Source organism: Podarcis melisellensis (assembly GCF_964234715.1).
Source record: "Podarcis melisellensis genome assembly, chromosome: Z".
NCBI lineage: Eukaryota > Metazoa > Chordata > Lepidosauria > Squamata > Lacertidae > Podarcis > Podarcis melisellensis.
This window is the reverse complement of record NC_138547.1, coordinates 13,566,239-13,637,686: the sequence shown is the minus strand read 5'-3', so window position 1 is coordinate 13,637,686 and position 71,448 is coordinate 13,566,239. Positions and strand designations below refer to the sequence as shown.

Sequence of the window (71,448 nt, the reverse complement as noted above, 5' to 3'; positions counted from 1 at the left end):
ACAAAGGATGCTGCCTTCTCCTGAGTCAGACCAATGACCCATCTTGTTCAGTATTGCCTGTGCTGACTGGCAGAGGCTCTCCAGGGTTTCAGGCAGAGGTCTCCCCCACCCCTACCTGGAGATGCCACTGGGGACTGAACCTGCGACCTTCTGCATGCAAAGCAGATGCTCCGCCACTGAGCCACAGATGCATCCACCATCCTAATGGTTCCTCCTTGGAAGACTTTAAATACTTAATTGAATTAAGGGGGAAAGAAACCCATTGCCAAACTTGACATATCCTTTATTATTTGTTAATTTCTGGCTCTGTGCCTGGCTTGCATGAGGGACAATGGATGCAAGTAACCCAAATAGAATTGCAATTCACTGCAGCAAAGGGTGGGAGAGTGACAGTTGCAATCTGGGATTCTGGACCATAGGTTTAAATTGCTCAAGGCAGCAAGAAGTAAGGCAGACATGGTTTCACTCAGCACTAACTTACTTCACTCTTCACCAAGCTGGTGCCATCCACATGTTTTGGACTACAACTCCCATCAACCTGGCCAGCACCTTGAAGCCATCCGTCAATGGCTAGCCCTGAGACAAGCAGGTCACCTAGTCTCTGTCTTTCCTACTATGGTGACTTGCAGTGTATTTCTATTTAAATTATAACCATATTTGCTTTATTTGCATGCATACATATGAAGTGGTACATGCAAATTTTATGTGAATCTGTGTCCTCTTTTCTTTGGTGTTATGTTAAGTAGCCACCCTACTGTCACCCATCTGTAGTCTGCTGAGCAGAAAAAATTTGAATCATGCTAATTACAGCAACAGGAGCAAATAAATGCCCTCAGATCTTGCTGCTTTGAGGAATTTTAAGAGATAGCTGGTGTTAGCCCTACTCAGAGTAAACCCATTGAAACTGCTGGATGTGACGAAGTTAAAGGTAAAGGGACCCCTTACCGTTATGTCCAGTTGCGGACGAGTCTGGGGTTGCGGCGCTCATCTCGCTTTATTGGCCGAGGGAGCCAGTGTACAGTTTCCGGGTCATGTGGCCAGCATGACTAAGCCGCTTCTGGCAAACCAGAGCAGCGCATGGAAACTCCGTTTGCCTTCCCGCCAGAGTGGTACCTATTTATCTACTTGCACTTTGATGTGCTTTCAAACTGCTAGGTTGGCAGAAGCTGGGACCGAGCAACGGAAGCTCACCCCGTCGCGGGGATTTGAACCGCAGACCTTCTGATCGGCAAGCCCTAGGCATTTTAAATAGTCATGGATTTCCCTAAATGATTATGGGAGTTGTGGTTTGTTAAAGCTGCTGCAAGTTCTCAGGAGACCCCTATTCCCCTCATGGAGCCACATTTCTCAGGGTGGATGAACAGTCCATCCCTCTTCGCAGGGAAGTTCTATGAAGGCAATCAGGGTTTCCTAACAACTCTCAGCACCATAACAAACTACATTTCCAGGATTTATAGGGGTAAGCCATGATTGGCACGGTCCTTCTTTAAAATGCTTAGTGTAGATGAGGACCTTAAGTCAATTGATTTTAGTGGGCCTACCCTGAATATGACTTAGGGACTGAATCCTAGAGCTCCAGATTACAAACTTATAATTCACTTCACGTCAAATTTCCTGGCCTCCACGAAAGAAAATCAATGCACAACCACATTCAACAACAAGGGGTAGGCATTCCAACAGTGTCAAGAGCGTGCCATCTAAACAAACAAACAGCAACAGAATGTAATTGTGTTCTCTCTCTACAACCAAATGAATTTTCCATCCACTTGGGAGTCAAGAAAACATGGCAAAATGTAGCAGTGGGTCTCGGCAGCACAACCGGCAAGAAATCATCCCAAGACATTGTGCTATAATAGATGCAACCAGGTCTTCACCACCCTGGTGGAAGTTGATACTCATTCCCAGCACGTGGAGGTTTGTGTACTGTGTTTCGTTTTCGAAATCCTTCACTTTTTAAAAAGTGTATTCAAGTCTTCATTATGTAAAAATAAGGGGGAAAGGACAGTGCGTTGCTGCTGTTTCACCACATGGAGATCAACATCTGGCAAGTATTAGAAGACATCCACATCACCTCCACCAGCCTAAACTGCAAATAGCCAAACGCGAATCCAGAAAGGACGTCGGTGACATGGTGCCGCCCAACCATGATCCGGGAAAGTCCCACCAAGAAGGCCCAGATCACAATTAAGATCCGGAGTGGTACAGCTAAGACCAGGTGGTTGAGGAAGAACTTGGATACCATGGCAGCTCGGCTGGCGTGTCCTGCTGGAAAAGCATAGACGTCCATGGTCAAGTAGTCCAACAGGCCTGGGCTTACGTCATACGGGCCCTTTCGCTTGGCCATCTTCTGTAAGCCAGCCACAATGATGATGTCCAGAAATAAGGCTGGAGCAGAAGAGAGAGAAAACAAGGCAGAGAATTAGAGAGACAAGCTGTCTGAGGCAAAAGGTTAAAATAATTATCTGAAGTGGTAACCACTAGGGTAGAAATTCATTTCATTTCACATTTTAATGCACTAAGAGACACGGAAGACAGAAGGCAATTTTTGAAACTGTATGGTACATGTTTATTAAATACATTCGAGAAAACACAGCATAACCTTTTAACCACTGGCTACCCATGGTTCACTCCGGGAACCTGTTAAAGCAGTTAAGGCGCATAACTGGTACAGTACAATGAAAACAAAAGTGTTATACAAACCTGCTTAATATTTTACTATGATTCACACTGCATATGCATGAAGTGTTTCTTGGTGGGTGAGGGGGTAGATGGTGATGCTTTGCTACAAGCATTTCCCTAAACTGAAAAATAAAGGCTAACAAAAAAATGTTCACATTTTAATGCAAACCTACGTAATTTGCCTCAAATAATATGTAAACCAAAACACAAATATCCTTTCAAATTTGAAGTTCTCCAGATTTTTGCAATGTGGTTCTTTGACCAAAAAGCAAACAGCATTGTACATTAAAATGCATATATTAGTGAAAATAACATATGAAAATGCATTGCATTAGGGGAAATTGCTTGCAAAATTGCATACAAAAATGTGTCTATTAGGAGCAATGACTACTAAAATGCTGGTGAATTTTTGTGACTTAAAAATAGTAATCCACAGATTGCTTCAGAAATGCGGCAAACTGAACATAAAAGTGGGAACATGAGATTCACCCACCATTAGTAACCATCAAATAACAAGCAGCCTCCTCTGATTAGTATTTTGTTCACTTGAAACATTTAAAGCAACGCTCTCAGACTTCCAGCTGAAGTGTGTGTGTGTGTGTGTATCTGAAAGGCATACTTACACCATGAAAATGTTTACTTTTTGAGTGTGTAAGTAGGGCTTAGTTTTTACATAGTGCCATGATAGCACTGGGACCCAGGTTCAAAACTCCATTCAGCCATGAAGCTCACTGGGTGCCTTTGGGCCAACCACTATTTTTCAGTTGGATTTACATCACAATGTTGTTGAAAGTATAACAGATGAGGAGATCATGCATGCCATGTTGGCAAAAGCCCACTTTGAAGGAAAAGTGGGATATAAACAGAATTATATAAGAGAGAAAACACATACACCTGTCAAATATTGTTGGGGAGCAATGACAAGATAATGACAGTCAATCAAAAGGTAGCTTGGCTTTGGAAGATGGTTGCCAAAGGTCTGTTTAGACAATGTAGACCAGTAATTCCTAAAGTTTGTGCTGAAGTAAGGTAGGCTGAGGAATATAGAAGCTGACTCCAGGTCGCCCAGTGAGTGACATGGCTGAGTGGGGATTTGAACCCTGGCACCCACTGTCTTAGTTTGACATTCTAGCTCTTGGGACCCTGGGGGTAGCACCTGGGGACCCTATTGTGCCCTCAGACATGTCCTTGGTGCCCACAAAAGCCCCATGCCCATCACATTTTTAAAAAACAGAAAGGATTTGACTTGTACGGGTGTGAGTGTACTGTGTAGATGTTTTTCCTGTTTATTCGGAGGAAGTTGGGGTTCTGAGCATCTTTGCTTCTCTTTCTGTGAAATGGGTATTTTGTGGTGCCTGGGGGAGTTCCCTGAGCTTCCAAACATAGCCCTAGGCCCCAAAAGGCTGGAAACACTTGCTCTGCTCCCTATTCCACACAGGCTCTGTATACTTAAGGCCTTCAAGAGACCTATGCCCACACAAAGAGTCTCACATTCACCACAGACCCACTAGAGTAACCTTGGGCACTCTTCTTTCAGCCTCCAATTAGCCTGTATCATGGCACATCGTTCAGGGGCATAAACGTTCTGGTGTTTCTAATCAGCTGGAGTGCCTGTTTCACCAAATCGCTGGGAAGGTTTGGCGGCAACAGCAAATCGGGCCTGTCAGGGGCACAAGGCCTTCAGAAATAGATACAATTGGTGCCGTCACTCTGTGAGTAAAGGCTCAAGTTTCCTTATGTGGCCTACATACCAACAACCAAGGCTTCGGCTGCCTGGACTGCCTGCCCCAATCGCTTCAGCTATAGGGCAGGGTCACTGTGAGCCACTGGGATATTCCAGGGCCAGACACTGTCTGCGTTACTTTTGAATCCCATGGGGTAATAATCTTCCTCCTCCCTGCCCCAGTTGTTGAAGGTGACAGAACGCAACTCAGTGTCAGAGCACATATTTTGCACGCAGAAAGTCCCAGGATGAATTCTATGCTATCTCCAGATAGGACAGGCAAAACCTCCTGTCTAAGCCACTGGAGAACTATGCTACTCGTTGGAGAGGATAATGAGCTAGATGGGGCAATGGATTAACATGCTGGCCACAAGGCACCTTTCTGCTTTCCTAATAAAAATGGGTGGGGGTATGCAGGAGCTAGATTTGAGTTCTAACCTATGCGATTTGCTGCAGGAGATCAGTATGTGTTCCTGATTCCCAGTAGTTTTAACAATGGCAAGTAAAATTTCTAGCAATTTTGTGTGTGTGCATGTGTGTGTGTGTGCAAAATCTCTCAGTCTCAGTGCTCCTCATTTGTAAAATACGAATGTTAATTGGCTGCTTGGTAGTAGGACAGAACAGCAGAACCATCTCTGCAGGTGTGGATCATCTTAGTGCAGCTGGAGCTGATGGGAATTGTAGTCTGAAATATCTAGAGGGGACCAGGCTGGCTGAAGGCTTCCCTGGCACTCTTCTTCTGTCTTTTAAGAGGTATGGGTTTGATGTGTGCAATGACACGCAAGGTGGGTGGCTGTATCGACGCACAGGCACTTGAGCACACCTCTACTGATAACATCAGACAGCAGTGCCTAAGTTTAAAAAGGGCTTTTGTGCATTTTTTAAAAGTGGACTACAATGATAGATGATAGTGTTGCTATTTTTAAATGGCATGCTCAGATGCACCAACTCTTTCCCACCCACACAGCTGTGTTGTGCCCACTAGTGTGACTGAAACACTAAAAAATGAAGACACACAAAAGAAGCTATATGTCAATTTCAAACATGCTTGTTTCGGTTTCTTGCAGCTTCTCATTTTTTTCCAGTTCAGTTCTCCATATTACTATGTTAATTTGCAGGAGAGGGGGGAAATAAAGTCCTTATGAAAATTCATCCACATTTTAGTGAATTTACCCTAATAAACACATTTTCGTATGCATTTTAACCAGCCACATACATTTTTGAAAATAAATTTCCAGTAATATAACCTTTGTAGTCTAGTTTCACTAACATATGCATTTATATGCACACTTTGCCCCAGTAAATCCATATTTGTATGTGTTACTTGGCTGGAGGACTGCATTGCAAAACTTGGGGAAGTGCAAATTTCAAACAGTGGCTGCATTTCAGTTTGTGCATTATTTTGGAAAGTGAGAATTAGTTAAGCATGCCTTTAACTAATTCAGAATTCTTCCTCTTTCCTATACCCCCCACACCCTTAAAATTCAAAAGGTTAACTGTAATTCCCCATGCAGCATACGGTGGAACAATTATTTCATAAAAATAGAAGTCAGCCGTCTGGATGCATGATAGAGGGAGAGATTGAGGTTGTGAGAGAGTGCAAACTTCCAGGCGGCTGCTATTTTCAGATGGGAGTCAGTCACATTTCGGCAGGTCCATGTTGTGCAATTAAAGTTGACTTGGCATTCCATCCCCAGATTGGACTTTTTGTGATAAGGAAAGTGAAGGGGAAATGCATTGGAATATGTGGGATAACAACACAACACAGTATAAACTCCCCGCAGACAAATTAGAATGAATGCTCCCTGCCTGACTGGGAGAGATAGGAAGCAGGGTTCATTCTTTGCCGAAAGCCCAGGTCCATCAGGCACTGTCCTGCTTTAATTAATTTTACGTAAGCTACTCTAGGGGGCTTTTTTGGCTGAAGAGCAGGGTATAAGTGCTCTAAATAAATAAATGCTCAGTAAACAGCCAGTGTCATCTAACCTCCCCACAAACATTGTGGAAACAAATCAAGATGAATACCAAATAAAGAGATCACCTGGAGGTGACCATAGACACACATTTCACAGTAGGGGAAAAAGGGCTATTATTTAAACAAGAGGTCATGCCCATAGGTATTAGTAGCCTAGTCCATGGAGTTGCTTGGGAATGGTAAGAAACCAAACATTAGTTTTGAAAACCTGTTGGCCACCCGCCTTGATTCAAAATGGTGTGCACTTGTATCCAAATATAAACGAAAACCTGCTCCTTGATTTCAAGGACTGTAATGCAATATTTGGTTAAGATCTGTGCTGTTTTGAAAGTTTCAGTCCACCATCTTGATTCATGATGGCATCCAATCATATCCAAACATAGACAAAAACCTGCTCCTTGATCTCAGGAAACATCACAGAAAATGTGGTTATGATATCTTAAGAGGTGCCTAGATCGCACAGCATACAGACAGCTTTCCACAATATTTAACAGATATGGGGGCTAAAGTGTGTGAGTGGGTATAAACTGCCTCATAAGCTAAATCATCAAAAAAGATTATGAGGTATGGGGTCAAGGAAGAGATGAGAAGTATAAGATATGTTAGACTCCCCTGTCCAAGATGATTAGGACTAACGAGTAAAATGGCTGGCTGACCCAAGACCCTCCATTCTTTTTGCACACTGTGCCCTTGTGAGCAAAGGCAATTTGTATCTCTGAACCAATTACTTTAGTGTGGCTTCTTCCCAGATTGCTGCGAAACGCAGCAACTTTGCAGCTGTTCTGGAGAGACAAAGCTCATCAGGAGGGTGAGCAGTGGAAAGAGATCTTACACGGGATGCTGATCTCCTGCTTAGCATTTTATTATATTAGTGCCAGTTTGGGGACATCCTGAGAGAGTAGCCTCCCGTTGACTCTCTTCCAACATCTTTCCTTACATATTCAAGGAATAAATTGTAAAGTAACAGGCGTGGAAATAGAATTAGTTGTAACAAGGAGGTTGCAGAGCAGATCTGGTGGGGGATGTGGTTTCGGGAGAGGGTTTGTGGCTGAGGAGACGTAACCTGGGTTGAGTCCCGAGGTGCAGATGGTGAGGCCTGGAGAGCTGCATTTGGACCCAAGGGACGAATTTCCCCCAGCTCTGCTTTCAGCCCTACACATTAATAGATAGAAGGTTGGTGGCCAGCTTTTCCCCCTGGGCCCTGCTCCTCTGCCTTTGAAAGTTGCCCAGCAAATACAAATTGAGCAAGGGAATCTCTTCCCAGACTTCATTCTCTATACAGGAAAAGCTTTGTCTCCTTATTTTTCTGGCATGCCATGCTGCTATTAAAGGCAGATGAGCATAGCCCAATAAAAAAGGAAGAAGTTGGCAATCAGCAGCAAGGTCTTTAGAATGCAGAGGAAGACAGAGAGTAGTTGCAGAGTTCCCTAGAGATGCACAATGATTGATGAACAAACCAAGCCTGCTGCATTAGATAACTGCTCTGACGTTGTAGAATAAGCAATTCAGCACAGCTCACTAGAAAAGGGACATTTTCGTAACTATGCAGGTGCTGCCATGCTGGATCAGACCAAGCACAGAATTTTCTCCCCAGCAGCACAAGAATGTAAGACAAGCCCTGCTGGATGAGGCCAGATGCCCATCTGGTCCAACATCCTGTTCTCACTGTGGCAAACCAGACGTAGCCATTTCAATGCCTCTAGGAAGTACACAGACCCTGTGAAAAGGATTTTGAGAAGCGGATGGGACGGCCCACCTGTTAATCACATGGTGTCTTAATGACACTGTGTGACTGACAAGTGGGCCATCCCATCTCCCTGTCAAATTTGAAATGCAAGGCCAATGCTGACAAGGACCTGGCCTTCAAAGCCAAAAAATTTCCCCACCCCAGAAGTACAGTGGGAAAGAACTAAGCTGCTCTGATGGTTACTCAAAGCCTCTGATCCTTCAGGTATACTGTGCCTGAACATGGAAGCTCCATTTAGCTATTCTCCATCCGTATATTTGCCTTTTAGCTGGCCTCCATCAATGAACTCCTATGTAGTGTTGATTATGTGCTCTTAGAAGGTACATGGTGTGTCTGCCATGAGTACCAAGGCATGTTTCAAGCCTTAAGAGTGTGAGACCACAATATTTCTGGGAGCACTGTGTAGACCAGGTCCCCCAAGTTCCATTTTTAGCATTTGACCCTGGCATCCAGTTCTCCCTCTCAGCAAAAAAGAAAAGAAAGAAAAGGTTTTTTTAGACTTGTTCTCCTTGACACCCCTGCCCCGCACCCAAAAACCTAGTTCTTCAGCAGCTTTCAAGAAATATCCTGAATTCTCCTCTCTCCATTCTTCCTTTCTTCTCTCTGCTCATGTTTCTGTCAAGTCGCATTAGGGCCAGGCAGGCTATAGATGCGTACGGGTTCCCCCTCGGGTGAAGTCTCTTCCTTGCAGCTGCAAAACCACTCTCGGTGGGGGGAGGAACCTTTCTGTCTGTCCCACCATTCCCTGCAGGGGTACCTTGCCAAGGTCACAAACTGGAGGTGGGACTTCAACTATAGTCAACCCCCACCCCACCCCCCGCAGGAGATGCTTTTAAGTGCTGACGGCACCAATAGCTCTGCTGAATCACAGAAGCATTTATCCACACTCCGTTCTGGATTCAGCTGGCGTGCCATCGTTCATACCTGCTAAGTTCTGCCTGGAAGGGTTGCTATTAAGGCAAATCACATTTCACACCAGGGTGGAAATATAAATGGAAAAGGGGGCTGCGGAAGGAAGTGGAGGTGCAGCCGTTCCCTGTAATCTTTCACAGCACTGGCTCTGGGTTGGAACTTCCTCCACAGGCAGTGTGCCATCTGGTGTGCCCCTCATGCCACTGTACCCCAAGGTGGGCTTAACTGTAGTGGCAGGAAGCAGCATCCCACTCGGTGGCAGGTGAACCACCCAGCATTTTAATGACCCACAATGTGCCAACAAATAATAATCCCTTGAGAGCACCTGTGGGGCATTGGAAGTCCCACAGCAGAGACCATTCACCAAGGGGTTAACTCTGCTGATATTAAAGACAACTAGTGAAGAGGAAGACAGGTGGGGGTATTGATTAGTAACCCTGCAGAGTGGCATGATCTTCATTAAGGTAGCATTGTGCTTTGCCTGGCTGTGTGGTTCCAATGGAGTTTTACCTCTGTATGCTTGTACATTGCCCTGTGATTTCAAAGCCTGAAGTAAGAAGGACAAAAACACCCCTGGTTTTCCCCCCTCATCAAATTATATACTGTACGCTGCTCAATTTCCTCAGTAAGGTATTGTCAAGACTTTTCTTTCTGGACTCCTTCAACCATATTTAAGTGACTTTGCTATCATGGGGAACCTTTAGTTCTCCAGATGTTGCTGAACGACAACTCCCTCATCCCTAACCACTGGCCATGCTTGCTGGGCTAATGAGTTTTTGTTTAGCAACTTCTGGAGGGCCAAAGCACTATGGGAGTGGGAGTGCCGAGTGTCACACCCGAGTCCTACCAAGGCACTTAGGCACTAGTAGCTGCACAAGGGTACCAGCTGCTGAGGCTGGCTCTGGTAATTTGGTACTGAAAATAACTACTGACCTTTGATGCCCTGATTTTGGCGAACATGACACATACCTCCCATGTGAAGGCATTTCTATGCTGCTCTCTGAGCATTCAAATTGCTTTGCATACAATGATCCGTCACTTTTATGACAACCCTGCCTGGTAAAAAGGTAAAGGGACCCCTATGGTAGATCTGTGTTATTAACCAATTTTGCAAATGGGGCATAAAGCAGATCTGGGGAATCTGTGGCTCTCCAGGTGTTGTTGGATTCCAATTCCCATCAGCACCAGCCAGCACAACCAATGGTTAGAGATTATGAGAACTGTGGTCCAGCAACATGTGGAGGGCTAAAGGTTTTCCAGCCCTGGCCTAAAATTTCCTGAATTCACAGCTGAAGCTAAATCTTAACCAGTCACTTCCTCGCCTGCCTCACAGCTCTCACTACCAGACTCTATGAGCCACTGCACTAAATGGTCATTGGTCCAGGATCTAGTTTTTGACACATATTTTCACCATCTATTGCATTACAGATTCCTGGATTGCAAGGGGTTGGCCCAGTTGACTCTTGGGGTCCCTTCCAACTCTACAATTCTATACTGCTATGATGCTATGACCACCTTGATACTTTGGGTTGGAGGACAGGCTGGTGGGTCTATAGTAGTCACTAGGCAACTGCTATGACCTCAGTATTTCAGCCATTTGATACAGCAGTTGATGGACCTACAATGGTTGCTAGGCCTCAAAATTCCAGTCACTTGGGGGGACAGGCTAGTAGGCCTATAGTGGTCACTAGGCAACCTCTTGTGATAAAGCAGCAAGGTGGCTAAGGATAATAATTTATTTCAGAAATGTTAAAACCGCCTTTCAGGTTCTTGAGAGGTTCACAACACAAAATCAGAAGTGCAGTCCATGTAAAATCAGTCAGTGAGGAAGCCAAGCATGTTTCCCATGGAAGGAGTTCCACAAAAACAGAACGACCATTGAAACGTCCCTGCCTGATGGATCTTACCAGTGGCCAGTCTTAAAGGCCAGGCAGGCTCAGAGTGGTGTAGGTGGTTCTTCACACAACCTGGTCCCAAGCAGTTTAGGGCAAGACTATGTTTGCAGAGGCACCTACCTATTAGTTATTAAAATAAAGAACAGAACACACAGATTTCCCTTTCCCACCCCCAAAATTGGTTTGCATATTTCCTAACAGCCAAAGCAAAACAATCAAGTTAGCCTTTACAAGAGAAACAAAATTACAGACAGCAACCGTTTTGCACATGTCCAGCTGACACACGACTGCTGACCGTTGGGTTCCTTTTGGACCCGGAAAAGGGTGGAATGGGGGCGGGTGTTATTTGTGCTCTGCTGATGTATGCGAGGTCTAGGAATAGAAGAAAGGTAAAGGGACCCCTGACAGTTAAGTCCAGTCGCGAATGACTCTGGGGTTGAGGCGCTCATCTCGCTTTACAGGCCAAGGGAGCCGACGTTTGTCCACTCCACAGACAGTTTTTCTGGGTCATGTGGCCAGCATGACTAAGCCGCTTCTGGCGTAACGGAACACTGACACCAGAGCAGCGCACAGAAATGCTGTTTACCTTCCCGCCGGAGCGGTACCTGTTAATCTACTTGCACTTTTTTTTGCATGCTTTCGAACTGCTAGGTTGGCAGGAGCTGGGACTGAGCAATGGAAGCTCACCCCGCCGCGGGGATTCGAACTGCTGACCTTCTGATCGGCAGGCCCAAGGCTCAGTGGTTTAGACCACAGCGCCACCCACGTCCCCCAGGAATGGAACCCCCATGCAAAATGGTTGCTGCCTGTAGTAATAACAACAATACTGTAATACCAATCTAGGAAGCTGCCTTATACTAAGTGAGACCACTTGTTCTATCTAGCTCAGTATTGCTACACTGGCTGCTCTCCAAGGTTTCAGGCAGGTGACACTCTCAGTTCTATCCAGAGATGCTAGGACTGAATCTGGGATCTTGTGCATGCAAAGTAGGTGCCGTACCAGCTGTGCCTTACAAGATCTCTGGCTTCAGCTGATTGAACCAAACCCTCTAGCCAGTGCCTGAGCCTACTATGGAATGTCTGCAAACACTCCACCTGCTCAAAAGTTATTTTCAACATAGGGACACACAAAATGCCAAGGAGACAGAAAGAACAGATACGGAAAGGAAACAATAGGATGACAAGTCACCTCTTAAGCTGTTGAGTGAACAGTGTCCATGTGAAACAGTGGATGTGCAAAACAGTGCAAATGGTTGGATGCGAGTGAGAGAAAGAATTGCAAATAGAAGACACAAGCAAAGTTGTGAATTGTGAGTCTTGAATGATGGCAGTGGTGGTGATTAAACATTATTATGCTACAAGTAGGGATAGTGGAGAGATTTTATTTTGTTTGCATTTTAATGAGAAATGACTTAATTCACACTTTGCCAACCAATGTTTGAAGTGAAACATGGCTGCCCTTTGAAATTTGCACTTCTCTGAATTTAGTGGTGCAGTTCTCCACCCAAGCAGTGTGTACAAAAATGCACATATTAGTGGGAAATGTGCATCAAAATGCATATATCAGCGCAAGTAGCTTTTTAAGAAGTGCATTACGCTGAGGAAATTGCTTGCAAAAATGCATATATTTGCCTGCAAACATGTGATTAATTGATAAAACTTGCACAAGAATGGTGATGAATTTTCATGGGGATTTCTTAAAATATATGTTTAAAAATCAGAAAATGCAGCCTAAAGAACTCTATTAACTGTATTTAAGACTGGAAAAAATGACAAACTGAAATTGACAGATTCATCCCTCCCTAAGGGCAAGTTACAGTGGCAGTAAAATAGGAGCTCCTCCTATTTATACAAAGACAGTCCTAGTCAGACACAGCTCTTTGCTCTTTGTCAGTGCATTTAATACATCAGATGAGACAGGAGAGAGAGAGGGATAGAGAGAGAGAGAGAATGTAAGCAGCCTGCATCATCTCCTGGACTTGGGGCGAGGTGTTTACCCACAGCTTTCAAGGAGAACAGAAAAGAGTGAGATTCGTGGTGTGATCTTTGATGGCAATAGATACTCTCATTCACATCCCGAGGCTGTGAGGAGTTGGGACGTCATATTCCAGGAGAAGAAGAGGAAGCATTCCCTCTCTCAGCCCCTGCCTGCCTCTTCTTCAGCCTGCACAACATTTGGAATTTATCCCACATCACTGCACACCTACCGAGATCACAGCAGGTCAAGCGAAGCCCAGAAAGTGTGTGTGTGTGTGTGTGTGTGTGTGTGTGCGCGCGCGTGCGCGCATGTGTAGTGTTGCCTGGTATTAAGCACATCTTCCTGCTTGCGTTTATAAATCTAACAATGAAGGGGCCAAGGATGAAACATGAATGCACATCACTGACCATCTCAGAAGCTCCCTTCCATAATTCTGTGTGTAATATCACACAAGTATATTCACCAACATCTTACTGCAGAAGAATTTATGTTATCACCACAGAGGAAGAGAGCTGTGTGAAATAATTATTCTGAAATTGATTTCTGATACTTGAGAATTATTGAGTTTTTATGTAAAGGTAAAGGTAAAGGTACCCCTGCCCGTACGGGCCAGTCTTGACAGACTCTGGGGTTGTGCGCCCATCTCACTCAAGAGGCCAGGGGCCAGCGCTGTCCGGAGACACTTCCGGGTCACGTGGCCAGTGTGACAAAGCTGCATCTGGCGAGCCAGAGCCGCACACGGAAACGCCTGGAGATGCTTTCGAACTGCTAGGTTGGCAGGCGCTGGGACCGAGCAGCGGGAGCGCACCCCGCCGCAGGGATTCGAACCGCCGACCTTTTGATCGGCAAGTCCTAGGCGCTGAGTTTTTATGTACAGTGTCCCAACTGCCAACAGAGAGCACACATGCTTAAGTAAAGGTACCCCTGCCCGTATGGGCCAGTCGTGTCCGACTCTAGGATTGTGCGCCCATCTCACTTAAGAGGCCGGGGGCTAGCGCTGTCCGAAGACACTTCCGGGTCATGTGGCCAGCGTGACAAGCTGCATCTGGCGAGCCAGCGCAGCACACGGAAACGCCGTTTACCTTCCCGCTAGTAAGCGGTCCCTATTTATCTACTTGCACCCGGGGGTGCTTTCGAACTGCTAGGTTGGCAGGCGCTGGGACCGAGCAACGGGAGCGCACCCCGCCGCGGGGATTCGAACCGCCGACCTGACGATCGGTAAGTCCTAGGCGCTGAGGTTTTACCCACAGCGCCACCTGCGTCCCACACATGCTTAGGCACACATAAAATAAAAGTGTTATGGAAATTGCTACTGAAATGCAGTCATAAAGATGCGTGGAACAGTTTAATGCTAGATGTGTATCACTCACATTTATTCTAGACCGTTCCTTACCCTTGCCTCTCATCGGCCTTTTCCTAAAATGTGTTGGTTGTTACTGTTCTGAAATGAGGGTGGCAAATGCTGCAATGGCTGGTAAAGTCATGAAGACACAGGTGGCACAAATCTCTTCTACTTTTCAGTGTATAAAAAGTAACCTAGAAACTACGGGCTGTATACAATCCTCATTCTATTAACAATAGCCCCATTGAAAATAATGGCAATTACTGACAGATTCATTGATGGGTCTAACTCTGAGCAGAATGTTATCCCCATAACAAGCACCACTCTAGCAGGCAAATTTATTTATTTATCATTCATTCATTGCTTTTATATTCCACCTTTCATACATGGGTCTCCTCCTCCTCATTTGATCCCACAAAAAACCTGTGAGGTAGGTTAGCATCAGCAGCAGGGACTGGCCCAAGGTAACCCAGTGAGCTTCATGGCAAAGTGGGGATTCAAACCCTGTTCGTTCCCAGGCTTTAGTCTCTAACCACTACACCACACTGGATCATACTGCACTGTGCCTATTTTTTGAACTTATGGGTTTTATCCAACATCTTATCCCATAGTCCTATTGAAATGTATAATCATGATTAACTTAGGCCTATTAATTTCAATGGGCTTACTTTGAGTAGAATTTAGTTAGTTAAAGCCCTGTGGTTTTTTTACCTGAGATTTTGCTGCTGGTGGGATTAATAAACCAAGAAACAATGGCTTGCTGTAACATCTGACCTAGGGAGTGTGGTTAGTTGTTTCTTGCAGTCAGCAAGCCGACAACAAATCACGGGTTAAGGTTAGCTAGTGACTGTGGCTTGGAGCAGCAATAAGCAAGTCTGGCTTGTTATGTTTTAACGCAGCCCATGAAACTTGTGTTGGGCTACCTACTAAGCTAATGGTCAGTAGGTTAGCCTCCTTAGATTAGGTTGACTACCACTCCACCAACATAGGGGAGATGAGAAAGAAAGAGAACATGCTCGTATCTTCTGCTAATGGGACTTCCAACTCAGATTGGGTTGATTGACATTCCCCCCTAGAACAGAGGATATATAAGAGAGAAAGAGAGATAGAGAGAGTGGGGAGAACACACTATCTCCAGCCATTCTCTAATCCCATCCTTTTTTCAACAGCCTGGCTGCAAAGGCTGAGCCAGAGGCTGGCTCTCAGCCCAGTGACTGCATCAGAAATTTTGCCTGGTGTGTCAAAATCCAAAAGTGGACAAGCTAAAACAATCTGTCTTTTCATTTCCCAAAGCAACAGTGTCCCACCAGATCCTGTCACAGGCCATGTAACCTAGCCCCCCTGAATACAGGCACACCTGAATCCTGGAAATTCAGCATCCAATTTGCCTGCAATGCAATGGACACAAAGCAAAAAATTTCTCCCTGCAAAGCGAGTTCAAACCAGGTCAGAGTCACTTGTCTGGTGCAAGGAGGTGGCTACACAAAACCTTCCGTATCAGGTTGCATTGCAGGTCACATTGGCCCATATTGCCACGACAACAAGCAAGCGGCAAAGCACCAGAATAACAGTCCCCCCCCCATGTGCATAATAAGGTTGAAAGGCCTGGATTTTGAAACTTATACAGGGTTAGTTTTGATGCAATGTTTCACACTCGTGGGATAATGTCAGGACCTAACTCTGAAGCTATAATCACAGAAACAGCTCTAGGGTGTTTTTGGAGTCAGCGAATGGATCCATTTTGCTCTGTCAAAGCTTCAGAGTGGGTTGTGCACCCTACTCTCAGCAGCTAGAAACATCATAACCAGACACTGGAGAGACAGTGTCTGGTAGGAGTAGGCATGGACCAATGGTACCAAATAGTATGGGAAACAGCCTTACTAGAAAAATTAACCAATAAACTGAAACTGACACAGGGACAAATAGAAGAAGACGCTTTCACCATAGAAGAAGACGCCTTCACCCCAGTATGGCTCCCCTTTATCACATACACAACCCAACAAAACAACGACAATAATCCACTAAGAGCATACAGATCAATATGGCTAACCCACCCCACTCACACATGAAAACAAACTTCACCACAGCCAATCACAAACAAACAACCACACCTTAGACCAACCCCAACCTCTCTCACAACCATGGGAACACAAGCGAATAGCGAAGAGAACCTGCACAAGCAACACAGACACAAAACCCCCACACATACATTAAGTAAAATAGAAACATCGCCACCCAACCCCAACCCCACTCACTATTCCCCCTCCACCTCTTTCCCTCTATTTTTCCTAACGTAACACTAATGTCTCAACAAATGAAACTGATCTGTAGAAAATGCAACTTGAAAAAAAAAGAGACATTGCACATACTTTTGTAAATCAAGAAATCTTTAATAAAAATACATTTTAAAAAGAAGAAGTTGTGCAATGGTTGTGCAATGGATCCTATGACCCATCCTGGCATCTGATGACAGGCAGTTGGGTGGCTAGGCTAATCAGCGCATGTTCAAATGCCCGCAATGCAGGGAGGAATCTGCAACATCATGAACTACATCATGCTTGTTATGTTTTTATTATTGAATTCCTTACCTGCCTTTCATAGCAATATAAAAACACAATATTGAAATGAGCTAAAACAATGTACCATCAGAAGAACCAGAGAGGCCCCAAAGATCAGGGTAAACCTATTGCAATGGCAGCCTTTTGGCGTCCAGGGTCAGGCCTGGCATCCCAAGCCATGCTACACCTTTTAGGCTCTGCACCCTTAAGCGTAGCGATACTATAATTGGAGGCTGGTTAGTTTCGCCAAGGCCTGGTAGTTATTAGCTTATGGAAACACAACAGCAGGTTTCTCTGCTGTTGGCTTTTCCATTGTGCTGCAGAACACACTCCCCACTGAAATACAAGAAGCCCTATCACTATTGGCATTCAGCTGGCTTTGAAGATGCACCTATTTACAGGGGCATTCTCTGGATATCAGAACTTGAGCCTCCCATTTGACATACTGTGTTCTTTTAATGGGATAGTTTCATTATGTCTATAATTATGCTTGTTTATTTTAACAGGATTGTTTCATTGTGTATTTCAATTACAAGTACAGTATTTATATTTTAATCTTTGTGTTATAAGCTTTTATACTTTGTAAAGCATTTAGAAGCCCGCTTTGGCACTACGTCACATACTGATTAAATAGTAACAACAACAACAATAATTATGAAAGTGCCATGATAAAAGCTGGTGGGTGTGCTGTTTTTTGAGACAAGCCCACAACAGCAACCAGAATGCACTCACCCCCCTCATTCCTTCCTTTGCCAACTTAACCCTGAGATCCAGCCCAAGAGGATATCTATAATTTCTTTACCTGAAGACAACTTGGAAAGGTCAATTGGACCAAAATGCAGCGGCTAGGTTACTGCCTGGTCTTCCGTTTAGATCTCACAAAACAGCTGCACTGGTTGCCAGATTATTTTCAGGCTCAAGTGAAGGTGCTTAGTTAGTGCTTGAAGCCCTAAACAACTGAGGCCTCAAATATCTGGGAGACCCAACCCTACATACCCTCCCTGGAGGTTAAGATCAGCAGAGGGTAGTTATGCCGCCCTAAGAAGTTGAGGGCAGTGGCAGCAGCCCAGGTGAGGGCTGCATGGCAAAGGTCATTCTCACAGCAACCCTGTGAGGTTAGAGACAGCCATTGCCCTCCTCTATTTTGGAGGGCTGTTAGATTTGCACCTACATATATAAATTACCATGTGCAGATTTGAAGCAAATTGGCACCCCCCTTTTGCCCTCTGTTTTTTAGTGATGCTAATTCTCATTTTTTGACAAAACAGGCCACCTTATGTGAGGTAGGTGAGGCTGAGAGATGGTGATCAGCCCAGGATTATCCAGTGAGCTTTAAGAATGTAGGAACTGATTCTAAGTCAGATCATTGACCCATCTAGTGCAAGGCTGTCCTCACTGGACAGTAGCCAACATGATCCCTGTGCGTTTTGGAATACAATTCCCTCCCACCCCTAAACATTAGCTATGTTGGCTAGGATTGATGGTAGTTGTAGTCCACAATGCCTGGAATATACGGTACCATGTTGGCTACTCCTGGTCTACACTGACTAGCAATGGACTTTCCCCCTTGGTGATGGCAGGGATTGAACCTGGGACTTTTCTGCATGCAAAGCACATGCCCCAACACTGAGCTATTGTCCTTCATTTAAAAAATAAACCAAGAGTCCAGTCCTCAATATTCTGAACATGAGAAGTTAGGGATTGAACATGGGATGCTCTGTCACTGAGCTGCAGCCCTTCCCTCTGGTCCACCACACTAATAGCAATGTAGCAACCCATTTGGGTGCTCGTGGGGGCACGCACACACGTACTGCCCAAGGGGGTGGGATGATCCGTCCATGGAGGAGGGGTGAGCGAGCCAAGCCCTGGACCAACCAGATTTTGTAACTGCACTCATGGGGCCTGGCGGCGCCTCGTCTTGCTCCATCTTGGCAATGCCCGTCCACCAAGCACAGCCCAGCAGGTATCAGGGCGCTGCTGCCACCTCTGCCCAGGCAACTGGGACTGGGGAGGGAAACCTGCAGGCCAGCGCATACCAACCGCATCCCTCCTGGGTGCCCTCCTAGCGCCACACCCTGTGTTGCTTTTTTCTGGCAGTACTGGACCTGCTGGAAGGCAGTCACAGCCAAGTGGAGGCAGTGGCTGGCGGGCGTGCAGGCTGCGTGCCACCCGCGTCCCATGTTGAGCTTTGGGTCATCTGGGTAAGCCTACCGCCCAATGTGGACCACCCTTCCTACACGCCCTTAGCTACACTAATGCACACTAACCACAGCTAGAATAGTTTCTACAGGGCTTCCAAAATTCTGAGACTTGGCAAATGTGCTGTGTTGTCTCCTGGTTTTGCAGGGCTCTTGTAAAAGAGACCTCAGTGCAGCAGGTCTATGTGGCTCTTGCCACACCTCTTCCTGGGGTGTGGCCCTTCGGCAGATGCCCAGCCATTTCAAGGTTTGACGCTGGGTCTACACATGCAGGGACGCGGGTGGCGCTGTGGTGTAAACCACTGAGCCTCTTGGGCTTGCTGGTCAGAAGGTTGGCGGTGCAAATCTGTGTGATGGGGTGAGCTTCCATTGCTTTGTCCCACCCAGTGGCGTAGGAAGGGGTGTGTGGTGGGTGCAAGCCGCCCCGGGTATCATCAATGAGGGGGGGTCAAAATGGCAAAAATATGTGTTTTTAAAATAAAATAAAATTAGGGTTCACAACCATTTATTTTTTTTAAACTCCTGCACCCACGACACACCCTTCCTACGGCACTGGTAGCTAGGTGAGGTGGGGGCACTGGGTGACACACCACAGGGCCTGCAGTGTGCCTGAGCCACACGTCTCTCCTGAGGGGGAGGCGGCAAGCGGACTGCCTGCAAGCTCTGCGCTGCTTTTTCAAGCAGTGCAAGGCTTGCGTCTGCCCACTGCCTCAGCTGTCCTACAGCGAGAGGCCCCACGCAACATGCCCTGCCTTGGCTCGACCCACCCCCATGGGTGTCTTGCTCCATCCTCAGCTGCAGGATGCACGCACTGCACTGGGCACTCAAGTGGTGAGCTACGCCACTGGTCCTAGCTCCTGCTAACCTAGCCATTTGAAAGCATGCCAGTGGAAGTAGATAAATAGGTACCACTCCAGCAGGAAGGTAAACAGCGTTTCTGTGCACTCTGACACTTGTTACCGCGTCCCGTTGTGAAGAAGCAGTTTAGTCATGCTGACCACATGACCCAGAAAGCTGTCTGTGGACAAATGCCGGCTCCCTTGGCCTGAAAGCAAGATGAACGCCACACCCCATAGTCTGTACTTAACCACCCAGGGGTCCTTTACTTTTACCTTACACATATGCAATGATGGTGGTGGGGAGCTTCTCAAAATGGAGAGGTAGCCACCAAGAACACCTCCCCTTCCCACCCTCACTGTCGAAATTCAGAAGCTGCCCTCAGTGGGCTTCAGAGATAGTACAGTAAAAGGACCAAAGGGTGGAGGAGGTGGCTTATGGCAAAAAATATCTGGGTCATTCCACATCAAATCAACGCAAAAAAACAAGGGTTTCGCCACCCACCGTCTCGGAGTTCGATGAAACTTGGTGTACACCCTTCCCTTATGGTTTAAAGAAACCCCCTTAATTTTTTTCCTCTGTCTCAAACGGTTTTAATTTTATAGCACTTCAAAGTTTCGTGAAATCTGTGTTTCTGTCCCTCTTGAGATCCTCGGCCTTGTGTGCATTTTAATTTTTTCCTCCATAAGCAATGATCAGATCTCTTTGAAATTTTACACAGAGATCAATAACATGATGAGGATTTCAGGAAAAAATACACCAGCATGCAAAAGATTTTATAAATGCTTTAAAAAATGTATAAATATATCTTTTTTGGTAGAAATACTAGGTTTAGAAAACCTAAATTTTCAGCATTAGGGCACGATGCAATCAAAAGTTTCTGATGGTGAAAATTATTGCAAAGACATGCTGTTTCTCAACATAGAATAAAATTTATGGGTCTCTTGTAACAAAATTTTACGTTTTTTGGACATCATGGGGGGGAAATGGCTACTGGGTACAACATTCCTACAATCCATAGGTGTAAAAGAAAAAATTAATGAAACAAAGTTGTTCCTCTTAAAATCTAAAATAATATTAGTTATTACAGGGTTTTCCTCCAAAAAGTGCAGACTTGTTTTTCAGTTTTGGGGTATTTAAAACTATGAAAATTAGCTATATCGTGAAATCAATCTAAAAAAATTCTTTGCAATAATTTTTACCATCAGAAACTCTTGATTGCATAAGGGAAGGGTGTACACCAAGTTTCATCGAGATGGTGGGTGGCATGACTGCGTTGAGCTGACGTGGAATGACCCATCTGGAGATATTTCAAGACATCACTGAAGTGTGCTAAGAAAGGTCAAAGATGAAGAAGTAAGAGAGAAGGAGGAGGATTGATTTTTTTTTTTAATGGTTAGAAATGAGGTGCTGGTACTTTTGTTAAAAGTGCTGTGGGTGCCCATGCAAAATGGCTGCCATGAGTAGCAAAAGAAAAGGTGGTGGTATATTGGTGAGCACCTTCACACACACCCACACACACCAATAATAATAATAATAATAATAATAATAATAGGTTATAGCCAGCGCTAGTCCTACTCATTTGAAACCCATTGAAAATAATGGGCATGACTTAGTTCCATTAATTTGAATGGGTCTACTGTGATCAGAACTTAGTTGTATACAACCCAACAACAACATGTTTTCACACACTATTATACTAACATAATAAGAGCCTGGCTGCTAGAACAGGTCAAAGGCCCATTGGAACCAACATCCTCTTCTCACAGTGGCCAACCAGATGGGAAGCCAGATGCCTAACGGGATGATAATCCCTGAACTCCCTTTAACCTCTGTATGGTTTACCCTATTTAAAGGATAACTGAGATGGGCTTGCTAGGCCTTTTGTGGCTCAGACTCTTGAGACTAAAGGGGAGGAGCCTATGGCTCAGAGGTGGAGCCTGGGACTGATGGGAGCTGTAGTCTGAAATGGTTGGGGGATAATCAGCTTGGGGAAAGGCTGGTCTAAGATGTTTCAATTACCCTCATGAAACACTCACAGATGGTGTTATATATGACATCTAAAGCCAGGCAAACCAGGAAGGGTGGAGCTAGAGTAAAAACCCACATGTGGTTAACAGTAAGGTTGGTCTTTATCATCTATCACTTCCTTGTTTTAGCTGGAGGCCCTCAGAATTGAGTGTAGGACCTTTGACATGCATATCAGGTACACTTACCATGGAGTTTTAGCACCCCTGGCAGCCACTGAAGAATGGAAACCTGTCGGGTACAACAAAATGTTGCAGAGAAGAGGGTTCCAATTCAAGGTACCAGCCAGCCATACTCATTTCTGTGGCTCTCCATTCCATTCTCACTCTCAATCTTTTTCATAGTTGGTCAGCATTCTGTGGCTACTGAGTATACTGAGTTCTTGTTCAGTTATTTTGAGAGGGGTATTTTTTCCCTCCCCTTAGTGTCCCGCCATAAATATTCTGCAGACCTTGGGGTTCCCTCTACGTAATCCGTGACAGAGGCACGTCTGCAGCCTGCAGTGTTCGTAACCTGCAGCGCTGCATCTGCGCATGCACATGACGTGATTTGGCGCTTCTGCGCAGGCAAGAAGCACGATTTAGTGCTTCTGCGCATGTGCAAGCGGCGAAACCTGGAAGTAACCCTTTCCGGTACTTTCGGGTTTCCCGTGGTCCGCAACCTGAAAACGCATAACCCGAAGTGTTTGTAACCCGAGGTACTACTGTATTGTCTATCCTGACTGGCAGCATCTTTTGAGGTTTTCAGATCAGCGTATCTACCTGGAGATGTCAGTATTGAACCTGGACTTCATGCGATGCAAATCCTCTGGAGCTAGACACCTTCCCCAAAGTTAGGAACATATGCAAATTATATGCTTATACTAGCCTTGAGTATAATCATTCATACCCATATTGCAGAATTGAGATCTGAGAATGAAGACGAAGAACATAGTGGCCGGAGGTGGTTCTGAGAAGAACGTGGCAAGATTATGAGTGGCAACTTGGCATAACCTGTTGGGTTGTGGGTTCAGCCTGACAGAATCTGTCTTTCTAGGCTTTTCAGACAGTGTGGTGTAGTGGTTAGAGTGCCGGACTTGGGAGACCAAGGTTCAAATCTCCATGTAGCCATGAAGTTCACCTTGGGCCAGTCACTGCCTCTCAGCCTAGTCCACCTCACAGGGTTGTTGTGCAGATTAAATGATGGGAGGGGGACAATGTACACCACCTTGGGCTCCTTGAGGAAAATGGTGAGATATATAAGGTAAAGGTAAAGATACCCCTGACCATTAGGTCCAGTCGTGGCCGACTCTGGGGTTGCGGCGCTCATCTCGCTTTATTGGCCGAGGAAGCCGGCCTACAGCTTCCGGGTCATATGACTAAGCTGCTTCTGGCGAACCAGAGCAGCACACGGAAACGCCGTTTACCTTCCCGCCAGAGCGGTACCTATTTATCTACTTGCACTTTGATATGCTTTCGAACTGCTAGGTTGGTAGGAGCAGGGACCGAGCAATGGGAACTCACCCCGTCGCAGGGATTCGAACCGCCGACCTTCTGATCGACAAGTCCTAGGCTCTGTGGTTTAACCCACAGCGCCACCCGCGTCCCGGTGAGATATATATGCAATGCCAAACAACAACAACACAAAAAACAAACAAATAAGAATATATGTCAGAACGTCATTTTACTTTTGTTCTGCTGTCACCATGAAAGGGCAAAGACCAACGTGATATTCTTTTAAGGGAAATGGAAGGAGGCTGAACCAGACACTTGTTGCTCTGCACATGGGCCTCCAAAGGTGCAGACTTACAAATAACCACTACACCACACCTTAAGACAATATGTTGGTCTTCATCCAAAGCCATCTTCCCTATTCCATGACTTCAAGAGATGCTCAAGAAAGCAAAAGCTAAGAATGGTAAGGAACGGTAGGTGAGGGTAGGAAGAAACCCACCTAAGCCACATGGCGAGGCGATGGGCAGCGGCAGGCTAGTCCATCAGGGCAAATAGGGCAGTGCCCCACCAACCTCAGCCTGCCCTCACAAGCCCCCTCCTGCCCGTCTTCTTACACACAACCAGTCCAAGGGTGGTGGCAGTGCTGACTGTCACCTTGCCCCTCTGTAGTCTCGGGGCTGCCTTTGTTGAACTCAGCAGTGGGGTGGAGGATGGGGACCAAACCAGAATTAGTTGGCTCTGCCTGTCATGGGCTGTGACTCTACCTACTGTTTGGGCTCCCTGCCTTCCGTCCCACCATTTCCACTGGGCACTGGGCACCACTGGAGATAGGCCTCGAAAGGAAAGGAAGAAGGGGGAAGGTGCAAAGGGACTCACCCAAAAGTAGGTTCATGAGGACCTCCTGGCCTGCCAGGGTGCTGCTCTTCACCAGACAGATCAGCGTGCCGCCGATCCAAGGGATCCCATGCCCGGTGATCCCGATGAGGTTGATCATGGAGCGGGCATTGCCCCAGGATGAGGCGTTTCTGGCACACACCCCAAGCCTCTTTGAGAGAGAGATGTCGATGGCCAGGAGGGAATTGTAGGCGATTCCTTTGAAGGAAGGGTTCAGCTGCATGCAGTCTTCCTCAGGCAGCTGCTGAGATTGCCTCCGCTCTTTGGCACCTTCGTTTGGGGCAGGAGTAGGGCCGGGCTGGCTGTTCTGCCTCCGGCCAGCGCTCCTGGGCTCTTGGGCACCTTTCAAGGGCTGGTTCAGAGACATGAACTCAGCCCTGTTCAAGACATTGTTCCTTTCTCTCGCCCTGGCCCGACTTTGAGATGCCGGCATGGTGCAGGTCTAAAAAAGAAATTTAAAGAGGAGGGGGGAAAGAAAAAGAGAGATAATCCTCAGACTTCTTCTTTCTTTCTTTTTACCCCTCCCCAAGACCTGAGCAGCCCCTACCCCACCTCCCTCAAAAGTCATGAGCCTGGTAAGACAGGCAGCTGTTAAATATAGAGATAGGAATGCTCAATGCACATGGCTGTTTACTTTGCAGGCCCACCAAGCTTGGAGGAGGAGGGGCAGAGAAGAAAGAGATAAATGACAGTAACAGCAGCCAGTCTGGTACCTGATCAAGGCTCAAGCAGCCAATAGGCAGGCATCAAAGGAGGGCAATTTGACCAGTCAAAAGGTTTGGTTGCTTCTGGCTTGGTCTATTTAAATCTTCCAATTGCTTGTTTCTGAGGGCCTCAAAGGAGGATGGGAAATGTAGTTCCCTCGCTTCCCTCTGCCTGTTTGCTACAGTTATCTTGCAATTAGTGTCAACGCTGTACAACTTTGGCGGGAATTAGGGGGTGGGGAGAGGGATGGACGGCTCTGTCAATTTAGGTTCTCTCAGTTTCTCTTTCTTCCAATCTTAATAATAATCTTACATCCAGTTCTCCGTATTTCTGAAGTAATTTGTGAATCTCTTGGGGAAAACAAACCCTTATGAAAATTCACAAGCATTTTAGTGCAAATATATCATTATAAACACATTTTAGTATGCAGTTTTGATGAATGTACCCTTTTTAAAAAAAATAAAAATTCTAACATAATGCACTTTTGTGAATTATTTTAACTAATAGATTAATTTTTACGCACTTTCTCCTAATGTGCATTTTTTTGGTAAACATTGGTTAGCTGGGGAACTGCATCACAAAATTTGGAGAAGTGTGAATTTCAAAGACTAGCTGTGATTCAGCTTGCATATTGGTTGAAGAAGTACAAACCAGGTAGTTTATAATTAAAATACAAAAAACTCACAAAAATATACAATTTCTCTCCTATCCCTGATAAAGGAGTAAGCTGCCACTTAAACAAACTGGTCTTTCTCTTGTGCCATATTAACTGTATGTGAAGTTTTCTTCCTGGAGCAATGGAAAAAGCTGCACCTGTTGGATTTCTGCTTTGTCAAGTTGCTGGTAAAGGCAAAAGCACCTGGTCAGCGAAAAAGGTGGTAATCTTAGGTGTATGATAATCAGAGAATGTTTGTTCCATATGTGCTCTGGAACTCCCTGACTAGTGATACCAGGCAGGCGCCTTCACTATCCTGTTTTAGATGCCTGCTTAAAACCATTCTGTTTCTGTCAGCCTTTCCATACACAATAATTAGGGGAAACCATGACTGTTTGAAGTAGTATAATATTGCTTTAAATGTATAGTGCAGATAGGGCTGAATTTTTACTCAGAGCAGGCCCACTGAAATTAAGGTACCTGTTAGTCATATCCATCAATTTCAATGGGCCTACTCAGAGCAAGACCTAACACTTGCTACAACCTAAAAACTAAACATAAAACAATTGTAGCTACATCATGTGTAGGCTATGATGTTGCTCTTCAGCCTGACCCCAAACCTTTGAGGCTGGTGTATTTCTGTGTGGTTCCCCCACCTTCTCGTCTGACCAGTTCTTCTTCAGCTGGTCTCAACTCAGAGGGCCCCTCAAGGGGATCCTCAATGTTGGTTCCAGAGACCCTGCCTGCTCCTAAGGGTCCTCAGCCTATGGGGTCTCTGGTTTATTCTCTGGAAAAACCAATCAGGCATGGGTGAGAGCAGGGATCAGCAAACTTTTTCAGCAGGGGGCCGGTCCCTCAGACCGGGGGGGGGGGCGGACTATATTTTGAAGGAAAAAATATGAATGAATTCCTATGCCCCACAAATAACCCAGAGATGCATTTTAAATAAAAGGACACATTCTACTCATGTAAAAACGCACTGATTCCTGGACCGTCCGCGGGCTGGGTTTAGAAGGCTATTGGGCCAGATCTGGCCCCCGGGCCTTAGTTTGCCTACCCATGGGTGAGAGTCTTCCTAGTAAGGACCAAAACCCACAAGTGCAGAGCTAGAATGAACCTGGAATGTCCTGTCCTGGTCACAAATAAGAGCACAGGAAGGCAGGTTGGTTGTTTCAGCACCATGGAGAACTCCATGCGAGCAACTTGCCACAACAATGGCTCTAGGTCAGGGGTTGTCAACCTGGTCCCTACCGCCCACTAGTGGGCGTTTCAGGATTCTAGGTGGGTGGTAGGGGGTTCTATGGCACAAGCTGAATCCTCCTTCCATTGAGCACTGGTGGGCGGTAAGGAAATTTTACCATCAAGAAAGATGCATTAGTGGGCGGTGGGTATAAAAAGGTTGATTACCCCTGCTCTAGGTGAACTGAAGCTCTTTGAGCCTCTGCATCAAATCTACCTTTCCTTTGCAAACCAAGCTGAATTTCCTCCCCTGTACCCAGCCCCCAAGGCCACTGATCCCTCCCACATGTGACCTTATGGTGGTGTTTTGCCTACCTAAGAATTGACATTTAAAGAAAGGGCTGCAAAACGTTTGGCCATCCAGATGTTGCTACACTACAACTCCCATCAATCTTTTATTTTTTTAAAACAGGCGTCTTCATTGAAAGTTAAAAAAATAAATACATTATTATATGTGCACTAAACTTGGCGAGACGTAAATAAAAGAGAGAAAAAGAAAAAGAAGCAGCAGCTGTGTAGAAAACAAAGTAAAAGGGGGGGGGGGGACCAAAACTGTATACTTTACAGAGTTGTTGTAATTCACCAGATCTTAACCCATTACAGTATTTGTAAGAATGGATTCCAAATATTGAATTTGTCCATGGCAAGTCTGCGTTTATATGCAAGTTGTTCATATGTTGCAAGTTTGTATAAGTCTTTGATCCAATTGTAGAGGAGAGCTGCATCCCCCCCCCATTTCACCAGTATCAGTCTTTTTGCCATGATAATGGCGCAGAGAGTCCACTCATATTGTCCTATTGTAAGGACATATATAATTCAAAAGAATATTTTTCCACTGTAAATGTAAGATCATTCTGTACAATTCTGTTGATGGATTCAGTTACCTTCTACCAGAAATCTTTCAATACAGTGGTACCTCTGTTGTGAAAGGGATCTGTTCCGGAGGCCCGTTCACAACATGAAAAGAGCGCAACCCGCAGCGGCACGTCTACGCATGTGCAGGTTGCGATCCGCCACTTCTGCGCATGGGCATGATGTCATTTTGCGCTTCTGCGCACACGCGAGCGGTGAAACCCGGAAGTAACCCTTTCCGGTACTTCCGGGTTGCCACGGGACGTAAGCTGAAAGAACATAACATGAAGCGGATGTAACATGAGGTATGACTGTATAGGCAATGAGAAAACATATGTTTTAGAGAAACATGGTCCCTATTGTATCTCCAGAAGTTAGATACCTTAGGTAGCCCTTCTTTAAACAAACGTAATGGGGTCCAGTATATTATAAATATTATTTTTTGTTGTATGAACCTCAATTTAAGGTCCAGAGACACCCTTGTTATAGCACTTAAAACAGTTTCCTACTGTATGGTCGAAATTGAGATCTCTAATTCTTTATTCTATTCGACCCTCAACATGTGTACTGTATATCAGATTGGTAACTCCCATCAATCTTAGCAAGTGTGGTCAACGGTCAAGGTTAAGGGCTGTTAGATTTATTTATTTATTATTAGTCATGAAAAGTGTCCCAAAGTGATACAAAATCAGAACACATTCTCTCTCTCTCTCCACCTGTAAAAGCAGATCTTAAAAGGCATATATAATTATATTTATTTTTGTACGCCACTTTGGATGAATACAGTATGTGCTCAGAATAGTAGCACAGAAATATTTTTTAAAAAAGGATTTTATTACAGGGGGAAGTGGGATATATACGTAAGAAAAGTAAGATAAATTGTAAAAAGGCGAAAGATTTATACGATCTGAAGAGAAACCAGGTGGCGCATTGGAAGATGGCTGACAATAACATCTCTCCGACCCATAAGAGGTAATTAAGAGGCTGCTATTGGAAGTATGCAGTCTTCCTGCCCCCCCCAAGGAGATGGCCTTGCCAGCGGTGTCCATAATGCACCCCCGGATTCGAAAGAAGGGGGTGCCGGTCACTTGGCACGAGCCCTCGATGAGGTCGGCTCTTCCTGGCGACGGTTCCAATCAGCGCGTGCTGGTTCGCTTTAGCTCGAAAATATAATTGGAAACATATAATTGGAAAGAAGCTAAAGCACATACATCAAGCAAAGTCTGGGAGATAAGACTGCTGATTAATGGATCTCTGTGACTGGAGCGACGGATGGAACAAATAAATCAAGTGATGAACCACCATTAAGAGACTTGGTATATTTGGAGTGAAAAAGAAGGGGGGTGGAGGAAAAAACTTTTCTTTTCTTTGCCTTATGTGAATATTAATAACCCTCCACCCCAGAAAGAAGATCGTTGCGTTTTATTAATCACAAGCAGGAATTTAAGAACTGTGTGGAGTGGATTATAGTTAAAGAGATGATTGGCAAACAACAGAGAAGGGAGGAAAATTTTATGACGCAGCTTTAAATGGCGTCTCGCTAAGACAGGCTTGTCTAAGAAAGAAAGACAGAGGGAGGAGGATCAGGACCATCGGAATGTGAATGATGATTGGAATGTGATCTTAACCTGACAGAGCCCTCCGATATACTTGGCAAGCCTGAGAAAATTAAAGGACAGACCGAAGATAATTTTTTTATGGAAGCGTGGAATGGCGGCTGTCCCTAAGTGATATGATCTTTGGAGAGTGCAAAACCCACACAGAGGATGTCTGATTCTAATCCGCTTGTGAAGATTATCAGAGATCGCAAAGAAAGGAATATATGATAACATGAAGAAGATGAAGAAAGTAATAAAGGACTATCTGGATTGAACTGGATAGAACTGTTTAATTAAAGCAGCAATATAAGTGATGTTTGGACCCGTTCGGAGCTTGATGTATGGGTACCCCCAACAAAATTTTAAAATTTGGCTGTATAATTTGGAACTAATGTGATTTGGATAATGTGATGTGATTGGCCTGTTAATTAAAATTATTTTTTAAAAAAAGAAAAGTAAGATAAATTGATATATTTTGTCACTTGTTGGAACACATCTTGGTCATAGAAAATTGTGTGTATATGTATGTACATGTACACACACACACACCCCTTGTATGGCTTTTGTTTAATGGTGCATATACTGGCATAGAGACGTGGGTGGCGCTGTGGGTTAAACCACAGAGCCTAGGACTTGCCGGCGGTTCAAATCCCTGCAACGGGGTGAGCTCCCGTTGCTTGGTCCCTGCTCCTGCCAACCTAGCAGTTCAAAACCATGTCAAAGTGCAAGTAGATAAATAGGTACTGCTCTGGCGGGAAGGTAAACGGCATTTCCATGCGCTGCTCTGGTTCGCCAGAAGCGGCTCAGTCATGCTGGCCACATGACCCGGAAGCTGTATGCCGTATCCCTCGGCCAATAAAGCAAGATGAGCGCCGCAGCCCCAGAGTCATCCATGACTGGACCTAATGGTCAGGGGTACCTTTACCTTTACTTATACAGTGGAAACCTTGGGTTACATATGCTTCAGGTTACAGACTCCGCTAACCCAGAAATATTACCTCAGGTTAAGAACTTTGCTTCAGGATAAGAATAGAAATTGTGCTCCGGCGGCACAGCAACAGCGGGAGGCCCCATTAGCTAAAGTGGTGCTTCAGGTTAAGAACAGATTCAGGTTAAGAACGGACCTCCGGAACAAATTAAGTACTTAACCCGAGGTACCACTGTACTGGCATATTTATGTAAACAATAAATAAATTGTTATGATAGTAGGGGTATCAAAAATATATAACAGCACCCCTAGATGCTGGAAAATACAGTTCCCTGGCAACCACGTGGCTCAGGAATACCCGAGGGGGAAAACGTTCCTTAGTTTCTAGACAATGCCACTTATTCCTTTCACCAAATAAAGCATTGATCCTGCAGAGGGACTCAGGCAAGCAGTCCAAACCCCTAGCACCAGCAGTATCTAATGTCAACTACCACTGCATCCACAGGCCCCACTATTCTCAAAACCAAAAGCTGTTGGTCAGGGCAGCGGACATGACAGCAGCAGAGCCTCGTCAAGACCCAATAGGTCCACTGCCAACTTAGCTACTGTTTAAGAAAGAAGTCTGGAAGAGAGATTATTACTCTGTCGTAGCAGAGTTAGAACAGTGGTGATTGCTCTAAGCACATTAAAAACTGGTTAGATTTGTATCTGTCCTCACCCATTTCCAGCAAACAAGTCTCCATCTGCCAACAGTAAACAAAGAAGAAATAAGGTTCCAAATAACAAAAACAAAACAAAACACAAAACAAAAACCCACCCCAAAAACTGTTTCCTTACTAAAACAAATCACGCAATCTTTAAGTCAACAAAGATGCAGGCTAAAAAATCTCCCTTTCGGAGATTCAGTTCACTTGGTTTTTCTTGCAGCTGGGAGCCATTGGTGACATGGCTCCTTCTTTGCTCATTCCAGGAAGCAAGAAGAGTACTGTAAAAGACTATGAAGGGGAGGAGGGGGGCTGCTGAAAGCCTGCTAAGCCACACCTACTTGCAACCTAAGCTCAGGGCTCAGGTTAACTCTTTTATGCATGCAAGTGTGTGCTAGTAACTGTATATTACAACAGCAACAACCCCTCTCTAATGGGGAGGTTGGGGTTCCGCTGGCTATCACCAGTGGAGGATACCACTGGCGGTACCTACTGCTGCCACCATTTTGGTAAGTGCATGGAAGATCAGGAGTTTGGGTTGCTCTGTTAGTGGAGAAACAGCTGCCTCTTTTAAAAGCGGGAGATGTAAGATGTTCAAAGGTGAGCGAGGGGAAAACATGTCCAGAAATATCAGCGTCCCACCTCCCAGAAAGCTTCTGGACAAGTGCGCAACTCATTCTGTAGAACATTTCTCAGCCAAGGAATTTTAATTAAAGTCTTCATAATCTTCTTTTCCTATTAGCTTTGCCCCATAGAAGCCACATGCCCAATTTAAAATATCATTGAAAACCACACAACAAGCCAGAATTCAGTTGAAAGAAAAAAGATAACTAAAAGCAGCAGAAAGGTCTGTAAAAGCGTGTTGTCAACGGCAACCAACTAATGCCATTGGTGAGTCATGGAGGGGAGATGACTCCATTTGAGAGGAGCAGGTGTGGACTCAAAAGATGCCCTTCAGAGACCTCCTTGCCTAAATGGGTTTACATTCCTTGCCACTAAACCTTTTGCGTGGAAAAGAGATGGCTGACGCTCGTTGGGACTGGTAGGGCAGAAGACAGGGAGCACCCAACAGCAGGGGAGCCAGAGCCAATCACAGGCACAGCCAGCTCCTTCTCATTTTGTCCCCTTCTTCCTATAAGGGGAGGAGAACGAGGAGGAGGAAGCAAACAGTCAAGGCCACTGCCTGAACTGGTTTTAAGTAAGGTAGGCAGGTGGGAGCTGGATGAGGGCAGGCCGAGGGTGGGTGGAGAAATGCCCCTTTTGCCCTAATAGACCAGCCTCCACTGGCTTACCAATGAGTTAAAGGCGCTGTGGGTTAAACCACAGAGCTTAGAAGAAGAAGAAGAAGAAGAAGAAGAAGAAGAAGAAGAAGAAGAAGAAGAAGAAGAAGAAGAAGAGGAGTTTGGATTTGATATCCAGCTTTATCACTACCCGAAGGAGTCTCAAAGCGACTAACATTCTCCTTTCCCTTCCTCCCCCACAACAAACACTCTTTGAGGCGAGTGGGGCTGAGAGACTTCAGAGAAGTGTGACTGGCCCAAGGTCACCCAGCAGCTGCATGTGGAGGAGCGGAGACGCGAATCCGGATCTCCAGATTACGAATCTACTGCTCTTCACCACTACAACACACTGGCTCTTAGGACTTGCCGATCAGAAGGTAGGCGGTTCGAATCCCGACGATGGGGTGAGTTCCCGTTGCTCGGTCCCTGCTCCTGCCAACCTAGCAGTTCGAAAGCACATCAAAGTGCAAGTAGATAAATAGGTACTGTTCCAGCGGGAAGGTAAACGGCGTTTCCGTGCGCTGCTCTGGTTTGCCAGAAGCGGCTTAGTCATGCTGACCACATGACCCGGAAGCTGTATGCCGGCTCCCTCGGCCAGTAAAGCGAGATGAGCGTCGCAACCCCAGAGTCGGCCACAACTGGACCTAATGGTCAGGGGTCCCTTTACCTTTACCTTACAGCCCCCTCCACTTTGAAGATTCAGAACCATTCAAAGGACATCTCAAATATGCTACCTTGCATATCTGTGCCTGAATTTCCATGGCTAGGATTTAGCAACTATTTCCCAGCTCTTTCAGGGACTCTCCAGCACAGCCATCATGGTAGGCGCAGTCCCAGAACAGGCAGGCTTGGCGCAGTTTGGACACTGGCTGAAGCAAGGGAGGTTTAAACTATTATTCTGTTTCATTCCCCACCACCCGTATCTCCCTCTTGCTCCAGGCCTTGTCTTCCTTTAGCTGTTGCACTCTCCAGTTCAGATTTCCAAGGCGGCAATGGCTGTTGCTGCTGCCTCCTGGCTATTTTGGTGCTGCAATATGATCCCTCGCAGGAGTCTATTTTAGCACCTTGGAGAAGTCCCCAGTGCACGGAATTCCACCTCTTTGCAGAAGAAGAATGCTTCCCCCAAAGGCCAGAGGTTGCTCTTCCCTTTCTCTGGATGTTCCTCTGTATATGAACACATCCTTTGGTCATTTTCCCAAGCATCAGCTCACTTTGTCCTGTTTCCCTGCCCCCCCTCCCACAATACAGGGATTTTTGCCCACAGTTTTGCCTGGCACGTGCATTTTTGCAAGCCATTTCCCCCCGATATAGCATCTTTTGCTGCCTTGGGTTCAGTGGGGAGGAAGGTTGGGATATAAATTCAACAAATAACATTGTTGTGTGTTGTTTTCACTAATACATATATATGTGTGTTTTAGCAAGCCATTTCCCCTAATATAACACATGTCATTTTCATCACACACACACACACACGTTTGTATAGTTTCCCCATAATATTTGCATTTTTGAATGCACACTTTTGGTTACAGAGATGCACTGCAAAACTCAGAGAAGTGTGAATTTTGAAAGATTACTGCAATTTCAGTTCATGTATTGGGTGGGGAAGGATGAATTAGGTAGATACATATTTTTTTAAAAAAAATACAAGTGGAACTGATTTATCCATAATTGTTAGCAGATCCTCTCGCCTTAAAGCTGAATGGCACATTAGGTTACAAACCCAGGGGTTTCCCAAGCCTTTTTTCATCTCAGAAACACTGTTGATATAATTGCAAGGAAAGGATCAGAGGTCAGGAAGTGGGTGGCTGCAGATAAAGTGTTGGGCTAAAAATGGGGTTCAAATGCCCCCCAGCCACAAAGCTCAGTGAGTGACCTTGGACCAGTCACCTTGATGATAACCTCTAAATACATAGGTGTGGGAACCATTTTTATTAAACTGTGCCAGTTAAGTATTTTAATGGATACATGCATAAATATTTTATTTCATGAAATTTATATACCACTTGATTGTAAAGCAACAACTGCCTCAAAGCTCTTTAAGAAAAGGACAATGACATGATCTGTTAAGAACAGACAAAAACAACTATTTATAACATTCTTTTTTTAAAAAAACAGCAATAAACTAAAAACAAGATTAAAGCACATGTCAGCATTCTACCTAGCTGGATAGGTTTCTCTAAACAAAAAATGTTTTTAGTAGGGGCCCAAAGAGAGTACAGTGAAGGTGTTTGCTTGGTGTCAATAGGCAGGGAGTTCCAAAGCCACCACACTAAAAGATCTATTTCTTACAAACAAGTATTGTGTGACATCTGTCTGTGATGGTGCCAGGTCTGACGACTGAAGCGGTTGAGTGGGCATATATTAAATTTAGGCATTATTTCCACGAGAAATCCCAAAGTAATATACAATACGATGAAAGCATATATTACAGCTGCATATATAAAAACTTTTTTTTTAGCAATTCTATATATTTAAAAACAGGTTAATAAGGACTATCACATAGATGAAATTGATTGGAAATCTGATATGGATACCACCCGGGGACATGGATACATCTGCATTTGCCAAATGAATCTGCATTTTGCAAGATAGTGTGCCCCTTCACCCTTAGACACCAAACTCTGAGGAAGCACCCTTGGCTGCACATTCCTGGCACTAGAATCTCTTGCATAGCTGTTGCTATGGTGAGTCTGTCAATCAGAGAGCCACACAGACTGAGCAGACTAGCGAGGAAACTCAGATCTTCTCTTGGTGGAGAGAGCCATTGTAACCTGGAGTGTGTGTAGCTTTAACACACTGCATTATTATTATTTATTTATTGTTAGTGTTTTAATCCCCTAATCCTCCAAGGAGCTCAAAATGGCATAATCCCCTTTTTCTCACAACCTTGGGAGGTTAGGCTGAGAGCCAGTGACCGGACTGAGGTCATCTGTATTGAACATCATGACGGAGAATTTGAACCCAAGTCCCTCAACCCAAAGGCTACCCCTCTGCCCACTAGCTCCCTTGCAGCTAGGCCAAGTGGTTAGTGTTGGAGTAGGACCTGGGAGACCAAAGTTCAAATCCTCACTGTCTCTCTCAACCTAGCCTACCTCCAAGTGTGTTTTTTATGGACTCAAATTCCCATCAGCCTCAGCTACCATATTCAATGGTCAGGGATGATGGGAGTTGTAGTGCAACAACAACGGGGGGGACGGACGTTGGCTACCCCTGGCCTAACAGCTCAGCCTAATTTCATGTGGATGTCAAAGAGGGGGAAGTGTGTGTGGTTCAATGAGGGAGAAAGGGGTGGTAAACAGAGAGAGTCAGAGGGCAGGGAAGAGCCTTAAGTGTAAAGAGATATATTAGATATGTGTTCCTGCTTTGTAGAAGCCTGAAGCCCTGCAGAACTGCTGCCAGCCAGTGTTGGCAGTACTGAGCTACATGGGACCAGCAGTCTGGCTCATTGCAAGGCAGCTTCCTATGTCCCTAACTCCCAGATGAAAAACGGGAGAGATGAGCTGCCTCTAGGCAGCATGGGCTCACCCAAATTAGAAATTGACCAGGCCAGCAAAATACCCGCCAGGCGTGAGTGGGGAAAGGAGGGGTGAGGAGGCAGAAAGCTTTGCTTCTCATCAGTGACCTTGCATTCAGAAAGCATAGCCCAAAGCATCGCAATCTGCTTTGATTCTGTGCAGGAAGCAAACACTGGAAAATGAAACCTACTGACATGAACGCATGTGCACACAAATACACACACCAATGAAGGTTTCGGGGAAACCCTATTAAGCGTTCTGTGTTTCATAGCAGATTTGTGGCTTATCAGCATGATCGACTGCAGCACCGCACTGGAACACAGAAATCTGCCTTACAGTGAGTCAGACCGTTAGGTTCACCAAGCTCAGTATCTTCAACGCTGCCTGGCAGAGGCTCTCCAGCAGGGGAGCCCACTGGAATAAAATATTTGCTGGGGGGGGCAGGTAAGCCCCGTCCTGTATAAATGATCACAAGATGCAGCATACCCACAATATCCGAATGGCAATGGGGGGAGGGCTGAAGAGATCTCGGCCGCCAGGAGTTGGCTCCTATGCTCTCCGTGGTTTGAGATTAGGGACTCACCTAGACCTGTCTGCAGATGTTGCTGTGGACTGAACCTGGGACCTTCTGCATGCAGTGTAGGTGCTCTGCCGCATGGACCATCAAGCTCAGTTTTGTCAACTCTGACTGGCAGTGGTCCTCCAGTGTTTGAGACTGGGTACTATTCTGGATTCCCCTGGAGATGCTGCCTGGAATTCAACATGGGGCCTTCTGCAAGCGAAGCAGGTGCTCAGCCACTGAGCTAGGGTCCTTTTCAGGGACTTAGGAAGCAGCCCTATGCCGAGTGAGACCAAGTTCATCAAGTTCAGTATTGTAGGCACTGACTGCCAGCACCTCTCCAGGGTTTCAGGCAGGGAATCTTTTGCAGCCGTAACTGGATATACCGTTATGGGTTGAATCTGGGACTTTCTAAATGCAAAGCAGATGCTCTACCACTGGGGTATTGATTTTCCCCTAAACGTAAGGAAGATTCTAGTCCTCATGGTTCTTAATCAACAGCCAATTTCCACAGGAAGCTGCCTTGTACTGAGTCTTACTACAGTGGCACCTCTGGTTACGTACTTAATTCATTCCGGAGGTCCGTTCTTAACCTGAGACTGTTCTTAACCTGAAGCACCACTTTAACTAATGGGGCCTCTTGCTGCTGCCGCGCCGCCGGAGCACAATTTCTGTTCTCATCCTGAAGCAAAGTTCTTCACCTGAGGTACTATTTCTGGTTTAGCAGAGTCTGTAACCTGAAGCGTATGTAACCTGAGGTACCACTGTACTGAGCCACAAGCTTTCCCTATTGAGTGGGTTGTATCTTGAACAGCTCTGTCCAGAGCTGGTCTCTGTCCCCTACACCTCCTTATCTCAGAGATTCCTGTGCAGCCCCTTTTCCCTCCCTCATTGCTCTGAGTTACTCTGAGAAGCTGGATTCCGAGTAGAAATTGGAGCAGCGGCTGTTAATTCAGTCCCTGTTTTAACACCAACCTACCTAATTCACACTCCCAGGACATCTCCTGATCCACTTTCACCACACCTCACATCATTTTATAGCCAGTGTGGTGTAGTGGTCAGAGTGTCAGATCACAGGCATAAAAGAACCACCCTCAGGATGAGGCCAGTGGCCCATCTGATCCAGCATCCTGTTCTCACAGGAGCCAACCAAATGTCAGGTGCAGAATTCAAGTACCAGAACGCTCTACCCTCCTGAGGTTTCCAAACAACTGGTATTCAGAAGCGTTGCTGCTGTGTTTGTTGGAGTGAGGAGGAACACAAATGCAACCCGTTTGCAACAAAGAACAGCGATCCCGAAATTTAAATTAAAAAAAAAAAATCTTTACTTTGGAAAGGGGGGTGAGAGGAATAATAAAGCACCAAAACTACAATACCCAGCATTCCTGCGCGGATTGGAAGGAAGTGCCTTTAAGGTCTGAAACAGCTGCAGATAGAGGAGAGACGAGTGGGAGGCTGGCGGTCAGGCTGCTTTGCTCTCCACTTCACTGGGATTCCCGTCTTGCTCGTCAGAGTGAAGCAGAAAGGCGGGCAGGATAGTGCGCCCGCGCGTGTGCTTTTGCAGAGCTCGTTTGCAAAAGGGGAGCAGGACTGCAGAGGGGAAAGAAGACGCCTCGGGCACGCGGGGAGGTGGAGGATGGCGCCGCTGGCCAGTGGGACTTTCTGCAAAGTTTGACCCGCGCTTGCTGTCACCCGATGTTGTTGCAGCAGCAGCAGCAGCAGTCGAAGAGCGGCTCGGGCGTCTGGCTGTTTAGTTCTGTCCCCAGCCGAGGAGAAGCGTCGGAAGCAACGGATCAACCACGCGCGTAGAAATACTACTAATAATAAGGAACCGGGCAAGCAGCGGGTTGTGGTGGGCGAAAGATGGAGCAGAGTCGCGCGGCCGCCGGTGCGGACTCTCCTGCTGCAGAAAGGAGAGGAGCCCGCGGTCCGGGATTCCCGCAAGCGCCAGCCTAGCGCGCTGCGCGGGGAGGAGAAAACAAGATACCCTTTGCACAAAAATACCAAGCAAACCAACAGACACACATGCACACATAGATACGCACATAAACCACCCAAACCGTGTCATGCACTGATAAGTCATTTGCACACACAAGTCTGTTTGCTTACATTGCTCTCTTGACTGCAAAAAGGCACCTTCGTATAAACATTTTATTTGTGCGGCGGAGGGAGGGTGCTTCTGCAGCTGCAGTTCTGGAGGGATTTGTGAATGGCATTTGGACGATTAATTTTTAAAGGTGAAACGGGGTAATATAATGATATCTCACATGCACACTTACGCATTCAGCTAGCTTTGTGGTGGGCTCAATAGAGCTGAATTGGGGTGGGTGGGTTGAAATAAATAACGTAAAATAAATTAACTCTCTACCCTCATTGCAATAAATCTTCAGCGCTTTGCAGAGCGTTCCAACGTTCGCTGGGGGCGGGAATAGGAAGCTTCGGGATGGCAGACCCGGGCGAGGAGCATCTGAAACATTCCCTGCCTTGCCTTGAGAGTCTCCTTTTGCGCCACCTTGGCTGATCTACCCTTTCTGTGCCTGCCTGTACCCGCGCACACGACGCGACTGCGGGCGAGGGTCTCCCTTCTTTCCCTGGGCATGGCTTGCAAAACGACTCTCCTCGGGTGACCGGCGGTGGCCCGCAAGGAAAGAGAGGGAGGAAAAGGTGGAGGAGGAAGAGGAAGGCGCAAGGCTGCAGAGAAGATCTGAGGACACGGCTGCGGGCGAGGAGAGGGAGGAGACGAGAGCGGCGGCGGCGGCCACAGCAGCAGCAGCAGCAGTGTGATCGTCGGCTGCAAGATTGCACAGAGAGGAGAGGAAGGGGGGTTCGGCATTGGAGGAGGGGGGAAGGAGGAGGGGGGCAACCCATGCATGGCTGAGCTTTGCAGGTGGTTCCCCCTCCCTCCCTCCTCCTCCTCCTCCTCCTCTCTCACCCCTCTGTATCGCTCAGGTGGGTGTCATTGGAGATGTCACGGAAAGCGATTATGAGGTGCGGTTGGGTCACTAAAGGCGCGATTCATGCGCAACGGGGCTTGGACGGTACCGAGGGGCTGCCGGGTTGGGCTCCTCCATCCAGCTGCGGGGAGCGGCAGTAGCAGCAGCAGCAGCAATCACAGGAGCAGCCTTCGCCGCTAGCGCCAGACCAGACCCTCTCAGCATCAGGAGACAAAACTTTACGCAAAAGTTTTCCCCCTCTTTTTTGGTCTTTTTAAAATATATGTATATAGATATATATCTATTAAGAGACTCAAATTCATCTTCCTTCCCCTCTTGGTGGGGCGTTTCGAAAAGTAAGGCATCGCGGATGTTTTTAGAGCCTTAGAAAATAAATAAGTTTTTCTTTCCAGGAGAGCCAGGACTCAACTTACCGATTGTGTTTTCGACACAATCCAAGCCACTTTTGAGCATTTATAACAATTCCTCCTCGATTTCAAAAAAGGGAGAGAATTGAAGCACGTGCTTCTGTTGAAATCTAGTAAAACTTTTTAAAAGTGTTTGGCTGCTGCCTAGGGCCCATATATATTATATTTAGAAGTGACTTAACAAGGTACTATAGTGTCTGTGATTGTGACAGAGAGGTTTCTGAATTAGCTGCCTTGGTGTTTCATTTTATTTCTTAATTATTTTTGCTTTACTGCCCAGCAGAGCATTCTGAAAGGAAGCGAAAGAAGGATGGTGTGTATGTGTGTGTATCAACGTAAGGGATGAACTAGAAGAGAATAGTGCCTGGTGCTGAGCACCCATTAAGCCTGTTCCTTTCAGCTATCCTAAGGACTCTTAACTGGCTTGTTCTTGGCTGAGTTGTAGCTAAGATTTCTTGTTTAGAAATGAGGAACTTGTTTGCTGCAGTGAAAAAGAACACTGTGTTATCCAGGATTGCCGTGCAATCCTAAGTCCTAACCATTGTATTCTCAGGAGTGAGCACTATTGGATTCAGTGGGACTTGCTCCCAGGTAAGTGGAGGATTGCAGCTTTAGGCTGCTGTCGTACAACCACATACGTGGAAGTCAGTGAGACTTGCTTTCAAGTTGCCATGGTTAGGACTGCATTGTTACAGCGTGCTGCCATCCCCTTTCTTCCAGAGGTGCCTTTTCATCAGGTGCATGAAGTCATAAATGTGACAGAACGAGGTTCCAGCCTTCAAACGGCTGCCACGATAAATTGGATACTTTAATTCATAGACTTCTTTTTTAGTTTGATGTTTTCTCTTAACTGGGAAGAGAAACTCATTGAGTGCACCCATTTCCCTTTTCCTCCTTCATGGATTTTTATTTTTAAATGCAAAACAGCGCAAATTTGATATGTTAGTAAAACTTGTGTTTTATAATTTTTTGAGCTATTGTGGGTTGCTTTTTTTAATAAAAATCAGCGAAACCTGTTTTTTCAGAAGCCAGCATGGGGGGGAGGGCTAGAAAAGTTCGTTATTTGTTAAAACTTACTGTTGTTCTTTTCCTTATTGTGGTGTTTTGTGTGTATGTGTGTGTTTAAAGTCTTTTTCCCCTTTTTGTTTTTACTAAGGGGAAGTTGGGAATAACTGGATGTCAGGAAGTGAAGTGAAAACTCCACGTTGTCTATGAGAAGCTGAGGAGAACAGACCAAAAGGGATGGATTTATTATTCATATAGACCATCAGCATTCTGCTTTAAAAGGATTTTTTTTTAATCCAAAGAAATCTATAAAAAGGGAATAAAAGGCCAAGAGTGCAATACAAGAGTAAATAACCGACTGCATTCGAAGAAAGGAAGGCTGAAGGGAAATCAAACAAAACCAAGATATATTTATTTGCTGAAACTGCATCTCTTTTATATACAGTTTTCCTTGCTTATCCAAAATAGTATTTATCAGACTTTTGTCGGCCATTGCACAGAAGTTTACATACCCAAAAGGCCCCACTCACGAAGAAAGCGCTGCAAAACCTGTTACTCCAACAAATAGTGGGATTCAAATTTATATCTATATGTGTATATATAGCGAAACTTTTCCCACGATGACTCTTCTATCCTATGGATATCGGTTTTGAGATAACAGATGAGGATTGTTGGCGCCTTTTGGAAATCGTACTGGTGTTGTGGGCCATGGGCTGTATTCAGAGCATTAGCTGCAAATCAAAAGGTTTTCGGGAGAGTATTACTGTCATTGAAGTTAAGGCCTCCATCGACCCCGTCCCTACCAACATTGATGAGTCGTCCAGTGTGGTTCTGAGATACCGGACCCCGCACTTCCGGGCTTCTGCTCAGGTGTTGGTGCCTCCTCTCCCCAGGAAAGAGACCTGGATCGTCGGCTGGATCCAGGCCTGTAGTCATATGGAGTTCTACAATCACTACGGGGAACACGGAATGTGAGTGGTACAGTATCGGTTGCGTGTATTAGATTTAACTTGTTATGGTACCTGGGGATGGGGGGGGGGTGAAGGGACTTGTACACTGCAAGGATTTTTGCCAAGGGGTGCAACCTGCTGTACAATTGGATAAGGGACCATGGCTTAGAGCACCTACTTTTCAGGCAGAAGGTCCCAGGTTCATTCCCCAGCATCAGCAAGTAGGACTGGGATAAGTCTCTCTACTTAAAACCCCAGAGAGCCTTTTAAACAGTGCTGAGCTAGATGGACCTATGGTGTGACTCAGTATACAGTTCCTTCCTGTGTTTTAGGATGATGGTCATAGCTCAGTGTTAAGAGCACCCACTTGGCATGCAGGTGTCCCTGGTTTGATTCCTGGAATCTCCAGGGAGGGCTTGGGCTATCCCTTGCCTGACATTCTAGAGAATGGGTAGGCAAACTAAGGCCCAGGGGCTGATCCAGACCAGTTGCCTTCTAAATACGGCCCGTGGACGGTCCGGGAATTAGCATGGTTTTACAGGTGGAGCTGTGGGTTAAACCACAGAGCCTAGGACTTGCCGATCAGAAGGTCGGTGGTTCGAATCCCCACGACTGGGTGAGCTCCCCTTGCTCGGTCCCTCCTCCTGCCAACCTAGCAGTTTGAATGCACGTCAAAGTGCAAGTAGATAAATAGGTACCTCTCCAGCGGGAAGGTAAACGGCGTTTCCATGTGCTGCTCTGTTTCGCCAGAAGCGTCTTAGTCACGCTGGCCACATGTCCCGGAAGCTGTACACCGGCTCCCTCGGCCAATAAATTGAGATGAGCACCGCAACCCCAGAGTCGGCCATGACTAGACCTAATGGTCAGGGGTCCCTTTACCTTTACATGAGTAGAATGTGTGCTTTTATTTAGAATGCATCTCTGGGTTATTTGTGGGGCATCGGAATTCATTATTATTTTTCAAAATATAGTTCGCCCCCCCACAAGGTCTAAGGGACAGTGGACCGGCCCCCTACTAAAAAAGTTTGCTGACCCTGGTGTAGACAATATGGAGCTAGAGGAAAGAAGGTTCTGACTTGGTATAAAGTAGCTTTCTGCGTTACCTATCCTCCTGTTACTGGTGGCATCCAGTTTTGTGGGCAGGTTATCACCCTCCCTCCAAATCCAGTCCTCATAAGGTCCCTGGAACCTGCCTTGATACCAGGTCACAGAATGACTGCATGCCTGCTCTGGCTGCCCCTGGCTCTCCAGGCTCCCAGGTCTTTCTCCTCACCTGCTCTGGGATTTGTTTAGCAGGAGATGCCAAGGATCAAATCTGGGACTGTCTGCTTGCAAAGCACTTGCCCTATCACCATTGATCTATGGCTCCTTCCAACACATTCCACCTCCCAGCTGTCCCGTCTCATTCACTTATGTAAGGAAAAGCAATTTTGGGGGGAGGGTGTCAGTGAATGGGGCTGAAAGTGTCTTCCCCTTTCCGTTAAGGGTCAGGTCAGTCCCAATCTGTATAGATCCTGCTTTTTGTTCCTGCTGGGGTGTGATGGAATGTTGGGGGGGAGGAACTGAATTCTTTAAACCGGCTTCCTCTAATAGCAAACTCAGCTGGTGAGTACCGGTGGGACTGTAGCCAAAATTGGACATGCTGAGAAACATGAGGGATAATATCAGCATGCTCAAGGAGGGGAACTAAAGTTTTGCAAATGCATAGCAAATATTTATGGTGAAATCCTAATGTCCTCCTCAAATAGCCCAAATAGAACCAAGAATTCTTAGTGGTGACACAGAAGAATATCTGCTCTGGGAAAGAAAGCGGGAATGGAATGGAGTACCCTAAGAAAGGGCATGGCTGGCTGGAAGCCTGAACAGGACCACTCCTCACTGCCACCTTTTGCTGCAGGCCACATTTGTAGGTGTATATTAGCCGAGTGGCTATAATTTAAATGGCCTGTGTTTTGATCCCTTCCTGTCATGGCCACTGCAACAACCTGGCAGTGAGTTTAAGGGAAAATTGGCTCCCTGCATCACCAGTAGGGATGGGACAGAAATCAGATTCTGTTCACATTTGAAGGGGGAACTTACACTAATTAGCACTTCCTGAAACATTCTTTGAACTTTATACTTCTCCAGATTTTGCAATGAACTGTTCCAACCAAGTAATGGGTACAAAAAACGCATACAACAGGGTTAAAGTGTGCATCAAAACACCTTTATTAGTGAAAATATTGTATTGAAAATACATTGTGTTAAGGGGAAATGGGTTTGCAAGATAGCATAGCAAAAATGTGAATGTTTGGAGAAACGTGCTCTGAAACGCGCATTAATTTTCATGAGGGTCTTTTTAATCGCAAAGGGATGTGGAAATCTTAATTTAAGAATTGGGAAAAGTGAGAGAAACCGAAATGGACTGGCACGGCTGTCCAAGGAAACCTTTGGGTCTTTCAGCACAGGAAAAAGGCGGCCTTCTGCTTGTAGCAAGTTTCCTTATCTGTTCTCACACAGGGGAGCAGCAGAGGAAGTCGCCAGGGGCCTCTTCCTACACTGACTCAGAGCCTGCTCTACTCTCTGAGAGGGCCTCTTTTAAACTTTCCACGTATGCATCCGTATTCCACCCCCTCTCCCACCCCCAAAGAAGTGGGGAGTCTTTGTAGTCTCTGTATGCCCAGGGCACAAGCAACTCTTATAGGGATATTCCGTGTTTGTTAAGATTTAGAGCAGGGAACCCCATTCACTCTCACAGCAGTCCTGAGACGGAGCTTAGGTACCTCCTTGCCCAGGTATCTAAATATGTGCCCAGATATCTAAATATGAAGTTAAGGCTCTTCAGAAATTTAAACAGTTATATTTCTTAGAAATCTGACCTCCTTCCTCTGAGTCTTTAAAATCTGAAATAGTTGCTTCAGTCCAGTAAGGATCATGGTACAATTTGCAAGTAAAGCTTGTTTGTTTGTTTGTTTTAAATCAAGTCACTATTGAATGCAAATGGGGGACACCTCCAGATGTCTCTCGTTGGTCCTTGGGATTATTTCCCAGGCAACACTCCCTCCCCAGGTCCTGGGTGATTTGGGGTGCTCCTTGGGCACTTTTGGCCTGACTGGACTGTGCCCTTGAACTGTGATGCCTTTTGCTTCCCTGGATGGAGGTATTTGCAAATCTCTGGCTTCTGTGGCTGGAGTGGCTGGAGAGTAGCTTATGGTATAGGGCCCTTAGATGGAGAGTGTGGCCCTCAGATGGAAAAAGCTTCTATCAGTCTAGCTACAAATGCATCATGCTCTTGAGGTGCTTTTTATAATGAAATTAAATTTATATTTACATTTAAATTAAATTACTAATACGCTGCCTCATCTTTCAGAATAGCCCCTCTCCCGCAGGGCAGTCTGACAACATAAAAAAACCCCACAAGTTAAAGCTGTGTAAAGTACCAAACAACACACTATTATCAATAATAATAGCAGCAACAGCAGAAAATTTCGCATCCCAGAAAAAATTGTGGCCTTTGCCTCATACACACCCTCACTTAAAAGCAGTCGTGCATAAAATATTTTTAGAGCCCCACATATCTCTTAGGTGAGGGCATTCTACAGCCACAAGTCTGCCACAAATTATAATTTCCCAAAACATCAAATACAGTGGTACCTCGGGTTAAGTACTTAATTCATTCCGGAGGTCCGTTCTTAACCTGAAACTGTTCTTAACCTGAAGCACCACTTTAGCTAATGGGGCCTCCTGCTGCCACTGCTGCCGCGTGGCCGGAGCATGATTTCTGTTCTCATCCTGAAGCAAAGTTCTTAACCTGAAGCACTATTTCTGGGTTAGTGGAATCTGTAACCTGAAGCATATGTAACCTGAAGCGTATGTAACCCGAGGTACCACTGTACAGCAGGATCTCATTTACCCTCCTAGTTTTATTTTTTATTTTTTAACTACAGCCAAGGGTTGGGAAACCAAATGTAACCTGTTGGCCCTCACTGTCCTTACTTCACATCCTCCTTGGGTGTGTTTTTTTTGGCCTTGCTGGGATGTGTCCTTGAAAATTATTGTCACTCTTGGTTGCTTGAATGGAGGACAGAAGGGTGGGTGAGTTTGTGTAGAAGCCAGCCCACCGTGCAGTTGTCAAATTCACATCCTCTTTGCTGCTCCCATTTCTGTTCTGGCCCCGCCCACCACTTCCATGTGACTGTAGTTAGAACAGAGGCACCTGTGCCTTTACCTTCCCTAGTCTGGAGAAAGGGGGCGTGGCAAGTGAAGGGGGCGTGGCTTGAGGAGAGTCCTGAAAGCTGAGTGGGTCATGTCCCCATCATGCATTTACAGTACTCTTACCCCTTTTAGCAGTCATGTGCTGGGAATTCTATTTCTGTGAGGGAAACTCCTAATAACCCACAGCAAACTATTGTTGGCACCCATTTGTCTCAGGAGACGATGGAGGACTGTGAAGTGAAAGTTAAGGAGCCATGAAAGTTAAAGTGGCAACCAAAATGATGCAGGCAGTGGAGTAGCTCCCCTGTGGGGAAAGGTCACAACATTTGGGGCTTTTTAGTTTAGAGAAAAGGCGAGTTAAGAGATGGCATGATAGAGATGTATAAATAGTGGATAGAGTACTTTTCCCTATTCTCATTACTCGGGGACATCCAGGGAGGCTGAATGTTGGAAGATTCAGACAGAAAAGTAATTGTGCATTGTGTAAAGAAGTACATTTATGAAATCTGCCTCCTCAGGAGGCAGTGTGGGCCGGATCCACCAGGCTCTTTTTAATGTTCTTACATGTATGGAATAAAAGTGACTATGGAGAGGTTTGAAGGGCTACACTTGAGCCCCCTGGGCCTGAGACTCGCCACCACTAAGCCAGGAGGAGAAAGCCGGCTTTAAAAAGTAGGGTCAGATCATAAGGACTTGAGAGGCATGTGGTTTCCCCCCTCCGCCACTCCCCCAACTCTGCTTCTCCCTTAAAACAGGAAGCCATGGGGAGGGCTGCCTGAAATAGCCCTGAGGAAGTTTGAGGGGAGAGCAGCCACAATGAAAAAGAGGCCCTAAGCAAGGCTAACCCAAGCCAGTGTGCTGTCTGTAAAAATTGCACCCTAACATTGCCTCTCCATGCACAGGAGCCAACTGGATGGGCAGTTGAAGGGCTACAGCTTTGGCTGCAGCTCAGGAGAGCAGGCCAGCTTATGGGGCGTGCAGGGAAATAAGTATAGCTCTGTCCTCCCATAGAGAATAGTTGGGGTTTCCAAAGGAGGACTCCCTCTTCCCCACTGCCCACGGGAGTGTGTTTTAGGCGCTTGCCTTGCTCTACCTAATGGTAGGTAAAGGTAAAGGTAAAGGTACCCCTGCCCGTACGGGCCAGTCTTGACAGACTCTGGGGTTGTGCGCCCATCTCACTTAAGAGGCCAGGGGCCAGCGCTGTCCGGAGACACTTCCGGGTCACGTGGCCAGTGTGTCATCGCTGCTTTGGCGAGCCAGAGCTGCACACGGAAACGCCGTTTACCTTCCCGCTGGTAAGCGGTCCCTATTTATCTACTTGCACCTGGAGGTGCTTTCGAACTGCTAGGTTGGCAGGCGCTGGGACCGAGCAGCGGGAGCGCACCCCGCAGCAGGGATTCGAACCGCCGACCTTTCGATCAGCAAGTCCTAGGCGCTGAGGCTTTAACCCACAGCGCCACCTGTGTCCCCCTACCTAATGGTAGGCTTGTCTTTAAAGGCTGTACTGAAAATAATTCTGACTGCTCCCTCTTGCCATGAGAACATAGGAAGAGCCTGGCTGCTGGGTCATTCCAATGGCCCATCTAGTCCACCATCCTCTTCTCACAGTGGCCACCCAGATGCCGGTGGGAAACCCTCAAGCGAGACCAGAGCACATGAGCCCTCTCTCTTCCTGCACTTTCCACCCCTGTGTGCAAAGTGTCATAAAGAAAACATCAGTATAAGGCAACTTCCTGTGTTCATTTTCAGGCACTATGGGCAGGGGAGAGATTCCACTCAGTCGGCAGTGAAAGCCAATCTCTCAAATCAACACTTTCCAAAATAATATCAGAACCGAAACACAGCCATCCTTCCAATTTCACACTTACCCAGATTTTGTGATGCAGTTCCCCAAACAGTGAATAATATAGCATACATTATTATTATTATACACTGCATTTTTCCCGATGGGACTCAAAGTGGCTTACAGATAAAAATAGGAACCGATAAAAACACAGGGAAAAAAGTATTTAAAAAATAAACATTGATACAATATAAAACCATATACATACACAGCATTCATTATATTAGGTGGAAATTGCTTGCAAACATGTGCATTAGTCAGAATTGCATACCAAAGTTTGTTTATTAGGAGAAATTTGCATGGAAATTCCATCCAATTTCCATTAGAATTTTTTTTTTTAATTGCATATTGCTGCACAAATGTGGAAAACTGACGACTGGAAAAGTGAGAAACACGGAGAACTGAAATTGTTAGACCCCCTCCATTCTCTTTGCATGAGAAAACAAAACAGTATTGAAAACATCATCACATATAACCACCCCGATACTAAGCAGAGCTCAAATAGTAATGATTTGCACAATAAAAAGGACCCAGGGGTGGGGGAGACTCTTATGCAGGACACAGCAAGGAATTCCTTCAGCAGCATGTTGAGGTGGGCAGCTCTGGGGGTGTGCTTTTTAAAATTATTATTGCAGTAAAAGAATGTGCACCCCACAGGCAGAAAAGGGATGACAGGGACTTGGCAAGCGTAAACTATAGAGGGAGCAGATGGCTGCAGGGCTGACCGCTCTGACACTGGCCAAATCTTGGGGTCTGAGCATTGTGCGTGGGTGAGAGGATAGATGGAAATGTCACATTAAGAGAGAGCCACTCACTTGCTTTCCCAAAAAAAAGAGGACTGAAAGAAGGGAAACCGCTGTAGAAGTGAGTTAGCTAGATAAACAGAAAGAGGAGAGAAGGAATCAAGTTGTAAAAAAGCTACCCTATCCTAAAACAGCCTTGCAAATCCACACACAGAGTTTCTAGTCCTCAAACAGCCAAAAGGGCCTGTTTATACTCATTCCCCTTCTGCTATTCATGTTGATGCATTGATCCTGTTTATACCCTGTCTTTCATTCATCATAAGAGCAGCCCTGCTTGGTTAAGTTTTTCGTTTATTTCATTTCATTGAATTAACTTAAGAAGAGGCTGGCTGCTGAATCAGGCCAAAGGCCCATCTAATCCAGCACCAACCAGAATGCCTTAATGGGAAGCCAGCCAGCAAGTAGGACTTGAGTGCAACAGCACTCTGCCTGCTTACGATCTCCAGAAACTGGTATACAGAGAGGCATGTTGCCCTGACAGTGGAGGCAGAACACCGCTCACCCTTCACCATTGGCCCTATTGGCTGGGCTCAGTTGGGGAGTTTGCATCCAGCTAATCTGAAGGGCTCATGAGGCCCTCAGTCTTTCAGCTGCTGCGCCAGCCCAGATAATTCAGATGCTTTCTGTTTTGGGTGTGTATATGCCATCGCTGGGGAAGTATCCCCAGTGATTCAGAGTGTACTGCAGCCCACATCTTGGTGTGCTGCCATTTCGTGAGCTGGCCCTTAAGTTTCTCACAGTGGACCTTGCTTCTCCATTAGTCACAGCCATGGAATCAAGCTGAAATATTGGAATCAAGCATGGCTCTCCTTCTCTGGCTTCTGCCTGCTTCTCACTCAATTCACACACACTCTACTTTGCTGTTATCTTTCCCACTGCCAGCCAGTTGTGGAAAGGGGACCGATTACAGTTCTGGGGGCTATTAACTCACCAAGAAACTTGCCTGACTAGTTGAATAATGGAATCCTCCACTAGATTTTTTTTCCCCAGGTGGAACTCACCGGAAACGAGTTCCGGCACCTCGGTGGTATTTGGGGCTGGTTGCTCCCCCTAAAAAAGTCTCAACAATCAACAACTTTAGTTCCAGCACCTCGTTTTCTTTTTGAAAAAAAGCCCTGGCAGTTACCATCTTATTAGGAGATCCATTCCTCACAATGTAGGAATAGGGGCCTTATAGTGTGGTGGCAACTACCCTTTCGAATTCCCTCCCTTTAAATATTAGACAGGTTGCTGTCTCTGTTGCCTTTTCAGTGCCTACTTAAGACCTTCCTCTTTCCAAAAAGCCTTTTAAAGCTGAGCTTTCCCCCCAGTCTGCACATGTATTGGAGTTACTTTTAAGAAATTTTGTTTTATCAGTGTTGTATGTTTGCCATCCTGTGTTCCTTTGGGGGAAAGGGCAGGAAGTAATAAGAAAAATAAGAAAAAATTTCTTTTAATAAGAAAAATAAGTACATAATAATAATGTTATTTCATTCGTTAGTTAATAGAGATTGATTATAAGAACCAGGGCAAGCTTGTACGTGTGCTGGTAGTCCTTCGGGGAATCTCCCTTTAAACTATAAAAACTATAAATGGCAAGAGTGCAGGGACCAAATGAGGCCCTGAAAGCCTGTCTGGCGCTTGGGACTTTCCCCAATTCACACCCTCACCCATAGGTGCTCCTGTCTGCCTGGAACCTCTGGTGTCACTTACCAATGACATGTGGCCCCATCAGCGAATGTGGCCCTCCCCATCTCTGATCTATGACTTTAACATAAGTACTTCAAATTGCTCCAGCCTGGCAGACCTCAAGGTGGTGAGGGGAAGAGCCATAATTTTGTTTCTCCTTCATCCCTGCACTCTTTGCCCGTGTTAAGATTTTGTAATCGTTTTTTGAAACTTTGGTGTATGTTTCATCACGTGGATTCTGGCCACGCAATCAATAGCGCATTTTGGTTTACACAATTGTACTACAGGAGTACAATATATGTGTTAATGAAATTACTTGCAAATAGTGGAGCTAACTTAGCAGGATACTTACGAAAAGCGTGTCCCCTACTCCAAAAAAGAAACTGTTCCCCCCCAAAAATAATATAGCTTAGGGCATCGTAATCTTATGAACACTCACCGAATCTTGTTTTATGTGTGCTTGCTTTGATGAAGGCATGAAATAGCCTAGCGAATTACATATTTTGTAAGCAATTCAAAAAATACAAACTTCATGCACATCCCTACCCCTGACTATAGGCAATGTTGCCTGGGATGGATGGGAATTGTAGTCCAAAACATTTGGAGCCCCCCAGTTGTGGAAGGCTGTGGTATGGACAGTACGCTGTCTAGATGGTCCAATTATCTTGCAGCTTTCTGTGTTCATCCAGAGGTTAGATTGGGGCATAAATTTGATTCAGTCTGCATTTAAAGGAGAACCTACCTAAATCACACTTCCCAAAGAACGCATGTACTGAAACGTGGCCATGCATCAAAGTTCAATATGCTCTTGATTCCCCCACCCCACCCCAGTGCAGTTCTCCAGCCAAGTAATTTATACGAACGTGCATATACTAGGGTAAAGTGTACTTTAAAATACATTAAGATGCTGGAGATTGAATGAACTACTGCAATTGCATTTCACCCTTGGCACTAGACAGATGGGCGATGGGTCGTTCGTTGGTCACCATGTGACCAAATGGCAGATCTTATTGCTTCCTATCAAGTGATTTCTCTCCCCCACCACACACTTATTCTCCTCCCTAAGATTTAAAAAATATATATTCAAACGGTGTCTGCAGCATTCTGAACCTAAACGGAAACAGCGGGTTGAAGCAGGAAGGAAAACAGGAGACGAAACATCCTACTTATAACCCCCATTCTTCAGTGTGTTGGCAAAAATTCTGCCAGCTTCTGAGGGTGTATACGTCTAAGTGCTCACAATTACGCTGCTCACGTTTCCCATCTTAGCAGACGGCTGAAAGGGAAGCGTTAGTTTCTAAAGCAGCACTAGGAAATCTGAAACCTTGGGGCCACATGTGGCCCTAAGCCTGTGACCCTATATGCATGCTGAAGCTCTTTACAAACAGATTTCTAGAGCTCCCACCCTGGTGAGTTTTAGTCCAAGGCACTTAGGACCAACCCTACTCTTTACTTCTAAATCCCAGGCATGCAGGGGCTGGTGATGGTTGTGCAGTAGCAAGGCCAAATACCCCCCCCCCCAAAAAAAAATGCTCAGGAGACCTGCAAGTATTCCACTCATTTCAGGGCAAATCTAAAATAGAATTCATGGCTTAAACAGAACCCTGTCTGTATCTTAATCCCATTTCTATTAAATCTCTTGAATGGCTTTTTAAGGGGGGGGGGTGTTGCATTCTGTCTGCCCAAGAGCTTGTGTCTATTTGGTTCACAGCCTCTCTGCCCTGCTCCATCCACTATGAAGTGCAGTAAGGCAAACTGTGGGGCTGATGTCTGGCACAGGAAAATCTGCGCTTTTATACTACCCGCTTGGTCTCTTTGTAGTATGAAGCAGAGGTGAACTCTAGCCAGATTAGACAAGTCTCTGGTTTTAAAGGTTGCTATTTGAAAAGCGACAGGAGATCATTTTAAGCAAAATGGCAAGTACATTTGTAGAATAATAGGGCCAAAGGGATTGTGAAGAACAAAATTGCATGGAGATTCCCCGCCCCCACCCTCCTGTGTTCTCTGTTGTGTTTCCTTAAGCACAAAACCTTCCCCATCTGAGAGATTACATTTCAGAATGGCAGAAACGCCAGGGATGGATTTGGTGCTTGTATGTGCTCAATGCCGCAAACACTAAATCTGCAATCCTCTTAAAAACAGCAGACTCCCTGTTGTCCCTTGTGCGAGAGAGATGTGATTGGAAAGGAATAAGATTGCGGATTTCGTCTAGGTTTCCTCCATTAATAGCTTTGCTGAAGGGTTCTGTGTAACTCAGAAAGCTTGCATAGTTCTACACGAGAGATGGCTGCCATACTTTTTTCTCCCTCTCCCCCCGCCGCCACAATCTTTGGGGCTGGACTTAGTCTATGGATTGCTACAAAGCTGAGCCAGCCCTTTCCATCTGCCTTTGCCCTTTGTTCACAGCTTATAGTTGATTTTCACCAAACAGTCTATAAATTGACTGACTGACTGACTGACTGACTGACTGACTGACTGAATGAATGACCACCACCATCACCCCAACATCTTTAATATCTCCCCATAGAGAACCATGGTAGACACTGTAGCACAGATGCTTGATAGACATGAGGCCTATTGGTTTCTTTGGGGAGGCAATGGTAGGGGCTGGTGGATTCCGATGCTTCAAGGACGAAGCTTAGCAGATAAGCGTATGGGTTTAATAAAACCTCCCACCCACCCCCGGCTCCATCCACAGACGAGGTATTATTGGCCAACACCCCAATCTCTATGAGCGATGCAAGATTCCAGGGGTTCCAGGTACTTACCCAGGGTCTGTGTCCCCTTTTGGGAACGGGGCACAGCAGAGACTGTGGTGTTTTTATGATACACAGTTTATTTACACATACAGTGGTACCTCTTAATTCGTTCTGGAGGTCTGTTCTTAACTTGAAACTGTTCTTAACCTGAGGTACCACTTTAGCTAATGGGGCCTCCCACCATTGCCGCACAATTTCTGTTCTCATCCTGAGGTAAAGTTCTTAATCCAAGGTACTATTTCTGGGTTAGCCAGGTCTGTAACCGGAAGTGTCTGTAACCTGAAGTGTCTGTAACCCGAGGTACCACTGTATATGCAAACTGAGCCTTTGATGGAGGGGTTCACAGTATCAACACCCCAAAAGGGTTTTGTTTCTCCCATAGCCCCAGCCTTGCATTTAGACAGGCAGCCAACATTGTGCTCTGCCTCTGTGGCGTTCCAGCTTGCTGCTTTACTTCTAGGTCACATTACCGCCTCCAGCTTCTAGCTCACATAACAGCTAACTCAAACCTCTCTGCTGTAAACTCTGGCTTTATCTGTCTCACAAAAGCCCATTTTCCTTTGTTTTCTTAATGGCCCAGAACTCAGTCACTCACCTCAACATAGGAAGCTAGCCTGGCTTCATTAGCTTTTAACATTTGCTGCATCCAGGGATTTGAGAGGTCTTGCAACCAGTTTTAACACCTCAAGCCTTCATTAAATTCTAACACTTTCTAGATCCAGGAATTTAGAGAGATCTAGACTAAGCACACGGGACGCGGGTGGCGCTGTGGGTTAAACCACAGAGCCTAGGACTTGCTGATCAGAAGGTCGGCGGTTCGAATCCCCGCGACGGGGTGAGCTCCCATTGTTCGGTCCCAGCTTCTGCCAACCTAGCAGTTCCAAAGCACATCAAAGTGCAAGTAGATAAATAGGTACTGCTCTGGTGGGAAGGTAAACGGCGTTTCCGTGTGCTGCTCTGGTTCGCCAGAAGCGGCTTAGTCATGCTGGCCACATGACCCGGAAGCTGTACGCCGGCTCCCTCGGCCAATAAAGCGAGATGAGCGCTGCAACCCCAGAGTCGGCCACGACTAGACCTAATGGTTAGGGGTCCCTTTACCTTTACTAGACCCTTGGACTCAAAACCACGAATTTTACAATCTTGCCTGTATCCTCTATACAGCATTGTGTTGATGGCCAATCCTCAACCAGATAAAATTCTGTTGCCTCTATTCAAGTTAAACAAACCCTGGAGGGTAAAAAACCACTCGGTGCCTAGAAAGAAAATTAGGATTATGATTAACCTAGGATTTAGAAGGCTGGAAAACAGGATTATTATTATTATTATTACTAAATCACTTTTGCAGCCATATTTATTTTTTAAGCATGCAGAATGCATTGGAAAGCAGAAAGCAGGGAGGTGGGGAAGGAAGGTAACAGACAGTTGGGAAACGTGCAACTTTTTATGTGGGAGAAAGCTCTGTGGATGCACGTTCCCCTTAAAATCTTCATAGGAAAATATAATCACCCCCCACTACTTTATGCAGAGCTTTCTGTGCTGTTACAACATCTGAGCTGCCACCCCATCAATTGCCACCCTCTTGTCATAACTATTTATATGCCAGACAACCAAGGTGCCCCAGTTTAAAAAGGGACTCAAAACACCACATTTAATGTGGAAGCAAAGGGTCAGGCATGAATGTGGGTATTGATTAAACCCTGCTCCATTCTGTCTTAGCTGATTTGTCCCTCTGACCCTAATATTGCTCATATTAGCCTCTCCACACCTGGTCCCCTCTAAGACATTGTTGAACTCAAAACTCCAGGCAGCAGATTGGGGATAATGGGAGTTGTAGTCTTACAGCCTTCCCTAACCTGGTGCCCTCTGATTCTGTTGGGCTCCCATTAGACCAGCGTTGTCAATGGCAAGGCATGATGGGAGTTGTCTGCCAGCAACATCCAGAGGACACCAGTTTCCACCACTCCCAGAGTTCCCTGTGAAGAGGGATTGGTTGTTAGACAACTCTGAGCCCCCTTAACAAACTACAGCTCCCAGAATTCTTGGGGGGAAGCCATGACAATTTAAAGTGGTATGATACTGTTTTAAATATATGGTGTGGATGTGGCCATACGTTGACTGGTTGTCCAGGGTGTCAGACAGAGAGGGATCTTACTTCCTGCTCCTTTTAACTGGAGATGGTGGGGATGGAATGAACCTAGGAACTTTTGTTTGCAAAGGGTAGGTTTTTCCCACCGAACTATGGCCATGCTCTCTTACAAATCAGCCACTGGTGAATATAATAGCTGGTTTGAAAGAGATAAGGTCATAGGAAACACAGGAAATTGCCTTATACTGAGGCCAATGGTCCATTTAGTTCAGAATTGTCTATCCTGACCACAAGTGACTCTCCAGAATCTCAAATGGGAGCCTTTGCAAACCTTACCAAGATATGCCAATCGGGATTAAACCTGTGATCTTCTGCATGCAAAGCAGATATTCTGCTACTGAAATGTTGTCCTTCATCTAAGTGTCAATAAGGCTCCAGTTCCCATGATTCAAACCTGGGACCTTCTGCATACACAGCAGATGCTCCGCCACTGAGCTGCAGCCACCCTCAGGTGAGACTGAGTCAAGGACAACAGCTGGCAAGGGGTATGGGACGGACTCTGTGTGTGTATGCAGTGGGCTTTCTTGTCAGCCATAAAAAGGGCAATGAAGCCCCATTCCCTTCCTCCTGCTGAAATTTGTAGGCGGATTTAATTGCTTGCGAATGCCAGTATTAGCCACGTGCAAGGCGAGCGAGGGCCCCGGGGGGTTGTGCAAGTTTCCTCCCCATACATGTATGTGCCAGAACGTTTCCTGTCAGCCTCGTACCATCTGCTTTTTACGCCTCCCCTTCCCTTCGGTTTCCTAAACAGTGCTCTGCCGCGCACTCGTTTCCCCTCTTTCATTGCGAAAATCACACACAATGGGGGTGGGAGGTGGGTGATTTGCCATACTGGCTCAGAGTGATAAGCCTCAGCCTGTTCCGCAGGCCTCTTTTGACAGCACCAGGCAGAGAGGTGGAGTATAAATGTTTCTAATAAACCAAGTAATTAAAATAAGATTTAGTAGACTTCTTTTTCCTCCTTCCTGCATTCCTCCAGGAATCCCCACTGTTGTTTTTTATTTTTCTTTAAGTTGAGCATCCTAATCCTTTCCCCAATAAAGAAGGGCCAAGGCCCAAAACAGCCCTCAGTGCCAGCAATGGGGAACCTGTGAGGTCCTTGTTATTGCTCAACTCCAATCGTCCCTGGCCATTTGCTACCATGGTGGCTTCCAGGAGTTGGAGACCAGAAACATTTGGATGGTCATAGCTGAGGTTCCCTATCGCTGCTGTCCACCTTGCAGTGCTTCTGTAATATCTATTTCAGGGCTTTGGAAACCTTCATGTCCACCCATTTGGCCCTGTAGCCTATTCCACCCAAGCCATGCCCTTCTGTCCTACGTAAAATGCCAGGTGCAGTGGCGGACCTTGACGTCTCAAATTTCAGTGGTGCCCTGTGCAACACCAATATCCGGCACCCCGTTGGATATTGCAGTTGCAGCGCCCCAGAAGCTCCACACCCAGTGCAACCACACTGGTCATGCAACCCTAGATCTGCCTTTGCCAACTGCAGTCCAAGTAAAAAGTTGAAAGGGTGGCAATGCACCGCCCACCAGCTTATCTGCAAAGCCCCGTGCTCAAGGTAACACTTTGGAAAGGGCTTCCAAAGGCCACCTGATATCATTGCAATGCCAGGTAATGGGCCAGTCAGGTGGCTCTGCCTACCTGCTGAACTTGGCCGGTGATGGATTGGGGAGATAATCCCCTGTCCTTCCCAGGCCTTAATTTCTGCCTGGAAATAAATAAAACCAAACCAGATTAATAATAATAATAATAATAATAATAATAATAATAATAATAATAATAATCTCCTTTCCCCAAAAGGGTCTCTCACTGGGGATTTTGAGACAGACAGACGGGCACACACGATGTGACAGAGAGCAGACGTTTGCTTTCTTACGGTGATCTCTGATTCACCCCCCACTGGAGAAAGTTGGATGAGTACTTCCCCCCCACCCCACCAAAAAATCCTCCAGGCTTTTCTCAGTCCTGTGGTAACCCCAGACATCAGCCTCCCATATGCTAAGAATTGCCCCATAGCCCCTTTTCCTCTGTCAAGAGAGCCTGTGCTCAGTTAATCTTTTATGCTCCTCCTTACAGGACATTTGTGGTTTGACAAGACATGGCCTTCTGTGGGAGCAGAGAAACAGCAACACTCAGGATTTTGCGGCAGGGGCTATGGCAGGGGGGGGGGGCATAGCTAGGGAGTGGTGAGGTGGGCCCCTGCCAAGGGTGCAGGTGAGGGGGGGCACAAAATCAGCTAAAAATATGTAAAAATTTTGATTATTGCCTCATAAGAAAAGGTTTTTAACAGAGGGTGAATTGAATGGGTGAAGGGGGGTGGGTTGGAGGATAGGCGGAAAGAAGAGCTAATTTTTCCGTGGCTAGGAGGCGCAATCAGGACAGTTCTGCCAGGGGCGCAAGTTCACTTAGCTACGGCTCTGAGGGGGTGGGAACTTTCTGGACTACCTTTTGAAGACATTGGTAGGCATATCCTAAGGCAAAAGTGGCCGAGGAACCACAGCAAATTTTACTGCAGTACCGTTCGTTTATTTATTTATGGCACTTAGATGCCAACTATTCTTTCAAGGAACTCAAGATACTGTGCATTTTATCCTCACAGCAACCCTGAGAGGTAGGTTAGGCTGAGAGACAGTGGCCACCCAGTGAGCTTCATAGCTGAGGGAGGATTTGAACCCCAGGTACCTCAGTCCCAAGGCCCAAATGTGGCCCTGCAGGCCTCTCTATATGGCCCCTGAAGACTCTTCCCCAGGCCACTTTGCTCACTGGCCCTGCTTTGCATGCTTTTGCCTGGCTGGAATGTGCCCTTGAACACTGGATAAAAGCTTCTTGCTTGTCTGGATGGAGGACACAGAAGGGTGTGCTGCTCTGTGCATAGGGTGGGATTAAATAAGTTTTAATAAATAAATTTTAGAAATCAATTAATGCAGCCCATTAATTGATAAAATGCTGAAGTGCTACAGACTGGAATACGGTGGTACCTTGGGTTAAGAACTTAATTCCTTCTGGAGGTCCGTTCTTAACCTGAAACTGTTCTTAACCTGAGGTACCACTTTAGCTAATGGGGCCTCCCACTGCCACCAGTTTCTCTCATCCTGAAGCAAAGTTCTTAACCTGAGGTACTATTTCTGGGTTAGCGGAGTCTGTAACCTGAAGCGTCTGTAACCTGAGGTACCACTATACAAGATTCGCAAGTTTTCCCTGTAGGAGAAACAACGCTCATCTTCTCCTTTCCTTTCCCTCTCAAATGCAGGTCAAGCTGGGAACTCCCAGATCTCCTCGAGGGCAAGATCCAAGCGATCAGCGACTCGGATGGGGTCAATTACCCCTGGTACGGGAACACCACAGAGACCTGTACCATCGTGGGGCCCACCAAAAAGGAAGGGAAGTTCAGCGTCAGCATGAACGATAACTTCTACCCAAGTGTCACCTGGGCTGTCCCAGTGAGTGACAGCAACGTGGCCAAGCTCACAAGCATCCACAGGGATCAGAGCTTTACTACTTGGCTGGTTGCCACCAACACAGCCACCAACGAGATGGTCATCCTTCAGACAATCCGGTGGCGGATGAAGCTGGGCATCGATGTGACCCCCAGCAAACCTTTGGGGCACCGTGCCAAGCTGAAGGAGCCCCATGCCCAGGAGCAGCCACAGATCCTAAGCAAGAACGAGCCAATACCACCTAGTGCCCTCGTGAAACCCAATGCCAACGACGCCCAGGTACTCATGTGGAGGCCTAAGGACGGGCGCCCTCTAGTGGTGATACCTCCAAAGCATCGGTAATGAGACCCCCTCTCTCTCTAAGTGTGTCCAGCCTCACGGGGTGGATTGGGAGGGGTGGGGGCAAAGAGAGGAGGAGGAGGAAAAAAACCGCTTCATATTTAAGAAAACATATTTAAGCAAAAAAAACCAACCAGATGCACTTTTAAAACTCATTTGACAGAAAAGAGAAATAATAATAATAATGCAACCATTCTACCTTTTCCCGTCGGAACGGGTCTCACTGTGCTAGAGACGCTCAACAGGAAGGACGCTCCCCTCAAGAGCATGACGGGGTGTGTGTGTACGTTTGTCACCAGACATCGAGTTTCTAAGGGAGCGAACAAATCAATGTCCACACACTTGATTTCCAGCTTTGTAAAAGTTGCTTTTTTCCTTCCTTCAGTTGTTGTTTTCAAGTTCAATCTCATTAACTTAGCTTGGATCACCTGAGAGAGAGAAAAAAACGGAAAAGGTTTTTTTAATATATATATTAAATGAGGGAGGTTTTATTTTTGAGATGGGAGGAGGAAGGGAGAAAATTAATTTTATTTAGTTGGGAAGGGGAGTGGGTGCAGATGCAACAGAGTAGAAAAGAAAACAACAATTTGTTTATATCTCCTCTCCCTGGATGATGATGATGATGGGTGGGTGGATTTTTTGTTCTTACAGAGATGATGTTCCAAATTGCAAACACAAGTCACGCGGCCTTATGTAGATTTTACTTTGCATTGCCAAACCTTTGCCTTAAGCTGCATTTTTTAAAAAAGCGGGTAAGCGGGGCGGGGCGGGGGGTGGATAAGCAAGCAAGCAAGCAAAGAAGGCTCCTTTTTTCTTACTAGATATTAGAGTGAGCGGGGGGGGGGGGGGGAGAGATGTTTTGTTCTGGAATGAAAATGAATCATTGAGCTTGTATTGCAACCAGTTGCTAAAGGAGGTTGCCATCTTTCCCCCCTTGCTTTTGAAACAAACTAAAACTACACCAGCAGAGATTCTCTTGGGACAGAGAGGCGGTGAAGGAAACTGCACCTGCTTAATTTCCATCTGACTGCTGCTGTTAGTAGTGCAGGGACTCTAGTTGCTTCCACACTAGCCCTTCTTTCCCCCTAAAATTATCACCCTATGTTTACTCAGTTCTTACAAATTGCATTCCTGTGTTGCCTCCGATGTCAGTGCTACTAACATTTCAATGGGTCTACTCTTAGTAGAACACAGTTAGATACAACCCTCTGTGCATCTTTTTCAAATCTGATCTGTATTGGGGTGGGGGGGTCTCTATATTTTTGGTAATTTTAGGGCTCGTAAAAAAGACTTTTCAGGGACGTGGGTGGCACTGTGGGTTAAACCACAGTCTAGAGCTTGCTGATCAGAAGGTCGTTGGTTCAAATCCCTGCGACGGAGTGAGCTCCCGTTGCTCAGTCCCTCCTAGGTACCGCTCCAGCGGGTGTTTCCACGCACTGCTCTGGTTTGCCAGAAGCAGCTTAGTCATGCTGGCCACATGAGCTGGAAGCTGTACGCCGGCTCCCTTGGCCAATAAAGCGAGATGAGCGCCGCAACCCCAGAGTCGTTCACGACTAGACCTAATGGTCAGGGGTCCCTTAGCTTTAAAAAGACTTTTCAGGGCTCCTCCTCTTAAATTACAAACTTCCTGTGTACAGATTCACCCCACTTTATTGCTTTCTGTTTAGTTCAATGGAGGGATATTAGCAGTTCCTTCACTGCCGAATATTGTCAGTTTCTGATCCTGTGAACAGAGGTGCTTTAAGTATGCATTGCCTCCCATTTTAGCCCCTTTTTATTTGTATAGAGCAAAATAGACAGTACTATTTTTTCTACATAAAAATGATAAGAAAATAATGAGAGGCAATCAGTCTTTAAAGCCTCCCTGCTCACAGGAACAGAAATTGGCAACGCAGGAGAACTGTATTCAAGAAAAAGTAATATAATGGGCTGAACCTGGCAGCAGTAAGCTTTTAATTAACAGTTGCGGGGATCTTTGTTTAATGAGTCTTTCTTCTGAACAAGCATTACAGAAGGTTCTTAGCCATGGGGAGTGGCATTGCTGATCTATTTAGTGTGATATTAAGTGCTGTGCAGAACCACCAGTTTAATTTTACTTTCTGCACAGTGTGGGAAAGAAATGCACCAGCAGCACTGAAAGCAACTAGTGTGGAAGCAACATTTGCTTGGGGGGAATTGCATTTTTCTATGTCACGGAGGGAAAAATCTGGTTTTAGCCCCCCCCCCCCCCCAGTAATCCTCCCTAGCATAGATGGGGATTCTGTGACCTGTGCAATTGCTGCGAATTGTCTGCCTTCCCTTCAAGAAGCAAGAATTTTAGCTCCAGAACGGGAAGCCGTGGCTCACAGCTTCTAGGATCAGGCGTGGGGAACCTTTGACCCTCCAGATGTTGCTGAACTGCAGCTTCCATCAGCCCCAACAAGCATGGCCAGTAGCTAGGGTTGATGGGAGTTGTAGTTCAGCAACAGCTGGAGGGCCAAAGGTTCCCCACACCTTTCTAGAAAGAAAACAGAGTACCAATCAAGGATAGCAGGAAGTGATCTGGGTGATGTTTTACTCTGGATTCTTTACTTCCTTCTCCATATCCAACCCTCTTCCCTTTGGGAGGGTCTTCAGGGCAGCGAGAAACAGTTGTATCCAACTAACTCGGAGTAGACCCAATGGAATTAATGTACCTAATCTAGCCATGCCCACATTGAAAATAACTTAATTTAGGGGCAGAGCTGTAACTTACTAGGGAAACACATGCCTTGAACACAGAATCTTTTGCGTGCAGTCTGTGGTCTGGGTGCTTTTGTGATGGCAAAGACCTCTGAATGTAACTTTTAGGAGCTGCTGTTGGTCAGAGTAAGTCCTGGGCCTGATGGACCAATTGTTTTTATTAACATATATGAAATTGGTCACAATGTCCATTAATTGCAATGAGTCTACTCTGAGATACTGTCCATATGAAATATTTTAAGTGGTGGCAGGGGTGGGGAGGTGGAGGGGAAGAGACTCAGTTTTGAAAATGCACAGGCCCCAGGACAAAACTTCCATGACACACCGTTTCTTTCTGGTATTCACAGGAACAGGACTGTTTTCCCCTCTAATGATACTGGGCAGCCAGCGTTCAGCACGGATCACTTGGGATCGGGGCAATATAGGGGTCCCTTCTTCACCAAAGGGGGAACCCAGTGTGCCGTTTGGTTTAAAATTTAAAAAGAAAAGGAATTGGGGAGGGGAGACCACATTTTCAACTCAACATGCAGGATTCTAAAATGCACACTTGTCTGTTTTTTCTGAAAATAATAGTTCTCTAAGTAATGGTGTGTTTGCACTAGCAGATTACCATCAGATGCGCTTACCGCTGTTGCTGGATTTGACCCCTGCTGCTGCTGCTACTGCTGTAGAGTTTGCACTTGGCAAAGGGGTAGTTTGGTGTTAAATTATTGCTGGAAAAGCCTGCAAGTCACTCATCTGCTGTTTTTCCCCTGCAGGGCATGAAAGAGATGGTGCAAAACAAAATAAAAACAAACCATCCAACCACCCCAAAATGCATGATTAAGAGTTTACCTGCAGAAATATTTGGCTAGTGATTCCTTTTGAAAATATACATGTTCCCTCCACCACCCAACATATGGGGGTATTGCCATAGTTACTGCCCTCCGTTTTCAGAACAGGGGTAAAACAGGAGTTGTTTACTCCTGATGGAAGCCATTTCTTTTCCAAAACAGGACAGAAGTGACACACTTTTATTGTTGCAGTTAGAAGTGGGAGTTTACCATTGCTGCTTAAAATTTCAACAACCAGCTATATATATATATATATATGAGATATGGATACTTGTCTTGAGAAACCACACATTCGGAATCTAGGGTGTGGGTGTATTAACCTAATCCATCCAAACAATTCATATTTGGTGGCAGTTGGCCCTAAAGCTTGTTTTTGATCAGCCAAATCCCTCGCTCCTGTATGATCCGTAATCAAGCCAAGGAAATTAGACAGCTGCTACTTTTGAAGGTCACAGCTATATAGCACCAAACGAGTGTGCAATATGCTACTCAGAATGCACCAGTCACTGTGCCTGCATGAAAATGCTTACAATTACTTACAAAATGCCCAGAACAAGAGTCCTGAACATCTCAAGGCATGGGCTGATTCTCAGGCAAGGGTAATATACTCACAGAGTTATTAAAATAACAAAGCACCACTACAGTTCCCAGGATCCTTTGGGGGAAGGGGAGCCACAACTGTTAAAAGTGGTAAGAGTGCTTCAGTTGCACAGTGTGGATAAGCGCAAGCAGTGGAGGCTGCTCTGTTAGGCAATTGGGACACTCCCACACCAGTCAGTGCCCACTGTCACTGCCCTGCCTTCTTGCCTACAACCAGTCCAAGGGGTAGACTTGGCTGTTGGCTTCCTCCTCCTGTTGCCCTTGTAGAACTCAGCAAGGAGATGGATGGGGCGGGGCATCATAATTAATTGGCTCCACCTCTCATTGGTTCTGGACTGTGGCTCTACCTACTGTATGGGCTCACAGCCTTTTGCCCCACCAGCTCAGGCTATGAGAAGATGTTGCTTCAGCAAGCATCAAACTGAGATAGAACAGCATCATCTCCCTCCCTCCTGCTAGTTCTTCCCACAGTGAGCGGTGCCTTTTGAGTTAAAGGACCACAGCACACCCCATCAGTCTTGGTGCTGCCAGCAGAGCAGGGGAGACTCTGGTCTCACTGGGGCCTTTGTGACGAGGTCTTTTAAGCCCAAGGACGGCACCATTATATCTTCAGGCTAGGGAACAGGCATTAGTAGGTTGTCTGGCAGACATGCTTCTTGGTCTTCTCTGTCCTTTCCCTTCTGCTTTGGAGTCTTCACCCTCATATCCCCGAGGACAAGGAATCTGATGCCAGGGTCACAGAATCATAGAACAGCTGGAAAGGACCCTGAGGTCCCCCCCCCCCCGCAATGCAGGAATTTCAACCAAAGCATCCATGGCAGATGGCCAACTAACCTCCACTTAAAAACCTCCAAGGAAGGAGAGTCAAGCGCCTCTCATGGGAGTCTGTTCTACTGCAGAATGGCTCTTAGTGTCAGAAAGTTCCTCCTGATGTTTGGTCGGAATCTCCTCATAACTTGAATCCATTGGTTCGGGTCCTACCCTCCAGAGCTGGAGAAAACAAGTTTGCTCCTACTTTCATGGGAAAGCCCTTTAGATATTTGAAGGTGGCTCCCTGATATCTCCTGATCATACCTCCTCTCACCCTCCTCTTATCTGGGCTAAACATGCCCAACTATTTCTCAAATGGCTTGGTTTCTAGACCCTCAGTTGTGACACTGAACAGCTTTCCATATGAAAGTGATTGAGAATACTTGGAAATAACAGCTGCATCTTAGGAAGCTGCCTTCTACTGAGTTGGACCATTGATCCATCTAGCTCAGTACTGTCTACACTGACTGGCAGCAACTCTTCATTGCCCCAGGCAGGGAACTTTCCCCAGCCGTCACCTGGAGATGTCATTGGGGATTGAACCTGGGACCTTCTGTATGCAAAGCACATGCTCTGGCACTGAGCTACAGCCCTTTAAAAAAAATTCAGAGAGGAGGCTGCTGCTTTTGTCTTGCTGAAGTGGCTTCCCAGTCCTTTCTGTTTCTATGGGGGATGTCAAGAAAGCAGACTCCCTCCCTTGTTAAAGCTTTCTTATTCAGCTGTTTTCCTCAACCCTGCTGCTTTAAGCGGGGAGGGGGAGGAGCTGTCACGGACAGGCTTGATCCAACACAAAATGGGTTGTGTCTGACAATGACTGGCTGGACTGAGTTGCTGCTCTCAAGATGAATAGAACCACTGGTGAAGGGGTTCAGAAGGTGGGGTGTGGGGGTAAGAGGGTTGTGTGAGATATGGGAGCTGATACTAATGTTCAGTGCTATCTTTCTAGAAAAAAGGTGCCAGAACTCACCATGAACACCTCCCTTCTCTTATAATGCAAATGGCGCCCACCTGAGGTGCTGGAAATGAGTTCCAGTGAGTTCTGGCTGGGGGGGGGGGAAGCCCTGCTAATGCTGAAAGGAGCTTCTCTAGATTCACATTAAGGGCAGGCAGGGCAGGTGTTATTCCATTAAACAGACACTGGCTGGATCAAATCAAGAAGTTGCATGTAGTCCAGCATCATCTGAGTCCCAACAGTGGCCAACCAGAGACTCCAGGAAGACGAGATACAAAGCTGTAGGACAATTCCCACTGCTGTTCCTCTTCTCCCTGCCCAGTGTCTGTTAGCTGGACATTGATCAAAGCAGACCTTAGACGAATCAAGCACAGCAAACCCTGGGGGCATTGTGCTGTGCACTCCCCTTTGCTGTCGATCACAGGGACCTGCAGCATTCATTGCATGGAGACAGGTTAGCAGGTGACTAAATTACTCATACAAAGAGAGATAGGGAGATTGGACTGTCGTGGCCTAGGGTTGTTACTCATCTTTCTACATGTCCCTCTTCAGAATGCCTAAACCTTTAGCACTGTGGCTGGCCTGCCTTCGTCCTTTCTCACGCTTCCCTGCTTTGAGCCATTTTCAACATAAAATGAGAACACACTTAACTGTTGGGCTTGGGTGGGTCAATGTTGCCTCACTGTTGCCCAATGTACAGCATTCATGTGAATACTATAGCTTCTGCTTAAAGGCGGTGTGTGTGTGTATTGTGAACCTCCGGATGTTCCTAAGACACACAACTCCCATAATTCCTATTGGTCATGCTGGCTGAGGTTGATGGGAATTGGAGTCCAACAACATCTGGAGAGCCCCAGAAATCCCCTACCCTTGATCTAAGAATGTGAAACATTCTCCTTTTTCACAAGTGAATGCCTCTTCTAAACAGGCATTTGCCCATCTCTTGCATGCTGTGAGGGTTGCTCCTTAGATCAGGGAACAGTGAGGGCGGGACTGTACTCCTGATGTTTTCAGACTACAACTCCCATCCTCCAGCAATATCTGGAGGAGCACAGATTGAATTCAATGAAGCAAACATCACTTCTCTGCAATAGTCACTTTCACCTTGTAAAGTTGGGGTGGCAATAGTCTGCTCTAATGCATTAATAAGGACCAGAGTAGGAACACTGAGGTGAAACAGTGGCTGAAATTGCATTTACTCCAACTTTTCAAACCCTGGGCAGGGTAACATAGTAGGAGACAGGCCTCATCCATACTTGTAAGCATAATTACACACACCTCTCTCTCTCTTACACTACTACACTGTGATCGAAGCCTTTGATTTGTGGCTGCCAGCTGTTAAATGCACCAGTTAGTACGATACCTGTCCACACGCAAAAAAGACCAAGGGAATAACTTTGGGAGCAGGTCTTGGCTATGAATAAAAAGGTAGAAGGTCCATCTTGCATGTAAGGGGAGGGGGCAGGTTACCATAACCCCATTCAAAGTTGTGCCTGGATTTGTGTTGCAGCAATAAGAACTGTCCCTTGGTCTTTGCAAAAATACTGTGAAAATGTTTTGTGGGGGTGGGGAAATGTACCAAGTCTGGACACTAAAAAAAGAAGAGGTATTTAAGAAGATATAAAAGCAACACATTGCTTTACAAAAAAACAACAAAATAAAGAATTTTCAAAAAGAACCTTTTGATGTCTGGTTTTATGGTGTGTTTATTATTACAGGAGTAAACAACTGTACATGTCAGATTGGGCTGCAGTGTGAGACCTAGAACAAGCCGTCTGGAGTTTATTTGTCTAGACTCATTTGTACCCTCCTAAAAAAAACTCCCTAGGGTGACTTACAATACATGCCATCAGTAAAAAATGAGACAGGTCCTGCTTGCAGGTTTACAGTCTAAAAGACATGAACACATGGGAGGAAAGGGACGAGGGGGTGGGGACTTGGATGCCAATTCTTAAATTTTACTTAAAATGCCCGGCAGGAATGAAAATAATGCAGGGATGGAAGGCACTTCCATTCAAAGCTGCAGAGTCCCCTGGGGATTGCTGGGGAAACCCCTCTGAGAATGGCAGCTCTGTAAGAGGAATGGGGGTTTACTGGCAACTCTCAGCACAACAAACTACCGCTCCCAGGATTCTTTGGGGGAAGCCAGGGCTGTTTAAAGTACAGGTGGCGGCCATTTTAGGCACCTCCAATTGACGTGTGGTTGCTACCCAAGGAAGGCAAAACAAGGGTTGAACTGGGGCGAGATGTAATGGGCCAGGGTCTGGGAAAGGAACTCCCAGACGAAATGGCCGGCTGTAGTAAAATACTGCTCTACATGTATAATGTGGGTGAGGCCTAGTCAAGCCCACAAATGAGTGGGGACACCTTGTCAGGGCTCCCCCTTCTCCAACCTCTTGGAAGGAGGAGGCTCATGCTTTTAAAATGTAATAAACAAAAATATTCCCTTATGGGGGACACAAGAGTCCTTATAGAGTCCTTACGTAGGTTCCCTATTGGTAGGAGAAAAAAACAGAGGCCCACCAGAGAATACAGTGGTACCTCAGGTTACATACGCTTCAGGTTACATACGCTTCAGGTTACAGACTCCACTAACCCAGAAATATTACCTCGGGTTAAGAACTTTGCTTCAGGATGAGAACAGAAATTGTGCTCTGGCGGCGCGGCGGCAGCAGGAGGCCCCATAAGCTAAAGTGGTGCTTCAGGTTAAGAACAGTTTCAAGTTAAGAACGGACCTCCAGAACAAATTAAGTACTTAACCTGAGGTACCACTGTATTGAGAAGCAAAGCAGCTGCTAAGCCTGATCTCTACTGAACTGTTGCAACAGGGTGCCCCCTTCACACGCAGGAATAAGGAGGAGGACCCAGAACCAAGGTGTGTCCGCCCTTATATAGACATTTTAAATTCCGTGCCCTGGAGTTCCAGACCACCCCTCCGTACATCATACATACATCACAGAAGAGGTATAACCCAAGACCACCCCCCAGAAACATCATACCTACATCACAGAAAAGGTGGTCTACAACAGAAATTTGAATGTTGTTTTTCCTGTCTGCCAGGTTATCTGATAATGCCTTATCTGATTGCCTTTCCTGGTAGTCTGCCCATTCCTTTGAGATGGTGATTACCCTCTTCCTGAGATAATGGGGAGGCTCCCCCACCCCCTCCCTCCTTGCAGAGAAAATATTTGGTCAGTTTGGGAGTCAAATGGTTTCAGGGCGGTCCTCCTGTGCTGCTCCAGACATGTGGTCCACACATCTATGTATGCGCTTGATTGGTACATTTATGAACATTAATGTCATACACACATACACACATATATACATGACATTATTATTTTTTTATTTCAAAAGCTTCCAGTACCAAAAGGGCTATTTGTTTCCCTCAGCTGGGCCACCGTTGCCCTACCCACTTCCTCTTCATGTGCCTTTCCAGGCTCACAGGAAGTGTTATGTGCTTGTGTAGCTGCTAGTGTGGTTAGTGCTCCTTTTCTACACAGCAATTGCAAGTAAGGGTGTAACCTTCCCCCATCACTGCCGTTTTGGTTGTGATGGAAACAGGGAGGGGAGTGTGGGGAGAGAGTTCAAAACAAGAAAGACTTATGGGGAAGAACTTTCTGACAGAAAGAGCTGTTTGAAAGTGGAACAGGCTCCTCTGAGGTGGTGGACCCTGCTTTGTTGGAGGTTTTTAAGCAGAGGTTGTCAGGGATTCTATAGCAGTCGTTTCAGCATTGCATAGATGATGCTTCTGTTTTTTTTTATAATATTTTTATTGGTTTTTGCACATATTAAAGACAATACAGAACAAAACACAAACATCAAAGACATACAACAAAAATTTGACTTCCCCATACCTTCCCTTCGCCACATCCTTATTTTGCCATTTTTTCGAGCAACTCATCAGTCAGTTTTTAATCAAGTCCCTTTTAAATTTACTTAAAGTTTAAGATTTACAGCTGTAATTCTTTGTTTCTTACCCCTTGACATCTTATCAGTCCGCAATTTTACAATAATTTTTAAGATATATTTTAAATTTCCTCCAGTCCTCTTCCACTGTCTCTTTCCTCTGGTCACGGATTCTGCCGGTCATCTCTGCCAGTCCCATATATTCCGTCACCTTCGACTGCCATTCTTCCAGAGTAGGTAATTCTTGCATCTTCCAATACTTTGCCAACAGGATTCTTGCTGCTGCATAGATGATGCTTCTGGTCCCTTTCTAACTACAATCCTATCATTCTATGAAATTCATGTCCTTTTTTTTGGCAATGCAATGTGCAGCTGGCCATTGTGGTGCCATATAGATAGATGTATGTATGGACATGTGAGCTTCACCTGTGGGATTTCGGCATGGGATCTGATTCCATAATCGCCAAAGAAATTGCTGACAGTTCTGCACAGGCTTGCTGCTGGCATGACAGCACAGTGTGTGGAATCTCTGGGCCGAAGGTCCTTGTCTGAGGGAGCATCTATTTATAACTCCACGATGAGGGTGGGTGGCACACAAGAAATGGGTGACTGGAGTTACATCACGCCTTCCCCTCTTAGCAACTGTTGACAGCTGCTTGATAGCAATGGCTCCTGATAAACGTTGACTCCAGAGCTTCCTGGGAAGGAGAATAAAAGCTAAACATGAATCATTACTGCCTCTTTCCCACTCCCCTAGAAAATGCTTCCACCTCCCTTCTTGTTCATCTTCTAAAAAACCTTTTCACTTCTGTAAGCAAAGCAAGCAAAATGAAGGCAGGGTGGGAGAAAAATGAGCCTCTGACATTTGCAAGTCATGCATTAGCAAAATTAGAGTTGTGCACAAAGCTGTGGCTTCCCCCAAAGAATTATGGTAACTGTAGTTTGTTAAGGGTTTCTGAAGGTTGTTAGGATACCCCTTAGGTAAAGTAAAGGTAAAGGGACCCCTGGCCATTAGGTCCAGTTGTGACCGACTCTGGAGTTGCGGCGCTCATCTCGCTTTATTGGCCGAGGGAGCCAGCATTTGTCCTCAGACAGCTTCCGGGTCATGTGGTCAGCATGACTAAGCCGCTTCTGGCAAACCAGAGCAGTGAACAGAAACACCGTTTACCTTCCCGCTGGAGCGGCACCTATTTATCTACTTGCACTTCATGCTTTCGAACTGCTAGGTTGGCAGGAGCTGGGACCAAACAATGGGAGCTCACCCCATTGCGGGGATTTGAATCGCCGATGTTCTGATCGGCAAGTCCTAGGCTCTGTGGTTTAACCCACAGCGCCACCCGCATCCCTAGAATACCCCTTACAGAGCTACAATTTCCATAATTCCTATGATTCTTTGGAAGAAACCACACCTAGTTAAAGTGGTATGATATACAGTACAGTGGTACCTCGGGTTAAGTACCATTCATTCTGGAGGTCCGTTCTTAACCTGAAACTGTTCTTAACCTGAAGCACCACTTTAGCTAATGGGGCCTCCTGCTGCCGCCGCGCCGCCAGAGCACAATTTCTGTTCTCATCCTGAAGCAAAGTTCTTAACCTGAGGTACTATTTCTGGGTTAGCGGAGCCTGTAACCTGAAGCGTCTGTAACCTGAAGTGTATGTAACCCGAGGTACCACTGTACAGGCAACTCTCATTTTAGATGTGACTAATATGTGCGCAATTGCACACACAAACACACCCAGCACCAAGCCTAGAAGTATCCTGGAAACGTCACTAAAAGGGCAGAGTGGAGGGGTAACGGGGGTATAAAAGGGTGTTTTCAGGCTTTTTCAATGGGTTCTCAATTTCACACAAGTGTGCAATGACATGGAACACAACCCCCGCACAAACAGGGAGTTGCCTGTAGTTTTAAACGTACAGGATTGTATCCAATGTTATTCCAACTCAGAGCAGACCCATTGAAAAATGTTCTGCCTTATTTGCGGGCAGAAAAATTAAAGAGGACATCTCATCAAATTTATGCATAGGGTGGAGAAATTTCAACCCACGTTCTGGGGAGTGAGGCTTCTATATCTGTTTTTCTAATGGGTTCATATCGCCTGAGGGTTTTTTCAGCCAGAAGTCACTAGAACTCAGTTCCGACACCTCTCAGGTGAATGCCATTGCCACTCTAAAAGAAAATTATAGGAATATTATAGGAAAAAAGCACTGATCCCACCCTATTCATTTCTGAAATGGCCACAATTTTGCAGTCTCAACAATGCCCTGGTCTTAATGGTAGCTTAAAAGGAAATACAGAACAGACCTAGAGTGTAAAATACTTTTTATTTTTAAAAACCAAGTCATAATGGCCTACAGCAGCAAGCGACTTTTGTCAGCTTGGTGCCCTCCATATTTTTTTTGCTGTGTATCATTCTGGAGCTAATATGAAATGAAAATAGAAGGGACTTGATGGCTATCACAGAAAAATGGAAGGGATGTGTAATGGGAATTGGGGTTGCTCGTGCGTAAGTTGCCTCTACTCTTGGCAAAGTTGCCTGGTTAAACCTTTCCCTGGCTGCACAGCCCTTACTCCGCAGCTGTGTCAGTCACTGGCAGAATCCGTCAGTGGGCGTTTCCTGAACTTCTTCCAGCATAAAAGTTCTTTGACTCCAAGTCTCCGCCTAGCCTCCCTGCGCGGAAGTCTTCTGCGCAGGGTGGGCGTGGGCAGCGGAGGACCTGTGCTCTCCCTGCTAGTTTCTGTGGAAGAGTCCTGGAGACATCTCTCCGAAGTCCTCCCCTGCTCCCCTTTCTTCCTGGTGTCACGCTGATTTCCTTCCTCAGTGGATGAGTTCCCTCTCTCCCTGCTGGGCCCTTCTCCGGCATCGCTGGAGAGCCTTCCCTCCA

The 71,448-nt window shown here is 46.0% G+C and overlaps 2 protein-coding genes across 4 annotated transcripts; one reads left to right on the top strand and one right to left on the bottom strand.

Moving 5' to 3' along the window:
• Positions 1-262: 262 nt before the first annotated feature.
• On the bottom strand, positions 263-24,814 carry PLPP7 (phospholipid phosphatase 7 (inactive)). Its single transcript, XM_081897075.1, has 2 exons — positions 24,182-24,814; positions 263-2,385 (listed from the first exon to the last, which is right to left on the bottom strand). Exons 1-2 carry the CDS (start codon positions 24,630-24,632, stop codon positions 2,021-2,023), a joined length of 816 nt encoding a protein of 271 aa, XP_081753201.1. The 5' UTR covers positions 24,633-24,814; the 3' UTR covers positions 263-2,020.
• A 14,349-nt stretch (positions 24,815-39,163) lies between these two features.
• FAM78A (family with sequence similarity 78 member A) lies at positions 39,164-66,336 on the top strand. Of its 3 annotated transcripts, none has more exons than XM_081897191.1 (4): positions 39,164-39,183; positions 40,752-41,571; positions 58,217-58,741; positions 61,811-62,007. In XM_081897191.1, exons 2-4 carry the CDS (start codon positions 41,237-41,239, stop codon positions 61,941-61,943), a joined length of 993 nt encoding a protein of 330 aa, XP_081753317.1. In that variant the 5' UTR covers positions 39,164-39,183; positions 40,752-41,236; the 3' UTR covers positions 61,944-62,007. The 3 variants fall into 3 exon arrangements, with proteins under 3 accessions (XP_081753317.1, XP_081753316.1, XP_081753318.1); XM_081897190.1 differs by lacking the exon at positions 39,164-39,183 and adding an exon at positions 39,278-39,523; XM_081897192.1 differs by lacking the exons at positions 39,164-39,183; positions 61,811-62,007 and adding exons at positions 39,282-39,523; positions 62,222-66,336.
• The last annotated feature ends 5,112 nt before the right edge of the window (positions 66,337-71,448 follow it).

Excerpts from the sequence above, each read along its gene's own strand:
- PLPP7 (XM_081897075.1), bottom strand. The coding sequence starts at position 24,632 with ATGCCGGCATCTCAAAGTCGGGCCAGGGCGAGAGAAAGGAACAATGTC. Across the intron at positions 2,386-24,181 it reads CCTCATGAACCTACTTTTGG|CCTTATTTCTGGACATCATC; the intron begins GTGAGTCCCTTT and ends CTTCTGCTCCAG.
- FAM78A (XM_081897191.1), top strand. The coding sequence starts at position 41,237 with ATGGATATCGGTTTTGAGATAACAGATGAGGATTGTTGGCGCCTTTTG. Across the intron at positions 41,572-58,216 it reads CACTACGGGGAACACGGAAT|GTCAAGCTGGGAACTCCCAG; the intron begins GTGAGTGGTACA and ends TCTCAAATGCAG. Across the intron at positions 58,742-61,810 it reads GTGATACCTCCAAAGCATCG|GAACAGGACTGTTTTCCCCT; the intron begins GTAATGAGACCC and ends TGGTATTCACAG.